Source organism: Fusarium subglutinans (genome assembly GCF_013396075.1).
Source record: "Fusarium subglutinans strain NRRL 66333 chromosome Unknown NRRL66333_c0000212, whole genome shotgun sequence".
Classification (NCBI taxonomy): Eukaryota; Fungi; Ascomycota; class Sordariomycetes; order Hypocreales; family Nectriaceae; genus Fusarium; species Fusarium subglutinans.
Window position 1 is genome coordinate 19,070 of NW_023502275.1, and position 64,583 is coordinate 83,652.

Sequence of the window (64,583 nt, forward strand, 5' to 3'; positions counted from 1 at the left end):
ATACTTTGCGCGGGAATCGAAGGGGTGAGGCCTTCTCTATAAGCGAAACCCTGGTTGTATGCGGGATCAACACCAGCGTCGGCGAAGTTGGGCTGGGCGAAGGCTGCAGGCTGAGGAATAGGCTGTGGAGACGGGACCGGAGAAGGAGCGTAACTGTTGTCGTAGGAGTTGTTGTATGAATGGCCTCCGTATCCGAAGCCGGTGTCAGCTCCAAGGAGCGATTTGCGAGATTCTAGCCGGGTAGCCACGGTGGACATGGAATGACTCCGACCGGGAGTCACGGGGAAATAGTCGAAGTGATGAAAATACTCGTCGATATCGCTCGACGGACGATGATGAAGCGTTGCTGTTGTTGATGGAAGAAAATTCGATTGCGACAGACAGTGAGACGCGGTGGTTCAGTCGGGGCGGTCGTGTCTATATTAAGGTACAGGGTGCTTTGCTCACGCGGATGGCCACGGGTACCGAGGTGAGAAAGTACAGTACAGGACAGTAGTAGTCAAATAAGGTTATACGAAAATTGGACAAAAAAAGGAGTCGCGCGATGAGGAAAAGCGGAAGAGAAGCGAGAGACGGAGCCGGGATCACGAGGGATTTGTTGTCGATTTAATTGGTGGCTGAAAATAATGGATATTGTTGTTGTTGTTGAGAAGAGAGAAATGAGATGTAAGGAAAAAGAAGAAGAGCCCAAGCGTTTGTAGTAAAAGGATGTCAGCTTAGTTTAGTCAAGGCCAAGAGAGAGGCAGAACAGATGGGAGTGAGTTCCTTGACCTCCATAAGATTGGGTCGCTGAAACAGCCCAAGCAGGGGGCGTGGGCTAGGTACCTTAGCTTAAAGGGCGACCCACGGGCAGAGAAAGCCTGGGGGCGGGCGAGGTCAGCCAAATGGAACTGGAAGCCAAGCCCAGGGTGGCAGAGCACAGGACTCCAGGGGTTCAGGCGTTCTTTTTTCGCCTAGGTACTTCTTTTCTGGGGTGCCCAGCCTGTAGCGATAAGTGATGGAACTCCACTGGCTGCCCTGGACTTTTCGTCGCTACCAGATCCTGAATTGGAGGTGGGTTCCTTGATTTCTGGAGACAGGAAATGGCCAGAGTGGACGGGTTTGCTGCAACTAGCATGTCTCAGACTATGTTGCTACTGTTTACGTCGGATGCGGCAGTCTTGTCTTGTCTTGCGACAATTCACTATCATGAATTCCGATTTCATATGCCATGACGCATACGGTAAACATCATGCAGTCCTTCGTGTTACGATCCATACCTACTGATCTTTACTGCACATTTGACGGGTGGAGTCTAAAACGAGTTGGATGGAACCGTAAAGACGGGACGCAGCATCCCGCCTCCAACGGCGGATTGCCTTAGCTTTCCACTAACGTTGGGAACTCTGTGTGTGGACTCTGTGGATGAACTCAATCAGCCTTGGGAGGGATCCCACATGCAGAACTGCCGGAGTCAATAAAGGCAGGCAGTGCTGGCCATTCACTGGACGGACGGTGTCTCTGAATTTGATCAATATGCCGGTAACAGAATAAAAGATCACATCATCGCACTCCTCCTTTGCCATGCATTGGTATGACATAACTAATAATAAGAGAGAGAGGGCTGGGCTATGTTGATGAGGGAACGAATGCAGATTGAAATGGAAGACTGCGGCAGTGCAGCCATGCATAGTCCCCACTGTTAGTGCACATCCCAGCCATCCACTGAAATGACACGCAAACTCACAAGCTAGTGTAACAATTAATACTCCGCACCTACCTACCTGTATGCAATGGAAATGTCCGTTGGACTCAGCCCATTCGTATAGCCACCTCACCTCACCTCACCTTCCGCTCTGATCAATCACAAGTAACTCTCTGCCATCCATCTTGATTTAAGGTTACGGGCCCTCTGAATTGGGATAACGTGACAAAATGAGGCCGCTTGCTACCTTGTGCGTGCATGCATCCATTGCAGGGACAAATGTATTAATCAGTTTCTGAATAAAACAAACAAATTACTCCGTAAAGAAATAGTAATTAATTAAATGGCGGGTGATCGTCTAGTTAGTGCATCTGATCATGAATCTGATTTACTACCACTAGCCGTATTTTCCTGCTTTCTAGCTGTCTATCAAATTCCCTGCCATTCCGCGATATGCAGCCCTACCAAGGCCATCATCAATCAATATTCAGCCACTGTCAAACCATCAATTCCTTCATTCCTTGATTACCTAGCCAGCACAGTTATGTTGACCACAGTTTCACTACATCGCTGTAATTATCACCTCACTCATGATCGCCCACCGTATGGGAAAAAGCCAAGGATAACTGTCTCGTGTTCCTGGCATAAGACCTTGCAGTGGTAATCTCTACCGATCCACAGAGGAGAGTTCCATAAATAAACCTGCAGTCCGTCGGTCCATTGAATAAATATAGTACATACGTACCTACCTAGGTAGGGGAGGAAAGAAAACACAGACCCTTGACCCTAAGCAATAAAAATATTTAAGTAAATCTAGCCTAAGCTTAGGGGCCTCTTTGTTAAGTTTATTTTGATACCCTATATTAAGGTCCGGTGTTTTCTTGCTCCCCTAGGCCTACATACATACATCCAATCCTTTTTTGGGGCAATCAGAGAGTTGCTACAGATGCATGTCAGCGGAGGAAAACCCACTTCCATGTTAATTGAAGCGTCGTCATCATCCAAGTATAGACGGATAGACAGATCACACATGCATTCCTCTTGTATTGGCTCTCTCATAACTTCTATAAGCCAAGCTTTCTCAATGGTGTAAACCCAAGTTCCAATTCAGCACAGAGGGTCTATCTAGTAGGGGTTTGTAGGGCTGGCAGAGCCTCCAGCTAAACTCTGTTCCCAGCCGTTGAGGCCCGCAAACGACCTAAAATCGAGGCTGTGTCGCCGTTGGAATGATATGCATTTTATTCAGTCAATTGAATTCGGACATCGTTAATCTTTAACGGTCGGGAACCTTGTCCCTTCGCCTGCGTAAATATTGATCATATATAATCCACCAGTTATGAAATCGTCAGAGCGAGAGGCTACTCCACGCCAATCTATAGCATGAATTGACATAGTATGCACTACAACACTACCCTTTAACTAAAATCTAAATATAAGTCAGTCGAATTACCTTGAATAGAATATTCTCCTCCGAAAACGGTCATTGTACCCAGTGTTTGTACTGGATACGTGCACAATAGAAACAGACCATCTATCCGTACATCGCCGATGGACATAGTATATATCCAACTCTCGCCTAAAGAAAGTCAAGATCCCATGAACCCCATCCATATCCTAGCACGGCCTCTTCATTAACTCCCCCAATACTCGAGTCTGCTCCATTCAGCCACAGTGAATTGGCCGACGACGACTGTTGCGTGGCTCCAATCTGCCCTATTCTTTCAACCTCTTGACTCTCTTGTGCATACTCGATCGACTGGAAGCATGTCGCTTTACCCAAGAACTGATGTAGCAACCCGGTAAAACTAACGATGCACTGCTTGACGAGCTCTTCTATAGTCTCGCCATAGTACGCAGTGCTCATACCCCCTTGTCCCGTCAACACGTCAGCAAACTGCTGCATGATGTGAGCTGCTTCTTGTGCCACTGTCCATCCCTCCGGAAACGCTTCGAGAAGCGTGATTAGTAGCACGACTTCTTCCCGGGCCGACGATGATGCTCCACCGGCCCTATACGATGCTACGAAATCATGCATCAACAACAGACATACTGGCAATAACCGACTCAGTGATACTCTGTTTAGGGGCAGTTGCCGCTGCTGAAGGAGCGCTGAGTTGGCTTGGAGTTGCTTCTGAGCAAACTCAAGCTGCTCCTGACGAGTAACAGCCGCCGCAGAGCTGTTGAAGTGGTTCGGAAAGTAGAGAAGAATTAACAAGTGGTAATACTGAGCACTCAACCATGTGATGCTGCTGTGGATAGGAAGATTGTCTGCTTCCATGGGCGACATGAGACACCCGTTGCTGTACCAGTCCTCGATTTCAGACCTCAAACTATTCAGTACCGTACGCCTATCTGCGGGAGCCAGGCGTGCGGTTTCAGAGTTTTGTTGTAGATGTACTGCGTGAAGAATCCGATATTCGAGCTGCCGGAGCTGAATTACATGCCGACTGGTTTGTAAATTCCGAGCATACACAGCTCGATCCGGACTGGCAAACTCTTCCACCGTCAGCCCCGGAAGCGGTACATTGGCATGCTCGTCTGTAAAAGCGGCTGGTAGCCCTTGGGACGCCGACATCATACGGTCAAGGACGAAGATACTCCAGTAAAGTCGATGTCTGAGCTCGGTCTCCACGGCCGTACGTGGCTGTTCGTCTGGTCTAGTCAGACCGATGATCATGGCTTGTCTTGCCGCAATACCGACGATGAAGTATGCTGAGGTTGCTGCTGGATCAAACAGAGAGTACAACCCTAACAAGATGAGAATCTGCACAGACTCGATGCTTTCGTTAGAGAGACACTCTTGTATGATGTCGGGGTATACCACATCGAACCGACGCGCAGTGTCACTAGGGATCTGCCCAGCCCGTACAAGCGATGTACATCCAATGGCCATGACGAGATACAAAAGTGTCATGGGGGGATCCTGATCAGCCGGAGACGCATCCCCCAAAAGTTCGAGATCTCGCCGTATTCGAGCTTGATCGACAAATGGATATGCCCTGTTGACGTGACGAAAGAAGGCATCGACAAAGCGACTGGGGGCAATATCATGAGGCAGGGCTTGTCTCGCAATCAACCGTCGTTTTGTGACTGATCCGTCCGTTGACTCTCCATAAGATAAACGACTGCTCGTGGTTCGCACACTACCAGGATCCCTTTCCTCCAGGCGCACATCAACACTCTGTCGCCCAGTTGAGGGGTGGTCTTGTCCCCGTATAGAGGGAAGAGAGCCTATAGTCTCTAAAGGAGAAGCCATCTGACCCGGCACTCGCGATAGAGGTGACGATACTGTCCCCGAAGTTGCGACATTCCCAATACCGCTCCGTGGCCCATGGCCGAGTGCAATACCCAGGTCAGATCCTGTCTCGATACCTTCTATCACATCTTGTCGACCTGGCGGAAGGATGGTTTGTTCAATGTATTGGCTCAGCCATTGTACTCGAGAGCGCAGCTGATGCACTTGAGCCTCGGCATTGGCAACAGGGTTAGTATAGGAACACCTCTGACCGGCGCTGGCACATAGAGAGCAGACGGGAAATGTGCGGCTGCATTTCTTTTTGAAGCTGCGACACCTATCACAGGCCGGGGCTATGGGTCTCCCAGTTGCGCTCCGGCCCGTGACGGCCGTTTGAGGTTGCTTTTGCTGATCCTGCCGCCGAGCCTGCGCCTCTCCCTGGGCCACATCCTGCTGCTGTATCCGCTGGTCAGGAGATACTGGTGGTGAAGCGGACCGGGCCCGACCGACGTCCCTCGGGGATGGAGACACCCTGCGGAGGCGGAAACGGTGGATCGAAGCCTTCATATCAGATGCAGATGCCATTTTCGGCAATGGGCGTTGTCAAGAGTAGCGAGTGGCATGGCAATAAATGGAATGGCCCCAGTAGCCCAGTCAGACGAGACCGTTATCAATATACGATTGATATCGCGACTGGATAAGAATGTATGTAGAGGTTTTGAGATTGCATGTCATTTACAAAGGGAGAGCATCGAGGAATAAAAAAAATCATTCAATCACCTCATTCGCTGTTAATATGAGTCTTTAGAACAGCAGATAAACATACGCCATCGTGCAATAGGTAGCTATTGCTGGAGGATGTTGATGGAGGTGGACCAAATTGCGTGCTTGCACGAGGTTGAGGTGCTATTCCTTCAAGGGGGCCCTCCCTCACTAACGTTAGTAAGAACTCGCGGAGCCGCAGGGACAAGAGTCTAATGAACCCTGATGAGGTACAGGCGTGAATACAGAGATTCCAGAAGCTGTGATATGAAGGTGAAGGTATAACAGTTTCATATATTGAACCAAGTCGAATTGTCTCATTAGATAGACATGCATGTCTCAACGGGTCAAACTGGCAGCGCCGGGTCCTCCGATGCCCGGAGTCGGGGTCGCGCGGAGGCCGACCGGGATTACCTAAAGAGGCAACCATACTCAAAGAGACAATCATTCGACAGCGCCGAGCGGATGAGGCTATTGTGCGGGATCCATCGGCAGCGTCTCTTATCATCGATTTTAATCGAATGAGACGAGGAGCCGTTCATGAGAAGAGCATTGAGCCGCTCAGAGTATTTATATACTCCCTTGCTCATCCCGCATCTTTATCGAATGCTTGCATCCCATTATTGCCACAGCTGGTTTATGTAATTACTCTCACATTGTTACTTACATCACTGTGACTTAGACGTACTGTGTCTCATCGTTCCAGTAAAGCCATATCTAGTCCAGCGTCCAAAGCCGTCGGCGACTTTGAGGTAGACAAGTAATGGCGTTGGCAGATAAACTAGACGTTCGTCGCATCGCCATCATTGGTGCTGGTCCAAGTGGCCTCGCAGCGGCCAGGTAATCACTGATACCACCTACACATATAGCCCAGTCACTGACTCTCACTCTAGATACCTTCTCGCAGAGAAAAAGTTCTCCAAAATCCGAGTCTTCGAGCAACGTGCCACACCAGGAGGTGTCTGGAACTATACACCTCTAGCCCGAGAACAAGGCTTTTCAGTCCCAAGAACCCAGCCTAGTTTCACCCCAGACCAAGCACTGTGGCCTAACGATAATGGCGATGTTGAGTTTATGTCACCCATCTACGACCTCCTTGAGACAAACATTCCTCATTCTCTCATGAGATACTCTGATAAGGAGTTTCCTCAAGGCTCATCGCTGTTCCCCCGACATAGCGTTGTGCTACAGTACCTGAAGGAATATGCTCAGGAAATCAACCCTCACATCTCATACCACGCACAGGTGTTGAATATTGAGAAACCTGGTCTAGGCCGTTCTCAGCCCTGGACGGTTGAGGTTCTTGATCTCAAAGCCAATAAAGTCATCAAAGATGAGTATGACGCTGTTGTAGTGGCGAGTGGCCACTACAATGATCCATTCATCCCCGATATTCCTGGCCTCGTCGAGTTTGATAAGGCATACCCAGGGGCTATATCACATTCCAAGTTCTATCGACGCCCCAATGATTTCAAGGATAAGGTAGGGATGTCTGTTGCCCCCTGCAGACCGTTGACTAACAATTACCCAGAAAGTCATTGTTGTCGGAAACTCTGCCTCTGGAGTCGACGTGAGTGCACAACTCTCTACCGTTGCAAAGCAGCCCATCTTTGTCTCTGAAAAGGAAAAGGCCACCGTGATACCACCGGCCAAAGAGCCATGGGCAGCTGGCGTTCCCGAGATTGTCGAGTTTCTCCCTTCTCAACGTGGTGTTCGCTTCGCCAACGGTCAGATCGAGAACGACATTGATGCTGTCATATTCTGCACTGGTTTCCACTACTCGTACCCCTTCTTGAAGTCTCTTGATCCAACTGTCGTTGTACCCAGTGGAGGCCATGCGGCTCATCTCTGGGAGCAGATTCTCTACACCGCGGATCCTACTTTGTCATTTCTCAGTGTTCCACAGAGAATCGTGCCCTTCCCTATTGCTGAAGCCCAGAGTGCACTGATTGCTCGCATCTGGTCTGGACGCTTGAACCCCCCTTCAGAAGCTGCTATGGAAGCCTGGGTACGGGAGCAACACGAAAGGAAAGGAGAAGGCAAAGCAATACATGTCATGGCGTTCCCAGAAGATGTCGACTACATCAACCGTTTGTATGAACTGAGCAACACCGCCACCAAGGCCCCTGAGCTTGGCCTCGAGAATGATGGCGAGGGTAAAAGGCCGCCTTACTGGGGACTAGATAAGCGATGGGTGAGGGAGAGAGTACCTAAAATCAAGTTGGCGAGCAGAGCAGCGGGTGATAAGAGACATGAACTGAGGACATTGGAAGATCTCGGGTTTGATTATGAGGAGTGGAAGAGGACAGTCGAAGAGGGGGAGAAGTTATTTTAGACTCGATCCCATGAATTCCCTTTGACTAATTAACAATCGCTTGAATGAGCCCGAGCCTGACCTAAGCCGTCGTGGAAATAGTCCTCGTTATAAGCTCCTTATATTATAGACCAATGCCTTCAATGATACAGTTTGGAGCCCTTGCAACATCGAGTGGTTCTACACAATCCAAACATTAGAGGTCGCGTCGATAAATCTCAAAATCAGTTCATTAGCAGCAGTCTAATTACAAACGCTCGTATGTTTTATATCCGATAATAAGTGCTCATATACCGAAAAAGCAGTTTCGTTTCATGACTGCGGGTATGTTGAAATATCCTTAATAACAAAGAACATGAAACGCCGCTTTTAGTTATCGGTCGTCTTTTCGTTACCTGTCGTGACACCCTCTGCGGTATCAACCTCCTCCTTCTCATCATCACGTTGCTTCAGTGATTTGAGACCCGTCTTGTGCTCCTTATGCTCTTTACTGAGGTTGACTTGCTTGATCATCAGGCTGATGATGAGCGACAGGCCCGCAAAGCATGCATAGACGATGTACATTGTTTGCAGACTCTTCCAGAAAGCTGTCTTGGCAACCCTGCCATCGTGGCCCGTCAGGGAGCCAACGAGCTCGACGCTGCCCGCTGCATTGGAACCGGAGAGTCTATCTGCGAGTTCGGAGCCGAGTTCTTCCTTTAGTCTAGGGTATTGGCTCTCCATCTTGTTATTGAAAATGACACCTCCTACCACAACGGAGATTGATGTGCCCAATTGACGGATGAAGGAGAAGCATGAGGTTGCAGAACCAATGTCTCGAGGTTCAACATTCGTCTGGAGCGCAATGAGAGGAGCCTGGAAGTTAGGACCAATACCGATACCGGCGATGATCTGGAAAATGATGATCTTGGCCCAGTTGGCGCGCGGCTCAAGGTTGATAAAAAGACCGAATCCAATGACGGTAACGATCAAGCCCAAAACGATTACGAGCTTGTAATTGCCTGTCTTCTTGATGTAGATTCCAGCCCCAGCCGACACAAACGACAGGGAGAGTACGTATGGAAGCAGGTAGACACCAGAGAGCAACGAAGAAGCACCGAGGACCCCCTGGTAGTAGAGTGGAAGCCAGTAACTGCCTGACATGAAGACAAATGCGTGAGTGAAACCAACTCCGTAAGACGCAACACTGTTTTGCGTGTGGAAGAGGCGAATAGGAAGCACGGGAAACTTGGCGACCTTCCATTCGTATACGAGGAAGAGACCAACGACCAAGATGCCAAAGACGATGAGACAAATTGTCGTAGCAGAGTCCCAGGGGAAAGAAACACCACCAAGCTCAAGTCCGAGCAACCACATAATGGTACCGCCAATGATGAGAATACTGCCAGGCCAGTCCAACGCCAATAGACCCTCTTTCACCGGTGTTCGTGGGTTGTGGAGCTTCAGGACGAAGACAAGGATAACGATGGCAACGGCTGAGATGGGAAGGTTGATGTAGAAACACCATCGCCAGGTGACCTGGCTTGTGAATACACCGCCGAGAATAGGGCCAACCGCAGATGCCAAAGCCCAGACCATGCCCAAAATACCAAAGTACATTCCACGGTTTCGCATAGAGAAAAGGTCGCTGATGGCGATGTTCGGTAGAACGATGAGACCTCCTCCGCCAATGCCTTGAATGGCACGCGACGCGATGAGCATCGGCATGCCATTGCTAACAGCACACAACAGAGATCCAATCCAGAAGATGACAGCTGCAGCAAGAAGAACGGGCTTGCGACCAAAGATATCCGAGATCTTGCCCCATGTTGGCACGAATGCGGCGTTGCCCAACAGATATGCACTTCCTATCCAGATGTAACCCTGACTTGAGTGAAACTCGTTGGCAATAGTAGGAACGGCTGTGGTAATAATGGTCGTATCCAGAGCGGCAAGGAAGAGCGCAAGACAAAGAGCGCCAACTACCAATATTGTCTCCGACTTGGTCCGTCCGGCCTCGGGGTCACCGGCCTCAGGTGCTCCGGGAGATGGGTTACTGCCGGCCGGTGTCGTCTCCGCTCCTTCGGGAGTTGCTTCGGCGGCTGGAGGGTCTTGGGAGTGTCCATTCGCTGCATAGGCCCCGTCTCGTTCAACATCTAGAGTACTATCTGAGCTCGTCCTTCGTTCTGGTGTTGGTGGTGAGGCGGCCATTGTTGCGTAAGAAAGCCCCAAAGGCTAGATGAAAAGAGAAAACCCCTACTTCTCTTCACCTATTTCAAAGGATTGAGTCAAAGTCGTCGACGTAGTAGCTGTAGAGATCCTTGTCCGGAAGCCGGCGCTGACCGCAGCGGTGATTGCTAATCAGGAACCTGTAGTTTTCTCAATACGGTTATATTTGGCTTGGTTACTCTGACTTCAGTTTACGCCGGTGAAGGATTTTCATATGAGGATCCTGGTCAAAAAGGGGAGAAAGAGATTGAGTTGAGCTGAGTTGTTGTTGTTGTTGTAGTCAAGTCCATTATGATCCTTTCTCCGAAAACGGGGACCACGCACGCAAAAACCATGACTGCCGTATTCATTTATTAAATCCGAGGCGCGAGGGCGAGGCCAGGAACTTTTTCGAGCAATTCGGCAAAAGGAGCCGTCTGGTCTCTCTTGGAGGGTGGAGAAATAATTCCATTGCAGTGAAATAAGAGCGTCAACGACATCAAGACCCCAAGAACAAGGGTGTGTGTGGAGTCCGAATATTATTGCCGGGGTATAATTCCGTAACTTTTTACGTACTCGCCTCTAAGATGAATGATCCTTCGGCTCAACTATTGTATGAATCTGGCGAATGTAATAAGCGGTGGCTTGAGGAGGCCGCTACAACCACAGTCAACTAACTAACTACACATGTAATTGCTCCCCGGAATGACTCTTCGGTTCCTGTGCGTGTTTGATGATCTTCTTGCTTTGACGAAGCATTGGAAACTAATTTGATTCCTCTCTAGCTACTTCACCTAGCTCAAGGCTTGTCCAGGATGGGCTAGAATGAGCTCCTCGGAATTGCATGACGAGCATTGTGAGTTCCTGATATGATGTATTCGTATCCCTTCTTCGTAATGAGCCGACGTCCTTGGTAGAGACGACAGCATCGAACCAGTTCTCATCATAGCATCGTGCATTTGGGGCGGATTTGCGTCAGAAGACATAATTTATCACCGCTGCACCCAACACTAAATGAGGCTGTGGATATCATTGAACGTTTGTTTACCCAGGTGTTACAGGAGCAACATCAGGATATCGCAGTGCACAAACAAGAAGCGGATATATGATGATATTTGTACACGCCACAAAACGCCAAGAACTGATTATATCTCAGCCTATTTTACATATTTGCCCGACATCAAATCTCAAATCGTCTTGTTTGAGTACTTGATACACCTGTTAGAAGATCTTGGTGATGCTCTCCCTCGAGATGACACTGTTTTGTCGTTCATCTCGCTTGACTCTGAAGAAACTGTCACAGAAATCGCTACACCTCATATGTCGCAAAAAGTCCTCGTCATGAGTAATCACAATAAGCTGGAAATTGCTCTGCGCCTGTCGGGCTTTGATGATCATATGGAGACTCTCCGCCAGACTCTTGATATTGTCGCGATCCAAGTTCGTGGTGGGCTCATCGAGTGCGATCAGGCCGCAGTTGACGCCAAAAGACTCAGCCAGAGCTAGGCGAATGATGATAGACGCGAGAACCTTTTGTCCAGCCGAACATCGGCCACGCATGTCCATCTCAGTGTCCTGCTTCACCATGCAGAGTCGGTAGTTGTAGTTGCGTTTGCCTGTGTTTGACTCATTGTCTGAGCGGATGAGAATAGTATCGATGTCTGTTCCTTGGTAGGTGCTCTGCCACAGTTCGCCGGCAATGCGATTCACTTCGGCCATCTTCATGGAGTGAAATTGCATCACAGCTTTGTCCACGGCCGAGCTACACTGCGCTAAATCTTCAATGGCAGCCTTGGTCGTTTCCACGCGAATGTGCGACTCGCGATACTTTCTCTTGGCGTCCTTATAGTCCATTTCCCACTCTTGAAGGAGCCTTCCAAGCTCTTCATCTTTTGTTTTCATAGATCCCATAACGGAGCCTCGCTCAGCAAGAAGGCGATTATAGTGGTTCTCTTGCATGCGAGCTTCAGCCTGGAGGCGTTCGTAATCCTCATCTGCATTGCGGTCTTCCAACTCAGCGATCTCTTGGCGGATAACGTCGATCGTCCGAAGGTTCTTGCGGTAGTTCAGGTTGTCTTTGATGTTTTTCTTCTTGCGGTCTCCATTGTCAATATCCTGCTTGAGCTTGTTCGTGCGAACGGTAAGGTCTGTGACCTCCTTTTCGGTACTCGCAATTGTCTTCTCAAGTGTGGCAATGGATCGTTCATTGGATGCAAGATTAGAGGGTCCGCCTCGGTCGATATAATCTTGAATATCAGCATCCATCATTTTCATCTCGTTGACGGAGTTGGCTACGGCATCACGGGCGTCAGCAATGACTTGCTCCTTGGCCCGGCCGCGTCTTAGGACTTCATCACGGGCAGACCTTGCTTCCGTAATGCTGGGCTCAACGGTCTCCAACTCCTCGTCAGCTCGCTGAATGACGTCTCGTTGATGCAAAGCCTCTTCTTTCAGTGCCTGGATCTGATTCTGGAGGTCTTGCTTTTTGTCTAATTGACCCGCTGCTCGGCTGATCTTGTTTCTTAACTCGCTCTTTTCAAGCTCAAGAGAGTTGAGCTGGTCTTTCGTACGCTGGCGATCCGTAGTTAACTTCGCGATGCGATTTTTAAGGTTCCTCATCTGGTCCGATAGGCCAGCTTGAAGCTCATGAATCTCGTCGGGACTTCGAGTGACCCCACCTGACATTTGCTGAGACATGATACGATCAACCTGGTTCTCGGACTCTGCAATATCCTTGACAGTTTGTGTAATGCTAAGGACCGTCTTTGACATATCTTCTAGGTCTTTCTGCTTCTCTTCCTCGGCCGACAAGATGGATCCATATTCTTCCACTTGTCTCTCAAGGGCATCAAACTCTGCTTCGGCAACCTTGCACTCTTCTCGAAGACTAGGCAGTTCGGCAGTCAATCGCTCATACGTATCATAAGATCCCCTGACCGATCGTAGCTTTTCCAAGTTTGCGACGGTGTCCTTGAGGTCTTTCTCTGTATCAATTTTGCCTCTTGGGTCAAGGTGCTTGTCAATCCTCTTGCTCAAGCGCTCCATGCTTGCAGCTTGGTTGTCATCAAAATGGCGATCACAGAGTTGGCACTTGCGTTTGGTATCGAGCAAGCGCTTGCATTTTGTGTAATAGTCCACGAGAGCGTCGAAGAGGCTCAACTCATTCCTGAGCTCTTCCACCTGGGACTCAGTGACCTCGATTTCTTCTTTGTAATCCTCAATGGTAGCATTGTCGCGAACGGCTAGAAGAGCATTGACGACCTGCTGTTGGCAAGTAGCCGCATCCTTAGATTTCTTCTCATGTGACTCCTTAGAAGTCCTTAACTTGAATTCCACTTTCTGCTGTTTTTGGCGGATTTGTTCACGACGCTTCTGGGCCTCACTGACAACCTTGTTCTGGTCCATAATCAATGTCTGAAATTTAGAATCAAGTGTTTCCGGCTGCCAATCACTGCCAAGAATTTTGTCGAGCTTCGGCTTCCAGGTGGTTGTCAAGGTATCAAGCTTGCGCTTGCGGTCAACAAGTTCCTTCTTCCTGTAGTCAAGTTGGGCTCGCTCAGATGCCAGACGAGTACATTCTACAAGTTCCCGGCCTAGCTTATCGTTCTCATTCTCGAGCTGATGCAGCTTATCGTTCTCGTCAGAGATTTGGCGGTCCCAATCGGCGTTCTCGAAGGTCTTCTGGGTTGTCTGAAATCTACTTTCAAGGTCTTGCATCTGCCCATCAAGGACAGCCTTGGCACCCTCGTCCACGTCTATCTGACTTGACTCGTTCTGGAGCACCGATGTGCGTTTTTCAATAGCGCCCATTCGTTGTTTCGCGGACACGCGGTCTTGTGTGCGAGCAGCTTTACGACCTTCAAGCTCAGTGATAACGCCAGTGGCCCGGTCAAGCTCAGCGGAGTTTTCCTTCTGCAAGCGCTCCAGGTCTCGTTTCTTCTCGTTCAGAAGTTTTTGAAGTCTGTCATTAAAGGATTTGACATGGTGATCCGAAAGATCGCCATCAAAGCCCGAGAAGCCGTAAGACTGGGCGGCTTCCTGAATGGTTTCCATACGGATCTTCAATTGCCGCTCGTACTTGTCTTTATCCGATTGGTGTTTGCCCTGCTCGGAAAGCTTGGCAGAAAGCTCCTTTCGTGATTTTCCTAACTCGGTCTGCAATTCATTATACTGTGCTTTGTTCTGGTCGGCCTCATCCTGAAGATGCTGCATACGGTCTTCGTAATGTGCTAGGTCACCCTCGAGCTTTCCGTCGTCATCGGGCAATTCATCGATAGTGGCCTTCAATTCTTTGACAGCCTCTTCTCTGTACTCAAGCTGTTCACGCTTGGTATTGAGGTTCTGCACAATTGCGAGGTGGCTATTCGCCGTTTCTCGGATGTTTCGGATCTTGTCTTGCGTCTCCTCCATTTCAGAAGTGATAGACTCACAGGTTTCTCGAGATCCCTCGATTTCGGTTTGCAGGGCTTTCATCCTCTTCTCGGCTCTGTCCCCACGATCCTTGTTCACCTTATTATGAGCTTCGTCATTCTGAAGCTTGCCGAGCTGCTCGACTTGTTTCTTTCGGAGGACCTTGAGGTTGTCGATGGCTTTCGTGTATTTCATAGCCTCGAATATCTCGTCAAAGCGCTTCTTCAAAGCAGCCGGCTCACTCAATGGCCAAAGGGATTCATCTTGATGGCAGAAAATGACAGCATCAAGAATTGCAGGAGAAACACCGAGGCGCTCTGGGATCATTTCATCTAGCTGAGCTTGCCGAGTAGAAGTTGTTGTTCGCTCTCCATTGTTGACTACAACCAGGGAGCAATCTAGGGTTTTCTGAGAGCGGGTGGTCTTCTTGACGGTAAGTTGTAAACTTCGAGTAGCGACATGTTGACGGTCATTGATCGATCGAAATTGGAGTTTGACCTGAGCCATAACCTCCTTCTCGCCACAAAGCTACATTATGTTAGCATTCAGGTCTGCTTGTTGAGAATGCGCATGTCGGCACCTTTGGATCATGAATGAAAGCGCCACCCTTGCTATTGGGCGGCAGCTCGCCGGTCGTGGCATATTTTAGACACTCAATGATGGTTGTCTTTCCCGATCCATTGTAGCCGACAATAAGAGTAAGAGGCGTATTGAACTGGATAGCTTCACGGACGGAGGGGCTGAAGGACCGTACACCCGAGATTGAAAGCTTGTCGATTCTGGACATGGTGACTACTACCTCATCAGGGGAACGTAGTAGCGGCAGTGTCGATTACGTAGACTAAATCATTGACTAATAAGGAAAGCTGCAGTTCACAAGTCACAAGAACGTCGAGTCCTTGATCAGGTAAGGTAGACAACAAGTGTTACTCGTTAGCGTGGATCAGGCAGTGGAAGTCAAATTGGCGGGTAACGCGACGTTAGATACAAAGACGCGTTGAGAGGTTCGAAAGCCAGGAACAGGCGATGCGTCAGCACGTGCTTGGTAGCTTAGCCGGAGTTCTCGCGACCTGAAAGTACCGTGAGCCAACCCATCCTGCCTGCCAACATGATCTGTTTGTTCACTAATCATTTCTCCAAAAATGGCCAGATTTAGAAAACTGTTTGAGCTCAACAATACCTCTACGCTTTAGCAAGAACTGTCGTAATGCTGGCGAAACTGTTTCATTTCCTCATTCTCTCATGGCAAGTACAAGTTTGTGACGTTTCATCAATTGGAGATCGACTAAGGAATTACGTCTTTTCGACGTCAGCAGATCATCAAGTGGCAAGTCTCCAGAGACCCTGAAAATCAAGACCTCCAACATTCCTGGGTCAAAACACAAGCAAACCCACACCAGTCACGGCGCCACTCCGCTTTAGGTTTGTACGATGTAGACCCAAGACCCCTTACAGCTGGAGCGACATTGCTTGATGATTTTCCCTGAGAGCCCAAGGGCCGAAGGGTCCAGAGAGCTGAAGAAGCAACGAATTTCGAAACACGGACGTTCTAGGGGAAGACAAGAAAATCTAGGCCCCTATCCTAAGTGACAGAAATACCTAGGTAAGTTTAGTATATCTCGGTAGGTCTTTAGACCAGTCAATTTTGCCACCCTAGCTTCATGTCAGAGCTTTTCTTGCTCCTTGGGATGTCCATGCAGTTCAATAGCGCACTTTTCTTTTGGGTGACAGCAGTGGTGCCATGACAGTGACATATCTGTTTTCCTTGCATGAAAAACTGAGAAAACAGCAGACTTTGGATGAGGCGACAAATTTGGAAAGGATTTGCTCACGAGGATCAGCTAACGAGACGTGCAGACGTGCAGCCTCCTATGCGGTTTTGAACAAGACATGGCATTTTTCTTCCCACCCCTTGGGCATTTCTTGTTCCCCGATGCCATTTTCTTTCCCGCTTTCTCGATCACGAATTTCTCCAACAAACCCCCGTAGCTGCTCCACGATGATCCCCCTGCCCCCTGAACGTCAAACTAATCAGACATCATGAATGCCCCCGAGAATCGATATTTCTCCTCCGAGCCTCGAATGAGATGCTACATACAAATATTGGTCAGCCACTGTGGATGGTGACCTACCTTGGCACTTGGCCTGCGCTACTGCCGCTGGACCCTTTACGATGGATCCCGCTAAGGCGATCCATGGGTGCGCTAAAACGGACTACGCCGATGCAGGTGAACCAATAGATCCGGCTGGAGAAACTCCTGTGAGCTACCAGTCCGCTTTTCCCGGGGCAGAATCTCCGGGAAGCTGGCTCAATGGTTGGACAAGTGCCCATGAGGCTAAAGACAAGAACAGGGGGTCTTGCCGAGCAGTGCAGATTGGGCCCCAGACACAAGTGGTGACGTTTCATGCCCAGTCCACCTGTCCAAGGCAGCCCAAATTCCCATGTGGGAAAGAATCCAATTCTCCAAAAGTGCCATGTTTTACAGTGGCTAAGTACCTGATAGTACCTGACTGAGCTCACTTGCTTTGCTGAGCTGCCCAGTCTGCCATGGCAGTCTAGGTATAAACTGGTTTGATTTGAGATGGACACACACACTGCCGCTGCCCTGTCATCAGACCTAAGCAAGGGGAAATAATTAAAAGTCGCTATCAACCTCTGCCTCTGCTGTGAACCTAAGGATCTGCACCTTTCAAAGCGACTCTAAGCCTCGCCCTGACTTAGAAAGCGGGCCATTCTTTGTTATCCCAAGACGCTACTAGAAACCGTGGTGTAGGTAGGTGACATGACAGATGGATGGATATGTGCTTGCTGGTATCTCATCTCATCTTGCCCCGTCACAGCAAGTTCATCCAAAACCTTTCACAAATCTTTCCTCTCAGTTGCTATATCGGGCGTCTCATCTATCTGAATACTGTGAGCCAGGTAACTCCAATCTGTGGCCGTGCCCACGCAACATCTCTCATGCCTTGCTCTCTTTCAAGCCCTTTCAGCGCAGTCTCTTACTTTGATTTCAGCACGCCAACGACATTTTCCAAGTTGTGTTGTTGTTTCTAACATTTTACAGACCCCTTCAGCCTCTCTGCCACTTTGTTCCTGGACGATTACTCGATGCTCTTTGCCGTTCATTGTCTCAGTGGACAGTAGAGAGGGGAAGCTCGACATCCAGTTCTACGTTTTGAGTTCGATGTTGAGCTCAAGAATTCGCCTTCGCCGTACCCAAAAGCAAAATTGAAGGATAAAAGGCACCGATACGATCCTAGAATACCTTGTTACCACCAGGGTATCTCTTTTTTTTTTTTTTTTTTTTTTTTTTTCCCAGAACTTCTCATGGTACTCAAGCCATTGAAACAATATCTCCAATTGGACAACTCATCCCCAGCTTTTTTCGCTACCGCTGTCGCATGCACTCAGTCAAGCGCTGAAGAGACCACCAAGGCCACTGGAATTGCCCTTTCCGGGTTCTCGCCAATGCAACTTCGAATACTCGATTGCCACATGAATGCGCCGCAACCATGTCCCACGGACCACCTCCACCTCCTCCGCCCCAGGGCGTCCCTCATCCGAACAACTTCAACAATTTCTACGGTTTCAACCTCGATATCGGTTCTCTCCCCGACATGACGAGTGGCCAGGTCAATTACCACTTCCCCCGCGACGCCGACGCCGACGCCGGGGCTGCGGCCCTATCTATAGCGCGCCCCCAATCGGCCAAGGCCAACGCAACCTTGATCTTCGATCATTTCGGCTAACCCGATTTTGTAGATGGGCGCTGATGGTCAGGACCACGATCTTATGGCCATGCTCGATAATAGTATGCTCGGTGGCATAACAGACATGTCGATGAACCTCGAATCTGCAGATGACTCCAACATGAGCGCCTCTTTCGCCAATGGGCAATCAACCACAGAAGAGCATGTCGCGAGAGCTGAAAATCAATTTAACACGGCAGCCAACAACGTTCCCGGCGCAGGGCCCCTCCCCGCTGGTGCATTTGCTCAGATGAATCTCGCTGGCGCCAGCACCCTCACTGAGTTCACAAAGCGAAGAAATTGGCCCGCCAAGGTTGTGGAAGAGCTCAGAGACTTTTTACAGATTCTCGATGCGAACGGTCGCATCAAGTACGCATCACCTAGCATTCTCCAGGTCACTGGGTACAGTGTAGAGGAGATCCAAGACGTGTTTCTCAAAGACCTGATCCACCCAGATGACCAAGGTGTTTTTGTCGCAGAACTCAACGAATCCATCGCATCAGGCAACCCGCTACGACTCTTTTATCGTTTCAAAAAGAAGGATGCCGAATATGCGATTTTTGAGACTGTCGGCCATGCTCACATTGCTGGCGCCAAGTTCGCCCCCAATCCAAACAATCAGTCGCCCTTCTGCCAAGCCGTGTTCATGATGGCGCGACCATATCCCACCAAAAACGCTGGACTTCTTGACTCTTTCCTCGAGCATAAGATCGAAAATGAAAGACTAAAGCGCCGTATCGCCGAGCTCCGTCGTGAAGAGGAGGCCGAAAATGACGAGGCGCAAAAGCAGTGGCTGCAGAGTCAAGAAGGTCGGTCAGACATGACACCATCTGAAGGAACCTGTGTCTCCTCGGGAACCTTTTACCGCCCGGCTAGCGAAAGAGGAATGACAGAGGCCGATCGAGCAGCTCTCAATAAAGCTCTTACACGCGAGAACCTCGAAGGCTCAGTCGCAGGTGGTCGGCAGGATTCGTTGAAGGATAAGATGGCCCGTTACGAAGGAGCATCGCATACCGACACGATTGAGATGTTGACGGGATTGCGATACATTGAGGGCGAACGAAGCCGGGGAATTACGACTGGTAATGCAAGCCCAACACTGATCAAGGGCGATGCAGGAATTGCAATTCCGATGGAGCGGGACCCTCGAACCGGCGATAAAAAGAAGAAGCTCAAGACGTCTGAGGAATATGTGTGTACGGACTGTGGTAGGTGGTTTTGTCGACTTAAGTCTGTTGCATCAATATTGACATAGCGCAGGCACCCTGGACTCACCGGAATGGAGAAAGGGACCCCAAGGACCGAAGACATTATGCAACGCCTGCGGTTTACGTTGGGCCAAGAGGGAGAAGAAGAGAACCAGCACCAGCCATCCTCCTACGGTAGATCAGTCTGTATGATCACGAGGCGACGAGATGGCTTCCAACGACAAGTTATCGATCCACCGGCCTGTAAGATGCTTGACACGACAGAAATGAGCGCAGCAAGTAGCGGTGTTTGCCTGCCATGATATAAGACGAGCTGGCTAGAGACACGGTGCCTGGGGCACGATGGAGTTTGGGCTGAAATTACTGATTTAGATGGCGAAAAGCGGGATACACGAGACGCTCACAGCCGGTTGTTTACTTGATTACTTTCTTTTTGCAAACTCACGACTGAACTGGATATTTGATTTGTCACGACTGGGACTACAACACAGATACCTGGAGTGTAGGGAGCATTTGGGCAGACATAGCTTAGCTGACGTGCGCGCCCTTGATGCACCATGTATATGAATTGACGCATTATTTGTAGAGTGACTGTCGTGACTAAAAGATGCAACGACATGAAACCCCGTTTCCCTCTGGCTACCTGATTCAATGTCAGGTAATACAGTCAATCAGGGTCTGTTTTCCATACGTGACGGCGCAGTCTAGGTACTAACTATAGCTGAAGCTATGATCCATGGCAGCTGAAACAAGCAATAGCTAATGCTACAGGTCCCACTCAGGCCGAATGGATTGCGTAGGTCGTGACAAGCTCCCCATAATTATGAGGGGAGCTGTGCTGTAACTTGTACAGCTGGATCCACGTCAGACACCTCGAGGGTAATCGCAGCAAAGTATTGGATGGATCATACGGCATAACAAACAGTGATACACTCTGGTAGGCAAGGTAGGCACTGCTAACGTTAGTTAGAGGGCCATGTAATAGAGCTTTATTAATTGAGTTGATTGGATGGAGCTCAATGTACCTACAGAACCTGAGACTTGGACCCCTCTCCATTTCAATGAAACTTAATCCTTTGCATCACCAACCTCTCCTCTCTCATAAACATTTCCCTTTCGATACCAAACAACTTCCAATTCAAATCCATTCTCCATCCTCTCAAACTACAATCGCAATCATGGATAAACTCATCAACGCCGCTAAGGACTATCTTGACGACGACAAGGACAAGCGTCAGGGTATGTTAATGTCTACGTTCTCATATTTTACCTCATGGCTCTTATTACCCCGCCAAGAATCCATGATGCCCCTCGTACGACCTCAGACCATCGTTGGGGGTTAGCAACAGCTAGCCGTTGTCTTCCAGATCTCGACTATTCAACCATAACTCAAACTCCAGGTGGCTTTAGCTAATTGACATTCTCTCTAGAACACCAGCAGCAAGGACACGGACAGCAACAGGGCTACGGAGGCCAAGACCAGGGCTATGGCCAGCAGCAAGGTTACGGACAACAAGAGGGCCAGTATGGCCAGCAACAGCAGTACCCTCCTGCTGGTGGTATCCGTCAGTTGCCAACACATGCTTCCACTCGAGCGAGCGAATCTAACAATATACAGAGTCTCAGGGTGGCGGTGGCTTTTCCAGCTTCCTTGGTGGAAACGTCGACTTTGACAACGCCAAGGAGGAAGCCCATCAGAAGGCCGGATCTTCTGGTGACAGGGATCTATTTGGAAGTATCCTAGGATCTCTCGGACAGAAGCAGAACAAGCTTGCTGATGAGGACCTTGATGAGGAAGGTAAGTAATATCTTTAAGAATTTCGTCTTATAAGCAAGACACTGCTGATGACATATGACCATTAGATGCTATCAAGCAGCACAAGAACACCTACAATGACGACGACTCCCAGCAAGACAGCAAGAGTTTAGGAACCGCTGCTGCTATGCAAGCTCTCAAGATGTTCACCCAGGGCCAGGGCCAAAGCAGCACTGGTGCCAACAGTCAGACTGCGTTCTTGGGACTTGCCTTGGCCGAGGCTAGTAAGGTTAGTTTCGAGGTACAGCACACGTATAAGTCGACATCTAATATGGATTTATAGCTCTTTGACAACAAGGCCGCATCAGGCAAGGTATCCGAGGGCACAAGCAAGGAGAGCGTCATCCAGCAGGCTGGTGAAGTTGCTTTCAAGATGTACCTCAAGAACCAAGCTGGGGCTGGTGGACAGCAGGGTGGCGCTTCCGGTCTTATGAGTCTTGCTTCTAAGTTCCTGGCTAAATAAGTCCAATCGTTGATACGACATGTAGTCATAAATGGGGGCTAAGCAACACCCTCGATCACCACATGCTAAACAACAGTTAAAAGACTCCATATTCCAGTTTCATTTTTGCGACCTAAGTAAAAAACAGCAAAGCATCATCTCAGTACAACGGGCTTATGCCTTCTGCTTAGCCAGATCCACAACATCCAGCCACTCATCAGGTCGGCGCCGGCCAGACTCTGTAGCGTTATGCAAATATTCTTCTGCCTCTGCTGCCCAAGCTAGGAGCTGCTCCTCGCTACCCCATTCTCCTGTAGCCATCAAGCCAATAGAGAGCTTGCCCTCACCCTGATCCGGGTCCACGTATCCCACAGGAGCTGACACCGCAGGTGTGCCGGTCAAGTTGGCCAAAAACACGTAGAGCATGTTTCGAATAGTCGTATTAGTATCACTCATGCCGTAGGTTTGATCACCAGGGACAATAGGCCATCCGATCAAGGGGCTTGTGGGTGTCATGATAAGAAGGCCAGGGTGCTTCTGGAATAAATAGGCTAGATGCTGCATGATGAGCTCTCGTAAAGCGCCGTATTTGAGCATATCGGCTGCAGGAGTCCTGGTACCGACAGACATCACGACTTTGTTAGCGGGTCCTACCAGAGAGAGCCAGTCGGCGGGATTAGGAGTTCGTCGACGGGCTGACTCGGCCATTTCAGTGATACAGACGACACTGTGTGCAAGTTGCGCCTCGGGGATGTAGGGGATAGTGATGTCGATGATCTCATAACCGCACTTGTTAGCGAGGTAATCAACCGCCCTGTCACAGGCCTCTTTGACACGAGGGTCAGCCTTGTTCCACCAGTCACGGTAAATTCCCATGACCTTGTTCTGACCCTTTGGCGGTGGGTCAGAACGAGCAAAACGGCTTTGGATATGGCAATCTGGGTTGGGCTGGGACATGACGCGGTAGGCGATAGTCAAGTCCGAGACAGTAGCGGCTATGGGACCGGTGATACACATGGTGTTATTCATAAACATGGTTCTGTTATGTGTGGTCTTGAGTCCGTAGACGCCATTGAAAGTGGGAGGGATGCGGATACTGCCTCCGGCGTCAGTGCCAACGGCGATGGGAACAACACCGGCTGAGACAGTGGATGAGCCTCCTGAGGAGGAACCGCCAGGATAGTAGGATTTGTTGAGCCAGTTAGTGGGTGTTCCTTGTGCAGCCTGGACTTGTTAGTGATGTCTTGTACGAAGCGGTTCGTGCTTACATTGCATCCGCTGGTGTCTGATAGAGGTCAGTAATTGCGTCAGAAAGACGTTGTATATGGACTCACCTGAGCCAAGCTCATGCATGGCATTCTTTCCAATGACTACAGCACCGGCTTCCTGGAGTTTCTTCACCGGCCACGACGATTCTTTCTGCTCCTTGAAAGTTTCAATGGAGGGATCATATTTCATACCAATGTGGTTATGAAATCCCCTAACATCAGTATCATCCTTGACACCGATAGGTACACCGTCCAATACACCCAGTGGCTTGCCAGCAGCGTAACGCTCGGTTGATGCTTTGGCAGCTTCGAGGACGAGGTGATCTTTTCCGTGGTTGTCAACCCAGCCATCAGAATACTTTCCATCTGGCCTGGAGATTTGGGGGAGGAGAGCTTCAGCGACTTGAAGAGGTGTCAGTTGACCCGACTTGTACATCTCATGATAGTCACTAGCAGTGTAGTAGCGTGCTCCGGAATCTGCATATTGGGACTTGAGAAGCTTAGGTTCAAAGTCAAGCATAGGCCCTGTAGGGCCCAGGGGAGTAACGGTAGGCTGAGGGTATTAGCTACGGAGTATTTCGTATGAATCGATGACCTCTCATACATGAAACCTGTAGGGAATATCATCAAGAGCAGGAATGTCTTTGATAGTGCCAAAGTGGGCATTATCCCAGAAATATTGTTGAAGGAACCCAACTTTGGCGATGCTACGAGACTTTAGCTTCGGTAAGGGCACAAGCCACAGGATATAAAACTCACAGATTAGCACCAATTACGAGAGGAATGCCTCGAAAAGTAGGGTTGTTTTCGACTGTGGGATTGTAAGTAGCTGCTGGAGCCTTGACAGGCTTGGGATAGTCGGCAAAGTCAGAGGGGGCCATGATGGAAGATCCGGGGGATTGTGTTAGTCTGAGAGAAGATTCTGGGGTAAGGAGGCCCGTAGAGTTTATATAAATAGCAGAAGCAGCAGCAAGAACAAGAGTTATATCCTAATAGAGCAGGTCTGGAGATAAATAAGAGGTTCGACTCTCTCCTAAGCTAAGCTGAGCTTAGGCTGCATCTGCCGTTTACGACCCCTAGAACGCCAACCTAGGCTGCCCCACACGAGGTTCATGAATGAGATGCCATTTGCCGAGGCTCGTATAAGTTCATGAGAGAAGAAGTTAGAGAGGTATGCATTCAGAAACAATCTACTTTTTGTCTGAAGCAGACGATTATTCGATACGGAAAGGCCAATCATACTAACCACAGCGGAATCCAATTCATTAGGACCGCGTTTCATCCATCACTTACGGAGAACATTAGACGCCATCACAAGCGATACGGCGTCCATTGTTTAGAGCAACCAATCCTTGCACATTGAATACACAAGCATTTACGCGTCTGACAGAGAAAGGGACGTATTAGTCAAATAAGACAAACAACAAGCCAATAGAATAAACGATTAGTTAAAACAAAAAGAGTCAACAGGCAAGATGAGCAGCATATAAAGACCATGTGGTTGCCTTACGTCATCCCAAAGTAGGTACCTACCTACCTACCTACCTAAGTAGGTACTGTAGCACACTAAGTCTCACCTCCCTTTAGTGCGTTTAGTGCCCCGCGTCACAGCATCGCATCACATGGCATCTTTGTCACTCCTCACTCGATAAGGCAACCCAAGACTCCAACAGCAACAGACAGACAGACGCCGTGACCGTGACCGTTTTCTTTTGATTCATCTCCATTCCTCTCCATGGCCTGCCTTGCTCTCTAAATCTTTCTCTTAGCAAAATACTCATCCATGGTCAGCAACTTATAGTCTACAAAGCTCTCCTAGGAGCTCAGCTCTTACATAGCTCAACCCCTCCAGGGATAGCTCTGCGATAAGCTATCCAAAGGTATCTACCATATCATCGCCATCAACATGTCACTCTTTACCGCGCAGCTTTATCCTGGCCGAGCACTAGGCTTCCTAGGTACGGCAAACTATCGTAAGACTTGATTACAACTACTGATACATTTACAGTCCTCGGTGCAACTCTTCACGATGTCCTTACCCGCCTCAAAGCTGAACCCCAACGCTTCCCCAAGATCGAGCTACTTTACTCCCCTGACCGTCCTGTCACCGAACCCGTTGGCGTTGAACTCCCTGCGAATGGCATACGACTAAGATTTGACGGCCCCGAACAGCGTCTGCGTCTTATCGAGGTTACCGACTTCACCAAGAATCACATTACCTTCAAAGAGCGGGATCTTGTAAAACCATCTGCTGGCACCCCTGGATCTCCTTCACCAGGCGACTCAACTTCAGGACCGACTTTCCGACACATATACCATAAACTACTCGGTCCTACGTACGCCGGTGAATTTATTCCGCCATCTGGTGGTCACGATAATGGCATCTATGTCTTGTCCTATCCTGGTGTTGCCTTTAACTTCACGCTTAATCCTTCCGAGTACTCACCCGAGAAAGACGTAGTGTCGACTTTTGCATCGGCATCTAGTCAAGTCGCAACCTCGATGGCTGTCTTTAGTGGTGATTCCTGGGCTGATGCTAGACCGACTCTTTGGACTGAGATTTTGCCCAGTATCAAGTCTACTACCGTGATTCCTCGAGGTAAAGATGTCTATCCTGATGAAATTTCGCTTGTTCGATTACATGGAGCTGGAAAGATTCAGCTTTTCAGAAAATGGACCAGCAACTCTTTCTGGATCACCCTTGGTGAGACAACGCCTCAGGATCTCCTCATGGAGTTGGGGCCTCCGAATGCCATCTATCGCAAGAATGACCAGAAAATGGTCATTCACAAGATGCGTACCGCAAGCAACGCCAAAGGTCGTCCAGATGCTGTTGACATTGGCCGACCTGAAGATCTCACTGATACAGACCAGTCTTCGATGCACGAGGGGTCTGATGCATCAGACAGTGAAGAAGCCGTTGATGATCAGATCGGTCTTAACACAAATGGCGAATGCTTCTATAATTATTTCTATCTCGGGTTTGACATATTAATATCGACTCGCGTACCACCGTCACAAGCTCCTCCTGGCAGCTTAGTCGGTGAGACAGAGGGTCAGAACGGTATCATATCCCATTCTCCCGATCGATTGGTAGCCACAAAGCTGGCTCTCCATGGCAACATACCTGGCTCATACGAATTCAATCGTCATCGCCGCTGTCGCTGGGAAATTGCTTACCTGGACTCTCTAAATGACGGTAACGGACCGACAGATTCGGAAACGCCTTTCCCACAAATCGAGGACCGTATGAATGCTGCATGGGCATCTGCATTCCCACGGAAAGACTCTCAGCAAAGACAACGCGGCATGGTTCTTAATCGTGGCTGGGGCGATAGTCCAGGCAGTAGTTGTGAGTTTCTAGGAGGGTGGGAGGAGAGTGGCGCAAGAAGAGCAGAAACAAACGGTGATTCCACGACCACGCTGTATGGATTCCCAGGCCTGGTATTTGAGGTTTTGAAGAATGGGCATGTCAACACTGTCACAGTGTTTTGATCTAGGGCGTCACATCTGGATGTTGTTTGGGGGAGTTAGGTGTTTGGGAAGAGTCGATATAATGGCTCAGTTTCGTTTGCTTCGATACCTTTGTCCATATGATCTTAGATTTCTTGTAAATTCATATTGACAGATCGTTATACTTGTATTGGTCTTTGCTATATTGCCATTGTTTATGCAATTTGATAATGAAGCACGAGATGCGGGAAAGTTCAGTGCATTGCACTTATTCACTGCTAACCTCGACTCTCTACACTCTCACTCTCATTCCCCTCACCAGTTTGTATGCCTCTCATCAGAAAACACTTCCTTTCTACATTCGCAACCAAGAAATCACCATGTCGCCCACAGAAAAGAAAAGCACCACAGAGCCAGTCGACAAGGAAGCCGTCCGCAAGCTGATCAACGAGCTCGAAGGTAAACTCGAAGCTCTGTACACCCTAAGCTACGAGGTCAACAGAGGTATTCTTGAGAGTCAAGATGCGCTCGAAAGCGTCCGCGAGAAACGCGTCAAGCTCATCAGAGCGCGACTAGACCGGATCTTCCAGCAGTGGAATATCGGGCCTCTGACTAGCAACCATCAACCGTATGTTACCTCTGAGTTGTGCGCATTCGATGCTGAGTGCGGGTTTAGGTCAATTCAGAATCAGACCCAGAATTCGGGTCTGGGTCTGGTCCCAGGATCGAGCCTGGCTCAGACTCAAGCTGGGAATAACCAGCAAGGGCAATTTGGTCTGCCATGGTAGATACCAGGTTGACCGGTATGTGAAATATCTATCTACTGTGACACAATGGCGAGGCTCTTGCTAACCTTTAATTGGAGGAAACACAATCAATGAACTATTCTAGCAAGAAGATGGTGCATAAGGCAGTGAGCCAGTATATTGCGTTATAGCTCAGAGGGAATAAGCCATTATCAGCCTTATATAAATCATACACCAAGATTGCGAGATACCTACCGATCATTCGTAGTATAAAGCCCTGAAGTTTATGCTGTACTCCTATTTTTTATCTATTACAAGTTGGCCTTAGTATCTGTAAAGGCACAACTGTTGTAGAGATATCCCTGTTAGCAAGGTCATAGCCTCGATAGTCAACTTTCGCTGTTCCGCTGCTGTAAACACGATCATTTACTGCGTCGGATGAACTGATGTGTGTATGATTCCGGGCATATTAGATAGACTCTGATGGGATCTAGGCTGCTTGGGTGAATGAGAAAGAATTCCTCGATGCTCTTGCAAGCCTGATTTCAGTCTCAAATAACGATTGACTCTCAATATATTTACGCAAGCAGCCACAGTCCTCCAAGAGCTGAGTGCAATAAACCCAAAAGTTCATATGAACTTGAGGTAACACTGCAGGTAATCAGACTGACTTAGAAGATATGTTTGGTCGCCGCAGATGATACAGCCTTGACGACTTCAGAAGAAAAAGAAGAATATAAGTAGATTTACTAGTGTATTACATGGCCAATGACTTAATTGACTGTTAGGAATTAACAATGCATCATCGTTATAGATCGTAAGGGAAGTTTATCAAGGGGTCTGCTAAAGTGATCTTATACACAAGCTTTTGTAAAGGCGAGTCTCTGTGACTGCCATCCAAGCCATCTATTCCTACATCGTACACGCTACACCAGGTATCATCATGCTCTTTTCCCTCCAGTCCGTTACTAATATCATGCGTATTTCATAACTCTCTACCACTCGTCGACCTCTCCCTTCTTGGGTTTTTGTACCCGCACAACCTTGTCACAGTTAAGCAAACATAGAGGATCGAATGCCTTCTTGATCTGCAATGACTGTCAGCGAACTACTCACTTCAATAAATGGGCAATATTTCTTACCTGTCGCATAGCATCAACTGTAGACTCGCCAAGCTCATGAGGGAGATAATCCCGCTTGACAAGTCCAACACCGTGCTCACCCGTTACGGTACCCTCCATCTCAACAGCCTTCTTGACCATGCGATGCACAACAGCTTCAGCCCTTGCACGCTGAGCATCGTTGTACAGCAGAATGGTGTGGAAGTTGCCGTCACCAACATGTCCCACGATAGAAGCAAACAGGCCACTCTTTGCCATATCCTCCTTGGTCGCCTCAATCAGATCTGGTAGCTTGCTCATGGGCACGGCAACATCGCCTGTCCACACGTGGTCACCAGGCTTCTTGACAGCTGTGGTACTCCAGAGAGCCTCCTTTCGTGCACTCCACAGCTCGTCCTGCTCTTCTTGGTTCTTGGCAAACTCAAAGGTCTTGCTGCCAGCCTGCTTAGCGAGCCCCTGCACTTGGGCAACCTGCTCCTTGACGCCAGCGGGAGTTCCGGCGAACTTGAAGAAGAGTGTCGCTGCCTCTGTCCAAGCTCGCGATGTCATGCCCGCGTCGTTGATGCACTTCATCTGGTTGTCGTCGAGAATCTCGACAGCAGCGACGGGGATGCCCTGGGCCACGACCTTGCTCACACAAGTAGCGGCATGACGGATCGAGGGGAAACTGCATACAGCGACACTGGTAGACTCAGGCTTAACGGTAACCTTTAGAGTAGCCTCAGTCACGAGGCCAAGGGTACCCTCGGAACCAATAAACAGCTTAGTGAGATCGTAGCCAGCAGAGCTCTTGCGAGGTCGCTGGCGGGTCTTGATAACAGTACCATCAGCAAGAACGACAGTCAAGCTAAGAACCCACTCGCGCATAGTACCATAGCGATAAGCATTGGTGCCACTGCACCCAGTACCAATCATACCTCCAATCATAGCACCAGGGCCAGGGTCAGGAGGGAAGAAGAGACCCTCATGGCCCAGGTGGTCATTCAGAGCTTCCCAGCCCATCGCAGGTTGGACAACAACATCGAGATCCTCCTTATGAAGATTGATAATCTTGTTCATACGGCCAAAGTCGATGGAGATGCCCTTGCGGGTAGGTGTAAAGTGTCCTTCAAGACTGGTACCGCCGCTATAGCCTGTAACGGGAATCTTGCGCTTATGGCAAACCTTCATAATCTCAGACACCTCTTCAGTGCTTGAGGGATATACAACGCAAAAGGGGCGGTCTTCAGGGCCAGCCTGGTGAGAGGACCAACTGGATGTAGCATGGTGCTCGAGGTCGTTCTCGGTGGTGCTGACATTGTCTTGGCCGACAATCTTGACAAAGTCGGCCCAGGCAGCCTGCATGTTCTCGAGCTTCGTGTTGTGTTTGGGAGCTTTGGCCTTGTTGAGGGGCAGTGTCGACGTAGGCTCGGGGTCTCTTGGCCAATATGTACCAAGCCAGTATGAGATACCAACGCCCGAGAGGAAGACTATCATTTGTTAAATCTCGGCTCTACAAGCGAGTGATCGAACGTACCAAATGTCACCATCCAGTTCCTTGTAGGATCTGTAATGTTGCGCCACTCCTCATACTTCTCCCTCTGCTCCCGCTCACGCCTTAATCGAGATCCAATACTGCCCATGACCTGTCCTTGGAATGTCCTTCCCACCTTTGTCTCGTTACTCTGTCGGGCGGGGGTATTCTTGTTCGGCCTTTCAGGCTCGATCCCGGTAGCGTAAGAGCGGGAGAAAGACGCAGGTAACCTCGCAGTTCGACAACTAGCTGTGGTGGGTGTCCGCAAGCTCCGGAGAGCAGCACGCTGCGCGCGCAATTGAAGAGAAGCCATGACGATGTAGCTTGTGCGCGGGCAGAGGTTGAAAATCAGTAGCAGAAGTAATGAAGATATTTAGGTCGCAAAAGGGGTGTAGAGGAGCTGACCGAAGCTGTAGGAGTGTGTCGGGATAGGAATTGGCCGACGAGGAGCGGTCGATGTCGAGCTTAAGTGTTGAAGTCGACGGCAATGGAAAATTGTTAGGACGGAGTTGGAATACCGCACTATAATTCCCGAACCCCACATCACGGGGCCTTGTTCGGGCCTCTTCAGGGCCCTGAGATCGGCTTCGATTAGATCTACTACGGCGTGGAGGCCTTTGCCTGATTCTCATTGGTTGTATTGTTATATTTCCTCTTATACTTGCCTTTTTTGTTATTGTTTCCTCGGTATAATTCAGCAGTCGCGCTGTGCAATGTCCGTCTTCTGATATCTTTGATACCCATCCGTACCGGCAGGGCCCGGAGCTTCTCCCTCAATCTTGTAAGATAGGATCTATCAATGGCAGGAAACTTATCAAAGTGGGTGCTCAATATCCTTTCAAGGACCAATATTGAGTATAGAGGGGGCGCGTTGAAGAGCAATTATCACATCAAAGCACGTCACCGCCGGCCTCGGCCAGTTTCACTATCATGTATTACCAATCCTGTTACGATGAACCTCGAATCAAGTATTTATGCTGTTTTATATGTTCTAAGGCAATGAATGCTTTCATGTATCCATACGATGCTAATCGCAATAGCCGAGACGTCAGATCTTCGGATATTGGCCACCGCCTTAGATCAACGTCTCAGCCGCATTCCCCAAAAATATCGCGGAGACCAAGTCCGCTCTCTCAGTGCTTCCATCCTGACGCCCAGAAACTGTCAAAACTACCCAATCATATGCTTTATACTGTCCCGAAACTCCGTCCGCCCGTTTTCTTGTTGTCATTGTCATCATACGTACCATGGTAGCACTTCAAAGGTACACCAAGTGATCATATGCTGCCGTGTTGGACAAGTTGGACAGTAAAAGTCGGCGTTCCACTCTGCATGTGGTCAAAGTATGCTGCTAACTCATCATCTCCTTGTATCTGAAGGGGCAATTCGTTGCCCTTAGGGTCCTTAATGATACCCTCAATACGAACACACATCGCCCCGGGAAATTTAGTAACCGCGACCTGTCGTAACTCTTGGATTGATTGTGAAGACATTGTAGATATCCACATGCTGGTGTTGGCCGGATATGTCGATGCAGGGTTCAATCGCATGAACACTGCAAAAGAAGATGGTACAGCAGGCACTGAAGGCACAGGCGAAAACATTGTGTTGGGCGCCGGCGCCGAGAACTGGTGCGGCACGTATTGCTGCTCCATATAGTTTGCCTGTGGTTGATTCCCCAAGTACATCGACGAGCCGTACTGAGCATCCATGGGCACGTTGTTGGCAGCGGACGAGCCCAGCATTCTATGGGGCTGAGGTAGGACACCCTGAGAAGCCGGCATGCCCAGAGCCGGCAATTGTACCTGTCCTGGCCGTTGTGGTGCTGGTGGCTGTCCGGTTGTTGTGTAGGCCATACGTGAGTCGACAGGCTCAAGCCCATTGTTGTCCATAGGCTGGTCCATCATCGGATCCGCAGGTGAACTGGACCCTGGAGCTCCGCTGTCTGACATGCCAAAGGCAGGGGGCGTCTCTATCGCTCTTTGGGCTTGTTGTTGATATATGCTTGGTTGGGCCTCGGTGAGTTGCGCGTCCTGAACAGTATGTTGCGGTTTGTCATTCTGAGACTTGCGCTTTGCTGACTCCTTCTGCTTAGGAGTTTCGCCACTCTTGGTGGTCTTGGATCTCTTCTCGTCTCGTCTTCTCTTGATCACATCTCGAGCGACGATCTCGACTGCCTTGACTTTTCGGCGAGATGATTCATCATTTCCATGAAGAGGGATCGCCCTCATGCGTTCTGACTTCTCGAGCCATCGCTTCTTCAGTTCTTCCCATTGCTCTGGTGTACCATCAGATTTACATGTAAACTTTGCATCGCACAACACTTCATGCAAAGCAGCGCGGATTTCATGAGACTCTTCTGGGTTGAGACCTAGCTCGTTCTTTGCATCGACGAGAGTCATTCTGGTGTCCTGGTTGCGTAGACGCTTGGTCACGTCAGTGCAAATAACGTCCAAGGCAAGCTGCTTTCTCTCAAGGTCCTCTTTGGACAACCAGAGAGCCTGTTGTAGGTGTGGGCGCTCATGAATCAGGCGATTCTTGACATAGTCCCATCTTCCTGGTCCAGCTTGGGTTTTCTTGACGATGGACTCTTGTTGACAGATTCGAGAAAAACACTCGCGAGCTTCTGCGTAAGTGGTCGCATCGAGACCGAGGGCTTCTTTGGAATCGTTCAAGGTCATTTCAGATGGGAAACGGACAATGTGTTCTGATTCAGTGAGATGTTGACGATTTCTTCGGCTTTGTCTTTTGCTAATCTTGCGTGGTTTGGGCGTCGTTGGGACAGAGGCGGGATCTTCTGGCGTTGAGTTTTCAGGAGCATATGGTGTTGGCTGGTCAAGATGTCTGGGCTCTTGCTCAAGCAGTGGAATGGTCACGTCTCCGTCATCAGGCGAAGTATCATTCTCAATATTCTCATCATCAGGCTCAGCATCACCACCAGATCTTGCTCGGTCACCATTTCGAACTCTAAGGAGCCATCGATTGCGGGCACGCACTCTCATGAGTTCACGGGAATTGATGTCAAAGCCATCCTCATCAGTAAGGATTCGCAACATTTCACTCTGAGGGACATTTCTCCTCCATAGCTCATGGATGCGCTTCACAAGTCGATCATCCTTATGTTTTAGCCTTTGCTTTGTAGGAAACTTCCATCGACTAAACTGAACTTGAAAAGCGCGTTTGCTGAAACAGGACGTGTAAGTCAAGTCGAGAAGAGCGGTCACTTACACTGACTGAGCACTTACCTCGGCGTGAACTGGTAAACATTCTTCATGTGCACCATGATATCCTCGAGGGACCGACGCTCATTGATATAAAGTTGGTAGCACACATCTTTGTGTGGTTCCCATTGATAGACCATGGTTCAATACTCGAGACAGCATAACTAGTCTCTTGAGTCTGCGTCTTTGGTCAGAACGGCTCAACTAAAACTTGGAGCCTGTGGAGAGACTTTTGCATTGCTGGTTAATCTGGGCTTCCGGAGTTTTTTTTTGGCTGGCTGGCCAACCAAGGATTAGTCATACACGTACAGTCCGAAGAGTGCGAATTATAGCTGTATAGACTGTACAATCTAGGAATTGCTTGATGATGAACTTGGAACAAGTGATAGTGATAATATTAATACATAATGATGGAATATGCAGAAGCTCTCAAACTGCATTAGTGGACCCGGTGTACAATTCATGCATTTTATATATAAGAATAAGTAAATACAACAGTAAGTACCTTGACCAACTACCTACTAACCTACTCTTGGACTATAGAATAAACACATTTAGACTAAAGATGTAAGAATAGCCGAGGGCAAAGGATAAATAATATCTTAAAATGATCCTGCTCTCATTTTATAAGTGTAAACGGTCCGAGCAAATGCTGCTTTTGGTTCTCATTAAGACAACAGTGTGCGGAATTCAAGCCGCTTGACAATGACACTGATGATCTCTAGCTTCAACTTGGACCAATACCTTTACATGTGATACTAGCATTCACATGCTCTCATCGTCAGACCTCTTTCATTCATCTACACATTCTACTTTACTCACTTGAAAAGCAAGGAATAATACAACTGCAGATACTAGGGATCATCAAGCAACACTCACTCAACGCTTCTATCCTTACCTAAGGTACCTATTTAGCTTACACCTCGGCTCAATCTTGTCCAGTAAGTCAAGAGACGTTGTCACCATTCCGCGGCTCAACTGAAGAAGCCCAATCAATCCATCGCACTCTAAATCAACATCGTCCTGACCTCAGCTTCACTCATTCATACTTCATTTGCCTATTACTCACAATACCAATAATCGCAATGGCATCGCCTTCGCTTCCCGACAGCTATGCAGCCCTCAACCTCCCAACCCTCCAGCTCTTCCATCATCCCCCCTCCTCCAAACAAGTCACACATGTCATAGTCATAAAGCTTCACCGTCCTGAAGCCCGTAATGCATTCACCGACATAATGGCGGCTTCGCTCTCCCATGCACTCAACACCCTCTCTGTTGATCCCCGCGTTCGCGCTATAGTTCTCACTTCGTCAGACCCAAAGAATCGCATGTACTGCGCTGGTATGGACTTTAACGAGGAGCATGCGCTGGGCAAAGACGCTGCTGATCATCGCGACTCGGGTGGCATCGTCACTTTGCCTATGTATCGCTGCAACAAGCCTGTTATCGTCGCCATCAATGGCTCTGCTGTTGGCGTGGGTATCACAATGACTCTCGGTGCCAACATCCGCGTTGTGAGCCGCGACGCCCAGATTGGCTTTGTGTTTGGTCGCCGTGGTTTCAGCATGGAGGCATGCAGCAGTTTCTTCCTCCCACGCCTCATAGGAACCAGTCGTGCACTTCACCTCACCACCACTGGCGCTGTCTACCCTGCCACTCACAAGCTCTTTGACGGCCTCTTCAGCGAGATTGTCGCACCCGAAGAGGTTCTTCCCACGGCACTCAAGATCGCGGATGAGATAGCGGCCAATGTAAGTGGTGTTTCTGCGAGGGTAATGAAGGACATGATCTATAGGGGAGCCTCTTCGCCTGAAGAGGCGCACTTACTTGAGAGTAAGATATTTTGGGACCTGTTCACTGGTAAGGATGCGAAAGAGGGAATGAATAGCTTCTTGGAGAAGAGGAAGCCGGATTTCACGGGGACTATGGACAAGAATGCGCCCAAAATTTACCCTTGGTGGACGCCCGTTGATATTGCCAGGCCAAAGCTGTAGTGGTTCATTACTGGAAATGTGTCTATTGCTGTATTTTATGATCACTTTGCTATCTATGCCTTACAAATTGTACTCCGTTTGTTTTGGTGTAAACTCATCACCAAACTTTCCAAAGAATACGGAATACTGTATCGTGATACCCGCAAATACATCTCTCCTCATTCCTTAGTAAGACAAATATTCTGCATTCATCTTGAGCGATAGAGCTATGTCTCATAACCCCAGATTAGCGTCTCCATAGATAGGACTCGAGCAATGATTTAGCGCTGAACCATCAAAGAGAGGTCATGAGATCCATGCCTTCAAGACCCCTGTCTAACTAAATCCTCCCCACACTTAGGATCTCCGTTAAGCCGGCCCACTCTCTGTCAGAGGCCGCAAACGAACGTCATGTGCAATTGATCAATGTCATGTGAAAGGGAAGCAGAGGAGGCAAAGCTGAGCCACTCTGATACACACGTACGACGGATTCGTCTTCTTCTTGACACGACACTCGAGTCGCTAGAATTTGGGGGCTGTGCTACTTCACAGGATGGATGTTTGCCAAGAGAGGGAGGAGACGTAACGTTAACGTGAGTGAGGCAAATTGCCGGTCATGTCTGCTCATGTTTTGATCCGGTTCTATGGTAGAAGCGCCTAAGCCGTTCTATCCGATATGCCACAGCCGTGCAAGCCGAGCTGGAAATGATACTCGAAAAAACAAGAAACAATGCAACAAATCGTCCCAAATCAAAGAACAAAGTTCTTGAGTTCATCCCGCGTAGCTTGAGTCCGTTGATGCAACCATGCATGCCAATCGTAGAAGTAGAAGATGAAGAAGAAAAAACAAAGTGGTAAACCCCAACTCCTTGCCTATAAAATGTCAAAAGATAACTTTCCTCCTGGTCGTGAAAACTCGCTAGTTTCCATGCCACATTGCTCCAAAGGCCGTGAGTGTGCGTGCGTTATACGTGGGCGAATGGGAAGTGAGGGATATACTGCTTCCCGTAGGTGAAATTCAAGGTATCGTAGTGAAGGACATGGCTAGCTGTAAATTTGTGCTCGCCGAGTATCCGCCGAGGAAAGCATTCGTAGATTCATCGGCGAGGGGTATATGGTGATGAGCAGTATGTGTCAAAGGCACTAGTCTGCTGTCGCGGCTGGTATTGCTGATAGGGAGTTCTGACAACGAATCCCTTCTTTGGGCCAGAGAATTTGGTCTTGGTCTCGCTGGTAAAATTCTCCTATCTTCGACCAAGCTTGAGCAGTCGCGTTCTCAACCACAGAACAAAAGCGGTCCAAGCACTCGTGGTTTTTCGCTTGGTGGTTTTGGTTCGGTGAGTTGATTGAAAGTGCACATCGTCGGCTCTAGCGCCAGGTGTCTGGCCTGTAGGCACAGTGTCGTAGCTGCGAGTACCAAAATCGACCTTTTCGTTCTCGGTGGTCAACCCCAGACCCACGCCAGTGCCGGTAGTCTTGCGGGAGATCGAAGGTCGGATGTCAGTACTACTCGACACACGATCACACGAGATTCGAGAGGTTCCAAAGCTACCCTTGCGACCATTCTTGTTGAAGCGGTGGGCTTCGCGACTCTCTGCGCGTTCCTGCTTGCGGATCTGCTCACGGGCGTACTTTTCCTCCTTGGCTCGTTCTTTTTCCTCAAACTTACGACGCGCTTCGCGTACGTTCTCCTGGCGGGTGACAGTGTCAACCTCGCTGCGTGAGCGAAGACGAAAACCGCTCATGTCGAGAGAACTTCGGAGTGGTGACATGGCGCTGGAGGATGTAGACGCAGCGATCATCTGGGGTGAAACAAAGGAACCAGAAGGTGGGCTGGTGCTTGACGCAGAGTCGAGAGCGGTTGTTGAGCCTGTGTTCAGGTGAAGGTCAGATCGGCTGCGAGTCACGATGCTATGGGGCTTTCGCGCAGATATCACTGGGGCGGCGCGGCCGTTGGTAGTGATGCGCAGCGGTTGATTCACATCTGATAACGAGCTGGTGCGCTGACTAGCAAGAGAGGGACGGCGGGGCCGGGAACCAGAATGATAGGCACGAGTCGAAGTCTGAAGGCTCTGGGAGTCGATGTTGTCTTCGTTCTCAGTTATCGTGGGAGAATAATCGCGAGGTCCGGTGGTATTGTCCAGGGAAGCGAGAGAGTTGGCGTAGGAGAGAGGTGGTGTTGAGGTGCGCGGCGTTTGTTGAAAAGGATGCACAAAGGAGCCGTTTCTGCCACCGCTAGCAGAAGTTGCAACAGAAGCATGAGAAGTGCCACTGGTAGAGCGAGCATGCCCGTGCGAATATTTGTTTGGGCGAGCACCTCCGTTGCTCAGATCCGTGGCCGATATAGAGAAGCTGACATCGCGGGCGCGGGCGGCAGGTGTTGGCAGTGCTGATGCACCTGCCGTATAAGACGAGTCGTCGCCGTCCACATTATACGAGGAATAACCAAATTGACCCTGCTCGTCCCAACCGCGATCCAAATCGAGGGAGTTCTTTTCCGAATGGGAGTGGTGCGATTGCAGTTTCTTGAGGATTGGCTTCACAGCTGGTCGACTGCGAGGTTTGGTTATTTTAGCATGCCCATGCCCGTGTTGATTACCATGTCCGAAGCCGTGACCCTGTAGGTGGCCCGGTAACGAACTGCTGGTCTGCGCCATTGCCATTAGAAAATAGGCAATAGTGTAGAGGAGAGGTTGAAGAAGAACCCGAAAGGGTTTCAGAGGGTGTCAAAGAGGTATACGAGGGGTTTTGTGTTGTGTTGTTGGTGTTGGTGTTGGTGTTGTTGGGCGTCTTGTCGCCGTTGCACGGATACGGGCGCAGCGAAGCGCAGGAGGTGGGTGAGGAGTCTGTCGCACGCCCAGCGTATCTCAGAGCATCATGAAAGAAGCTGACTTTTCTCGTCTTTCAAGTTGTACAATGAACAGACAAATCACCCCGACACAAACCTAAGGGTTCTTCACAGAAGATACACTCTCTTCGCTCTCTCAACGACCAGCGTATGCAAGTAGTAAGTAAACAAGTAAGAAGAACTGATTGAGCGACAACAACAAGGAAATGTCGCAAAGAAAGAGAAAAGACTCGGACAGGTCGGGTCGGGGAGGCCTGGCCTTAGAACTAACTATCAGGGGTGTTCCCAGGTCCTAGAGAACCGAGAGTAGGTACTCCGTAGTGGGTGGGGTTACTGCTGTAAAGGAGGAGTCCGGGCCCGGCGGTAGCGGTAGCGGTAGCAGTAGGTTAGTACCTAGCTCAACTCAACTCAACTCAACTGACTCTGTCTTCTGGAGTCGAGTCCTAAGCCAAGGAATACCAGAGTTTTGATGCGGCGATAAAGCCAAGACACGAGAGTTGAGTTTTTGATTTGGAATGACACAAATGAAAGAAAGTCAAAAAAGATGAGGGGAAAGAGAAAACAGGGAGGGTGAGACGGCAAAACCTCTGTCTGTCTGTCTGTGTCTGTGTCTTTTCTTATTCTTCTGCCTGTGGCCGTGTAAGAGGCGGCAGATTACGACGGTGAAAGCGGCGGAGGCAGTGGAGGTCGATTTTGAGAATGGCGGTGCGGCCGGAGGAGGCAAATACCGGTCAAACACCGCTGTACTCTACCTGGCAATCACTATCACTCAGCACTAGATCAGCTCAGCTCAGCATATGGGAAAACATATGTACCTACAGCCTGGTACTGTACCTACAGTAGGCTCTGCTCTTCAATCAGACACTCTAAACCTTTGGTAGGTAGGCAGAAAAACTGGGTTTCGGTGGCAGCGAAGCCAAGTGATTGAACCAATGTCAAGACGTTCTAGACCAGATTCAGCCTCATCAAGCGCATTGGCACGTGGGGTTTAGTGGAGAGAGAGAGTTCTTTCTTGTCGAGTCCTTTTCGCTCCTCTCTTCTCTAGACTCTTCCTCTTCGTCCACAGGCTGTGACGCTGACCAGGGATTGGCCAGGGTATCTTGTTCCGTGGGTATCGCCAAGCCAACGTCGGTCTGCGGTCTGCGGTCTGCGGTCTGCGAACCTGTGATGATGTGATCGAGTGCCGATGTCCCGTTACAGTGGTAGTCGGAGTAGTGTTCAACTATCAGTTGTTGAGAGGCGGTAAGACAATACAAGAGATGTGATATGCGGGGGGTCCAGAGGCCAAGGAGAGGTCGAGGCGGTCGGGTCGCAGATATTCACATCAATCAATCAACCAAGCAATGTCTTGCTAGCCTACAGTAGAGTAGCGGCAGATAACGACACGGATAGATAGACGTGAGTGAGATTTGGGGGCGTTTGCGGGGGTGATATCCTTGGAAACTTAAGATGCAGCAGACCGTATCTGTCTCGATAGAGGGGAATATTGGTCCAATAGGAAGAGTAGGGACAGATGATGATGCGATCAAGTCTGAAGCACAGAATGTTGTGTACATACAGAAGAAAAGAAGACAAGATATGGAAGAACTCGAAAGAAATGCGGTTCCCAAGGGACATGTCACTCACATGCAATTGTCCCCTCATGGACTCGAGAATTGCCAATTACCTACAATGTACTAACAGAGTAATATCAAACTCATGACGCTTCTGATCAGACGAAATTGGGCGATTAATTACTCTGTCAGGAAACGAGCAGCCAAGACAGAGCGAAATGAAGTTCCCAAGGTTCAGCCAACCTACTGATTGGTTCGCCAATAGTCTCGCCAGCTCTGCAAGGATAAATCATAAAACTGTTAGGTATGTAATCTGGGCACACGCAACTCTGATAATGTGATTCTTGGTGTGTGTCGTGATTTCGCTGTCTCGAGTCATCCACTAACAATTACACTCACGTTTTATCGGCCCTTCTCTAGTGTATACATTGAGCCAAAGAAACAAGATGCTCTACAGTTGTTTTCAGCCTTGTTTCTCCTAGACTTTCGACCTCGTCAGTTTATGCTGGCTGGTCTCGCATCTAAATTCCCCTCGAAAGGGTCCTCATCATCAACTGGCGTCTTTTAACTTGCGCCACAAGTCGATAGCGCTGTGCTTCTCCTCATTGCCCCTCTCTTCACAATGGACCCCTCCCCCGCCTCCGCTTCTCCTCTCACCTTCGCCTCAATAGATTCGCAACTCGTCTCTCGTGATGGAGTCAGGTTAAGTTACCAACATGCCTCAGTGACGTTTGACCTTCCTAACTGACTATTACGTGGCCTTCTGCTTGTGCATTACGTTACTCTCTTGACAAGTTCCAGTCCCAAGTAGGCACTCGAGTCTGCCTCCGTAGCTTGTTGTTGGTTGAGACATGCAGAAGCATCTGCAACTCTCCCCAAACGTCTCGCATGGAGTCTCAATATCAATATCAATATCATTCCCCCATAGTATCCGTTCACCTTGTCCTGTTATAGCATTCGGAGTGGGGAGTTCCTTGGCCATCTCCATACTGTCATACTAATCCACTAAGAACAAACCATAACTCGTAAATGACTTTTGTATCCACCAACTAAACAATATCCTTAGCTATGACCTCACTGCTATATACATACAACTACTAGGTGGACTTACAAGTAAATTTATGTCATTGGCTATTATTTGCTATGGAGACTGCGAGTCAACTTATAGTTCGAATTAGAAACTCAGTGAGTTACGCCGGAAACATCTGAGACATGCAAAACAAGTTTCATTATGATCAGATAGTTACCAGCAGTTCTGAAAGTCAAGTCATCCCAGAGCCCTAGCCTTTATAACGATAGTACGCATGTTATTACTTCGGTTTCAATACAGGCTCGATTGAGAAGGCACAGCGATATACAAAGAAGTCTCACTCATTGAGCCATTGAGGCTCAGGCCAGCCTAGACAGTAATACTTTCGACGGCTTATCGATCCAATAACGATGTATATCAGCAAGCTCTAGGCAGGAGAGCTAATTGTGCTATATCGTAATACATCGTGAACCATCTTGAATTGTCTTATCTACTTATGCAGTCATATGCACACACATCAACCTTCATCATGACCCCATCTTCAAACACAACGCCCCCAATGAGAAGGCCCGGACACTGTGTTTTGAAACACGGAAAGGCCCGCCTTGGCTCCTTCGTCTGCCGACGATGCCTGTCTGGTCTCAACCATTTTCAGTGTTGGTGTTTCATGACGTGTATTGGGGGGTATCTGACAAAGTGTGTAAGCCTGAACCATTAACGATGGCATTTCAGGCGTACAAATGCGTTACAATAGACTATTATATCTAAATCTTTTGATCCGAAAATAGCACTATCACAATATTGATTGTTTCCTGAGCTGTACTTGTCTTGAATTTCAAGGTCGAGCACCACTTCACACGATAAAGTTACGAAGTTACTTTCTAGTCAGTTTATTTAGACACAGATGCCTACCAGAATATGAATGTATTGTTCAGTAAACGGCTGTAATCTTATTGCATAGGTTCTATTCCGTACAGTGGTTATCAAAGCAGAGTGATCTAGGAATGTCCCCCTTCAGGATGGAGCCATGTCATTGACGAACACCAGCCTACAGGCCACTTTATAGATATTCGTCCTAGAAAGAAATATTCACGAGATTTCCTTAGACTCTTGATCCATCTTACCTTGACTCGCCTGAAAGGTCCGTAACTGTGTTCTAGGGGGAGCGGTACAGCTTCGCCGTCACCATCACCACTGGTTCCTGTGTTCAACAAAGCCCTGGATCTTGAATGATTGTTGTATGTTGTATAGCTCATAAAATCTCTCCTTCACGATATTGTACTGGGGGGTTCCTGGCCTGTCTTGTCTCTATTTGACTTGCAGTTAAATGACGCTTCAGTACGATACCTACGCATTGAAAGCTTGAGACCGGGACACACAAGTATAAGAGCACTATAATTATTAAATACTTGTATGATTAGTGCTCGTTCATTATTGTTTCCGCTTTGTTTGTGTGAGTCATGTTATGTTATTACATGGCTTTGCATATCTAACACTTCTTATTTTCTCGGCGATTCAACGTGGTAGACCTTCCAATAACTTAACAATATCGTACTCACCATCACCTTGGAGACTTAAAGGAGTGTCAATAACAATACAATGTATGCGGCATCGACATCTTGTGGAAACCCTGGATATGTTGAGTTGTGAATCTGAGTTTCTGCATATAGGGTAGTTAGGCCAAGTATTGCAAGTCATGATTCCAGGTAATCTGGGCGATAACATAGGTAGGATTACTCTATAGTGCCTATGATATACTGTTTGGAATGTTGTTAGTCTCATGTGTACAGTGTTCTTTGGACAAGGAAATGGCGTACTCGGTGGACTATGGTTCTAGATGCGCAAGTGTTTTCACCTATCTTTGCCTCGAGTCATAATGTTACCGAATTATTGATCATTGGAAAGTAAACTGTATTGGATATTAGTTATGGCAGTGATAATTTATCATGAATATGGTATCACAGCTTTATCTGATATTTCACTACACCATCTCTCACCTCGCGATGTAAAACACCATATCTAAGTTTCGCGATGTGTGACTTGGCGCCATACTAGACTGCAGGAAAAAGGCATTAGTGCAGGTACGGTGAGCTTTGACCTATGAAATCGATCAGTTATGACCAAGTCCACGATGGCAGCTCCCATGCTGCATGCTTATTCCGACAGCACATCCGGCAGCACCTCGTGCTTCCCCGAAGCATGCCAATGCCCCGCCATGGCCCGGTACGATCTGGGAACAAAAGAGCTTCGTTAATAACCGTCCAAACGAAATATATATATATATATATATAAATATGTGCCTGTGACACAAGAGAGACGTTCTAACGAAGAGATGGTATGAGCGGTTATGAACGCCTTGAGGCAGATGATTCGAATGGCTCCTTTGCACTCACAAATTACCGTCTCAAACAGGAGTCTTCCTGCAACCTCAACTGTGGCTCATATTTGCGTTGTATCTGACTGTGTTGGAAGCTTGAGTTGACAAGAACCGCTTCCAAGTCGGTGCATAAGTCTTGGAGCATGTGAGAAAACAAGAATCAAGGAGTGTTTGGTTACCAGGAGAGACAGACAAATTTGCATGTGAGTATAAAGGCATCGAATATAGCTTCGCGTCGGAGAGTACGAGCTCACGGTCTGGCAGACGTCCTTCCATTAGAACCCTGTTTGAGAAACTCTGGATGGAGACCTCATACTTGATGCGTCGACCCATGGTTTGAGCGAGCTGCCCTTTTCTGCCGACTGACATGTGCAAACGTCCTCATGCATAATGATGCCGGGTGAATGGCACCAAGGCCGTGAAGCCGTTGGTCTTCTTATCTGTGTATTCCTTTCATCGAGGCCTGCCACTTGAATCGAATTCAGGTCAAGGTGCATATAAATGAATGCAACAGTGTAAATACTTGACTGGAAACTCTTCGAATAGGTTGGCTGCGCCAACGTAGATGCCATTTGATGTGTATAAGAACATACTGAAATACGAACCATATTGACCAAGAGGCTGAGGATTCAGTACAAAGGCGAGATTTTTTGACCAAGTTGACGTTACAGAGCAACAAGGAAAAAGTAGTCTATCTGGTTTGGAGATGTGACCGTCAAGATTCAACCCTGTCGACGTTGGTTTAGCAAATGCTCCGTGCTTCAATCGTTTCTCCCCTGTCTAGCTAGCGACCCTGGCCTCCGAGCAAAGCTAGGGTTATCCCGGCTCCTCCACAAGTTTCGTAGCACTAAAAGAATAACGGCAGGAAGATCGGCTTCGATTTCAACATTCAGAATGTGATATCGCAACGCATTGTGAATATGGCCTCTCTTGAGGCACAGCTTTTGATATACCGGACCAACAACGCCCGGAGCCGTTTCTTGTCACTGCATGGTGGCGAGGTTACTTAAGATCTGCGAATGAGGGAAAAAACCTCCAGCATGCGCCCGTGAAAATGTCAATGGCTCCATAGCGGCAAATCAAGGTGTAAATGTGAGAGGGTTCAACAATAAACGAGTGGCATCAGGATCAGGGTGCAGTGGGGATCCCTGCAGTCTTGTCTTGATGGACAGACTCCCTCCGAGAGAGTCTGTCTTGAAAAATGCTGTAAACAAAAGGTCTGACCCACCATGCATTATCGATTGGCTTTGATTGAATAATAGCACTTTTGCTACCTGTTGCGTTGCAGGTAATGGTAAGTTGTCTTTGAGCTCTTGATGCCATTCGAGATTGAATTTGCAGGCAAGCAACCTCAAGCGCAGTAGTAGGAGCACAGCAGCACCTTTTTGTGAACAGCTGCAGACTGAGTGACAGTTATGTCTCAACATAGTGGTCAAAGCAACGCTACTCGGATTGGATGTTCTGAGTTGCTACATTAGATAGCCAAGCAAAACTTGAGACCTACAGGAGCCAACCAGCAAGAAATATGGCCGATGGTCTGCAGTAGTCTGCAGGACGATAACTATTGCCGAAACTGTCGAGCTGCGTTGCGCCGCGTAGAACTTGACTCGACCTTAGACCAACAGATGCTGGCTGATAACTAGGAGCTGTTTGAAGGCTCCTAACAGGACAGACGTGCGTATGATATCCACATGCTGGAGTGCACGCGCCAGCTTCTGTGAGCCTAGATCACATATGGTAAGGGCTCGGGATCTGGCGAGCTTGATTTGTTTGTCCAGTGTCGACTGAGCAACAATTACAGTGGCTCTTCGCTGACAGTGGAGTCGATTCGATGAGGAACGAACGACTGACCCGTTCTAGCCATTCTGCGACAGGCGTAGAAGAATGAATGGACAGATCATTTTGCGGCTCATCATCGATCAGGAAGGGCTGGGACAATGTGTAGTCGACAAAGATGAGCCAATTGGAGTATATGATGACCGACATGCCACTAGGCCTTGTTGCTATCGATTTCCGTATGTGCACAAGCAGGTGGTAGTGCTGAGCTATTTTTGCATGCAAGTTGAGGAGACCTTCTTTTGTGTCTGTAGTTCCCTCTTTTGGCTCAAACCAGTGATGTTCATTTGGCCCCAGGCGTTGTGGTACCGTCTTGGCTGTCGTACATGATACTCACGGAAGACCCTTGTGGTGCCTGTCTCAAGCAAAAACCAACAACAGGCCATGTGGGTTCGAGCATCGCGAAGAAGTAGCAGATCCGGGTATGGTGTGATTTTACGGGTTTAGTTACCATCTGCAATTGCGTACGACTCCTCCAGACTCTATGCCCGTATCGTCAGCAAGGTAACTCCAGCGAGGACCAACCGCATAAAAGTGCAGCTCTCATAAGAGGGGTCCAATCTGAGAAACATAATCCAGTAATTTGCTGGGGTAATAGTAAAAAAGAAACAGCCACAAATGGCCAGGAAATCCGCTTCCCCAAGCAGAACAGTCCAAACCGCAGCGAAGCAAAACAAGGCTGTATTCTGATAGACAGCGCAGTGGCATATTGTACCAAGCCATCCATACAGTGACATCTGCCATATTACACCCGAGACTTGATATCTCAACCGATAGCAGCTAGCCACAGATCATCGGCTTTGGTGTGTTGCACCGTGCACTGACTCAAAGCTGCCGATGCAGGTAACACAACCATCATGACTGGAAGAGAGAGACAAGCGGCCAGCGGAGATGATGCAGAAGCAGACTCTTGGCTCTTCTCGGAGTCTTTCAAAATGTAAATCTCATTAGCTAGCCGAAGCCGAAGAGGATCCGCAGCATTGTAACCCTGTCGCCTCTGTTTAGCTGCCGGGTTGGTCGATCTGCGGTTTTGTAGTGTCCGCTGGTCGGTTGTTTTCTCCAGGCCGGTTTCCTCCCACCGAGCATAATCGGCCGCGGGTCCTGACGAGTTCCATTGGAGGTAGGCAACGCAACGCGGCAGCCGTCTATGGGCGGAGCGGATCCAATCTTGACGACTCGAGACGGCGAGACAATGCGAAGTGATGTGATGATGCGTTTCCTCTGGCCACTTCATACATGCACTGTCCTCTCATTGTCTCTTCCTGCGTGGATAGGGCACGGGAATCCTCTCTGCACCTCAAGCGACTTTATTACTTGACTCGGAGAAAGATATCCATGCTGATCCATGGTGGTTGATGTGGAGGTGCATGTTGGCGATAAAGAAAAGCGAATAGAATTCGTAACATCACAACGGATGTTGGACTGTACCAGATTGTTATCTAGACGATGGGAGTGACATATCTGAATCAGTATAGAGGTACCTCACTGATGATCAGCACGAATTCGATGAAGCCACCAAGATGTTAAGTATCAGCTAGGAAAATTAGAAGACGTAAGTTATGCAACCAGGAAAGGAACATAGGTAGGCACATTACCTGGGCTACTAGGTGCGAAGGTGGGTTCCCCACCATTTCTTTCCTCGACAACTAAGCTAACGTTGACCAGACAGGGACCTCGGATTTGAGGTTATCTGCACCTTCTGTACGGAGTACCACTTTCCTCCGGACTATCCATGATTCAACCTACTAACCTAGGTATAGGAATCTGCCCAAAGAAAATAGAAACTCACTAGTGCTGCTCCTCCCCCATCTTGTCGATTGCACTTACTTTGAGATCAAGATTGATCTTAGCATGGTCCTTCCCTAGGTAGCTACCTCAAATGAGTTTATCTCATTGCCACGGAAGGCATCAGCCGTCTTCCGCTCAGCTCCCTTGTACATTGTGTGATATCGCTTCTTCGACCTACATACTGCATCTTCTCCATACATACGCTAACATCTCCATACTTCGTCCAGTAGCTGGCGCGCATCAGGGCCCAGTTCCTGCATTCAAGGATTCTTAGCCTGCACGTCCATGATATCCGATATCGAAGGCAGTCCTCCGTAGTTACCTCGTACAGTAGCTCGCTCGCCAATTGTCTCTCCGCTCAGTGGCTTTTGGTTGGCCAATGGATCAATGATCTTCTCCTCATCTGTCGATATGCAATCTCGAAATACATATACATAGCTGTATCCGGCCTCTCACAACTGCAGCAGCAGAAGCAGCGCTGCAATTTGCTCATTTGTCCAATGCATTCCACTGGATTCATTCTGAACCTCAGATGCAAGATGCAAGACAACCTCCTCTTGCCTCTGATACGATGAGCCGGCCTGTCGCACCACAGGCGAGCGGCTAATGGACTGGCATATCTCCAAGTCAGGTTGTGCTTTATGCTTTATGTTGCAGATTGATGAGTCCCTAGATACATGCATACAGTATCCTGGTTCATGTCCGAGCCGCCTCCAGCTATTAACCCACTCCCCACTAGATCCTCACCAAGGCAATGCGATGCTGAATGGCTGTCTTGTTTTGTCTTGGCTTCGTTGGACTTTACTCGCTCGCGCCAGCAGCAACGAGATCCACACGCTAAACACGAACAAGGTCCCATGTCTCCTCTCCCGTCCGTAGCCATCGACGCCATCGAGGTTTGTGTGAACCCTGCACTTTGGACCCCAGAGGCAAAACAACGAAACGACAAGGCTCATGATGTGCGCCGCGGGCCGAGCAGCACTGGCCAAGTGCTATTCAATACCTTGACATGGGCTGCTACGGGCACGAGACATGACTCTCATGCGCCAGCCCAGAATCGGCGCCACGATGATAGGGTCTAAAGTCAAGCGAACGGACATGCTGGAGTTTTCAAGCCAAGGCACTGAGGTGCCTAGCAAAAGATGCTAATGCCGACTCCACGCTTGCGAGCCTGCGCCCCCATGCCCTGTCCTGAATACAGTCGCAGTGCTCCATGTCTACAATGTACAGTCACCCCGCTTGCTCAGTCGCTCCAGTGTTTCTCGACAGCTTGCAGGAGTAGCATGGAAATGGACAACAAGAAAAGACAGAAAATAAAACCGTACCGTTCTCGGTAGTAACGCGGCCGGGGTCGGCGTCGAATGAGACTCAAATGGCTCTCAGTAACGCATCTCAAATAACGCGCGCCAGTCTCTTTTCTCTTCACTGTGATCTCAATACACCCCCTCCTCCAATCCCATGTGCGCTACTAATTAGCTACATAGTCGTGCCCTCTTTAATCCCCCAATTCGAGCCGCCGCCGCCGCCATACATGGCCCCTCCAACCCTCTCAAATCATCCAACCCCTCGCTCCCCACTGGTCCTGGTCCTAATGCAGTGAGCGCAAGACCAATACACCCCTGCTGTCTTGTCCGTTGTCCAGAACAAGATCAAATCTCGACAGACTTGCGCGCTTGTCTCTACGTACATAGTTGCCGCCCTACCAGTGCCACCACAACTAGGTACACACTACGATGGCCCACGACCTCATCAAGGACCCTCACTACTCCATGTTCATGCATGGTCCGTTTTAGAGACGGGGTTTGGTTTAGGTATATATCATAGACCCGTTCCCAGTCTTCACCCCAGGCTGTTATCATCGCCACTACCTCCCTTCCTCCTCCTCGCCCTTCTTCCACAGGCCAATTCCTCTTGTCATGGCCATCTTTGAATAATTCCTTTTCCCGTCATTGTATATTATTCCGGTGCCTCGAGTCTTGCAACGGTGCGACTGTGTCTCTTGTGCATAGTGTGTTTGCTTTGGTACTTCCAGCGTCTCTGATTCACTTTCACCACAACACAATCATCTTGGACGGTCAACCACTATCAATTCCGGATTACGAGACACAGAGTCTTGTTTTTAAATCACTTATAAACCCTTCCTCGCCCTTACTCTTTCGAATCTCTATCCTCGTTGTGCAATACCCCTCAACAGCCGTGTATCACAAGAACATCTCTTCCCATCGTGGGATCATCAGCACCTCCTCCCACCTTTCAACCTCACTGGAATTCGACACTTGACAGCTTCAGCATGTCTGAATATGAGACTCAAAGTATTGGGCGCAGCCATCTTCCTGGCCTTGCTGGGTTATTAGCACTGCCAATACCTTCTTTCAGCTTTTGGTATTCAACTACCTTTTGGCTGTACCTTTTTGTAGGCCTTTGGTAAGTCATTTTCAATATCTTGAGATGGAAACTGCGTTTCTCAACAAGAAGGCTTTTAGGAAGCCCTAAATCCCATCATGACCAACCAGTTCTGACATGATCTTAGGGTTCATCGCTATCTCCGTCTTCTAGTTCATTGCGTCAGCCATTGGACATATAAGTCGAAGCCCATCCCCAGCAAACCGACATTCACGAGTAAGGATGTGACTGTGGTTATCCCAACCATTCACAATGCTTTCGAGGAGTTACGCCCTTCTATTGAGAGCATTCTCGCTTGTGAGCCTGCTGAGCTGATTCTGGTCACTACGCATGATAAGCGAAAAGACCTCCAGCGCCTGGCAGACTCCCTGGTTTTCCCCAAAGTCCGTGTTCTGGATACTCCTATTGCCAACAAGCGCCTGCAGGTGTGTGAGGCGCTCCCCAAGGTCGAGACTCCCATCACTATCATGGCGGACGATGATGTGACCTGGCCCTCGACTCTTATGCCCTGGATCCTCGCTCCATTTGAAGACCCTCAAATCGGCGGTGTAGGAACTTGTCAACGAGTTCGACGGGAGCATGATGGCTCTTGGTCAACCAAGGCCTGGAACTGGCTGGGTGCAGCTTACATTGAACGTCGAAATTTCGAGATATCAGCCACCCACAACATCGATGGTGGCACATCATGCATGTCTGGTCGTACTGGCGCCTACCGCTCTGAAATCCTCTCTAGTCATGACTTTCTCCACGGCTTCAAGAACGAGAAGTGGAGAAAGTGGATTTTGAATGCTGACGACGACAACTTTGTGACTCGTTGGCTGGTAAGCCACCAATGGAAGACATGGATCCAGTACGACAAGGAGTGTGAGATCGAGACAACTTTGGAGAACAGCACCAAGTTTTTGTACCAATGTTCTCGTTGGGCCCGAAGCAACTGGCGAAGCAACTGGACCAGCATGGTCACTGAACGCTACATTTGGAAGTGAGTAAAAAGAATTATCCGTGTAAATCTTGGTCGATCTAATAAGAAACAGGCAACAGTTGTGGTGCACATATGCTCTTCACTTCGCGACTTTTACTTCGCTGGCCTTTGTCGTTGATCCGCTTCTCCTAGCTTCATGCTGGTGGGGAACTGCGGACTGGGATATCCAGAATCGCCGATACGTGTTCTGGACTCAGTTTATCTTCATGTTTGCGTTCACGAAGGTAGTCAAGCTGATGGGTCTGTTTATTCGAAACCCAAGCGATATCATGTTCTTGCCAGTTTCCGTTATATTTGGATATTTCCACGGATTGGTCAAGCTGTACGCCCTGATCACTCTGAATATGGTACGTATCGAAGAAAAAAAAAAAAAAAAAAAAAAAAAAGTAATCAACTAACCATCAATTGTTTAGACTTCATGGGGTAGCCGAGCTGATGGAGATGCAAACGATGAGCAGCGACTTGCTCCCGCCCCTCAGCCTTCAATCGTTTTGAAGACACCTCCTGGCAAGGGATCGCTTATTCGATATAACGCTCGTCAAAAGGGACGGCAACCTCAGGCACAGCAAGTCGCATGGGAAAAGAGCGACTATGCAGCCTATGATTCAAGCACCTCGTACGTGCCCATACGAGTGCATACACCAATGGTAATGACGCCAAACACCACCAAGCTGCACACGAACGAAACTTCGATCAATTCACAGTGTTGGGTAATCTGACCTGGCGATGAAACGATTTGATGAGGCCATGAATAACGTTTTCATTTTCACGTGGGAAGTTAATTGTCCATGACCAATGGTTAAATGGAACGACGAAAATCTTCCTACATCTTCTCTTTTATTACTTCTTGCACACCACACCACAGCCACCACCAAAAAAAAAGGACGGATTGGGGACACAGATGGGAGGCCTTTCAAGAGGCCGGTTGGGCAAAAGTTCTTGCTTCTTAGGGGGATGATGATTATGCTTTTCCAGTCGACGGCCGCTGACGAGGTTGAGAGTGTCACCTCCTTGGAATGAGATATTTCCAAAGCAGACGAAAGACACGTGGTAACCTGAACAGCGAGCTTTGCTGGGCCAAACCTGTTTTGGTGGGACAGCAGTCAAGGCTATCATGACCACTAGCTTCTTGACTTGCTAACAAAACCCGAGCAAGAGTCATCTTCACTCGTTTTGTAACAATTTGGGATCATTTGGGACTACGGGTGGAGGCTATTCTAAGTGGTGTGTGAGATTCACAACGGGTACACAAAGCATAGCTAGCTTTAAGGCATGTGAGAGTGATACTCAAAACATTGGGAGATATCTCCTACCTGACAATTACTTGTTTACTAATATGGCCTCTGTGATCTGACTTTACATACTTGGTTCTGACTTCTGAGGCGGGTATAACGGGCGCTGACATTTCATACCCAGTTAAACCCACATCAAAGTCAACAACCTGTTAGTTACTCCGTAGTTCACAAGGATAGATACAGACTCAGTAGAGACATTGAGTAACCTAAAATGGCATCGTTGACACTAGCTTCGAGTTTAGTGATGACAGCCCTAGCCTAAAGAAGAGAGTGAAAGGATGGCTCAATGGACTGGCAATTAGAGATCCACAGCACCACCCACAAAGTGATTAGTTTCGTGGTACGACAGCAGACAGCTCAGATGGTTTGCACTCGTTCAGATGTGACCTTGGTCTTGAGTACATATGGCACACCAAAATCTTGCATCTGCTCAACTGCAGCAAGCTATATTTGGTTTAGGGCTTGACGTGTTGCACTCGCATTGAGCGCAAGTGCCGGACATTGATGAGACAGGTAGCCACAAAGTCAAAAGGGAATTAATTATCGCATCATCTCTGAAGGCTTCGATGCGCACATATCCGTAAAGCTCGGGATATCCAGGGTCCTGCCCTGTTAGGCAATGTGTCCCAGTCGAAACAACGCGAGTCGTAATATGTGGCATCGAGGGCAAACAAGAACCACTTTCGTGTCATTGTCAGGTCGGGTTCCCTGATCACCGTTGCATCTTCAGCGGGACTCGACTCGAGATGAGGTGCAGGCTCAGACAAGACAGGGGAGTCTGGTTGGACAAGACTCGGAGTCAAGAAACAAAGCCTGTAAGCCCCCACCAGGTATACGCTCCGCTTCCCCTCCTTGTCGGCCGAACCAAGACATGGATCCCATTTTCAATCTCCGTGGCCGTGACAGCTATCAGGCTAGATCATGTGTCTCACAGCACAGCACAGCGAGTGCGAACCACGAGCACAGCCAGAACTCGAGGGAACAAGGCAGAATGGAAACGTAATGAGCCTGCTTGTGTGGGGAGGGGTTTGATCGAGTGGACTGGAGGACGGGTGCAAGATAGACGCCAAGCACAGAGGCTAGAGTTTTCAAGCCAAGCTAAGCATTTGTGGACAGCGATCGTCTGCACTTGGTCCTCTTTGATATGATATGGATTCTGACGCGGGGTTTTTTCTTGATATCCACTTACGGAGTACAATATGTACAGGAGATATCATGATGTGAGATGGACAACGCAGGGTACCTGATGTAATTCTGGTTAGCTGAGTCTCAGTCTGGGGGTAGCGAGTGTAAGCCAGGCTAGGCCAGGATCACCATGATGCGACTGGCTTGTCAGCTTGGCATCTACATCGTGATTATCCTTATGCTGTTCGTTGCATTATCTCTTCTTGAATCTAATAGTACGTAATGCATGTAGTGTACAGCTATATATGCATAGACTACCAGCTGCAACAAAAGCCAACATGTCTGATGGTGTGGGTGTCGAATATTATTGCAACCCTTGGTGCATGATGAATTACGACAGTTGTCCACCATGTATGTCGCTCATCATCATTGTCGTAATGCCATGTTGGTTCTTGTCTAGCTTTCTGCGGGCCTTGGGGCTCTGCTATTTTTGTGTGAGGCCGGCATATGACCGTCATTGGACCGGCTCCGTCTGAGAAAACAATATTCTTTTGCCAATAACAAGATAAGTATTGTATCGGAACTTGATTTCAGTTGCTATTGTTGGCGTAATGTCTTGCGTGAGCTCACGGGGCCCATTAGGAGTTGCAAAGCTGCACACCATATTGGTTGACCCTGGAGAAACATATCCAAACGATATCCACAACGACTGATGTCTGTGACGATGTTTTTTACTCCTAAACCCACCTCACCAAAGGACTGATCCTGCTTGTGTCACCAACCCATCCTTTGCCAAAGGTTGCAAAAAACCCCACAACCTTGAATCTTTTGTTTTGCATAACATCATCTTACATCGAATTGGATGCAGGTCCCTGGTCGTAAATCCTCCGGGAATAGTCCATCCTTTTGCAGATCCTTCGTCAGTCAGCGAGTGACCAATGCCGTTGATATAGAAGGTTTACTGGAGATTCCTCTTCTCTCATCGTATCGCAACGCGCATAGCACGACCAGCCCCACGGGATCAGACGGATAGCCACATATCAGAAAAGTCACTGGGTAATCGACATTGCACAGGCTGAGCCTCGATCTGGCTGTCGAGTCACTGTCCCTGCTGTGTTTCGTCAAGTTGCTGCGCCATGAACCCTTGCGAGTAGCCCCGTTTCCCCTCTTTGATAGCGAAGATATCGTCGTGGGTCTAGAGCTCGGACTTCAATCGGGCAACAGCAAGGATGGCACGGGTCAATCGCGTTCGTGACGCCAAGGAAAACCCTCTGCAACTGGTGGCAGGGTTTGTTGTTGATAGAGAACTGCAACGGCTATCAAAAGTCGCATCAAGTGTTCCTGGTGTTTCGGAATCGCATTAGTATGTGATTTATCCTGCACAAATGATACCCCTCTATCATACACTGAGACCTGCCGACGTTGAGCGCATATAACTAAGTACATGAGTATGCATAGGTACATATGCATGTCTTGGACTTTTGAGGTGCTCGGTTTCTGTAGCACATGGATGAATCACATATTTCTGTTCAGACGGCCCGGAACCCGATGAGGTGATCGAGATGCTGGAGTATCGACTTAGCTATCTGCGTCTTGCGGGAAGTGCTGGTCGCTATAACTAGTAGGTGAATCATAAGAAACTACCATACCTGTCGAGGTCCAACGAATTATCTCTCATATTCAGTGCTGGTTGGTGATAGGGTTCGGTGCAAGATCGAGATGCCTAAATTGAGTGATGGCAACAAGCAATGGTCAAAGCTTCTTTTGGCTGATTGCCTGATGAGGTAACTCGAGATCTCGTACCAAGCGGGATCTAGATAACTAGGAAGGTACATGGTACATCCTTCCCTTCCATGATGCCTACCTATCTTTGGGTGTAAGGCATAGTAGATTGGAGGGCACTCACTCTGGACAGGTGAGGTAGGCAGGCAGGCAGGCAGGCAGGTACATACCTTCGTAGGTAGGTAAGGGTTGGAAGGAACCAGTTCGATCGACTTGGGAAAGTAGTTCGCAGTACGTATCTTCTCTTGGCTATTCATTGGGCAAGAACTTCACTGATTCATCAATCTCCGTTCTCTCTTCCCGTCTCCATCCTTCATCCCTACAAGCTCAACCGTAGTCTCCTCTTCTGCTACTGTAGAGATGGCGCAAGAAAAGACCCCGGCCGCGATGGCGTCTGACGATTATCGACCCTCTAATGCAATTCTAAGATCGACAAGTCTGTTCGCTCATCGCCCGTCAAGTGTACACCCACCATCCATCCCCATATGCTTAGCTGCAGCTCGCTATCGGCCGGAGGCGTCACATCGTCGAATGCTTACCCATGACTAGCAAAGGGCATCTTGGTGTGAACCCTGTTGTTTTCTCAGGCACATCAACGCAATCAGAGCCAAGGGTTAATGCTACTGATTCCGTCCCTTCCCGGAAGAAATGTCGCATAGAAGAGACTGTGGATATTACCTATGGCTGCAGCCAAGTTCAATGTACAGAGTATCAACTGCCGTGCATTGTTGAAACGAAGCAGAACGAGGAAGAATAAATATCGCTTTGTTGAGAAGCCTAAAGTCTTTCGGCGGCCACTACTCGCATCAAGTCGTGCAGATGTATGGTCTTATGCGTCAATTACTTGGCCACAACTGTCACTGGCTCACATATACCTCTGTAGATGCACTGAATTACTCGCGGTCTTGATGCGCCGTTTTTACAAAGCCCACTCGAAAACGGTGGGCGGAGGTGCGGCGGCTTACCATCGGTCGGTCGTCGCCCACTCTTCGGAGGTCCGCTTCAACTCGCAAAGCCGCAATAGCCGCCGGGCCGGTCCATTTCAACATGGACCCTTGACGAAACTTTATGTGTCGCTGGTTGTGATAGACCTTATCCACGTTTGCGTATTATCAAGACTCGATAAATAAGTATGTGGACTGGGGTTGAGCAAGCCTACGGCGCAGAAACTGCTAACCTAGTAGCGAAATGTTTTCTCCTTCATCTACTGTTTATGCAGGTTGTTGTCTCAAAATCGACTGTTAAACATCCCAACTGCGCTACCTGAAGAACCTAGCCCAAAATACACGCGATAGATTTTAGTGCCTCAAAGAACCCTGGCAGCGTCAGGCCAGACTAACGTGGGACACCACAGGTGTGCTTGTATCATCGGCGTCCGAGCGTGCATCCTGCAGGCCATGCTTGCGTCGCGCCGTCCATCTCCACTTGCTAAACCAAGCGAAGTTGGCATTTTGGAGGGTTCGTGTCGACAACACATCTAACATTTGTGGGGGAGGGGACTACGATAGGCTGTGAGCGAGCAGGTGGCAGATAGCGCACGGGCTTGTTCTTTGACTACCATCGTGATGCTAGCTCTAGATGTCGTAGCTTTGATCTCTCGTCGATGATCTTGTGGGCACATCGCGTGATGTCCGATGCAGAGACAGTCTGAGACATGTGAAGGCTGAAATCGTCCCCTCGGCGAGTTTCTACATTAATAACGCCTTTCTAAATAAGGTACCTGACTCTTCGGCGCCAAGAAAACTACTCATATATCGATCAACCGAGGTAGTAGCGCTTCAACACCATGGTGTGCATTGTCAAAACCTGGGGTAGCTGAATTATGCCTTGGGCATGGTGAAGGCAAGTCGTTATCAAAAACAGATCAAGCAATGACGCGAAAGATATAACAAATAATGTCGTGATGTTACCAAGGCTTCCTTTATATATCGTTTGAGGACTAATGATTCACCAGCTAATAAAGCGATCGCCTCAGTCTGTGGCTCAATACCAGGCGCACAAAGACGTTTCTTGTTCACGATCGGTGATTAAAAAAGAGTCTATTTTCATGACCACACAACACGCTACAATGTCTCAAACATTCCCTTTACATGGCATTTCTTGAAGATTCTTCATCAATAGATTCAGTGCTCTTATGGTGTTTGATTCATAGTCTCGGTTACATGACCAACATGATGCTCGAATACACATATATCAATCTAAGTATCCGGCCGAAAAAGGCTACGGGGTAAAAAGAACTAGGAGCAATGGCTTAGAAAGATAATATATGGCCCAGGGCCTATGCCAGAAGGTCAGCACTGCCCAATGGAAGACGCACACAACTCGAAAACAAAGGGCTGTAACTATATAATACAGTCCGAGAATATCACCTCATAGTCTCTGTATCGAAGTGATCGACGCCCCTTAACTGCAGTGGCTGTTGCAAAAAGGAATCGAGGATAAAGAATGGGAATGTTGCATTGACTCGCTGGTTACACCCAAAATTACAAGAAATATTGAAAAGTTTCCTCCCATAGTCCAGCTGCCTATCAAGATCTGAAGTCCAAGAAGCTCGAAGGTTCTCACGTACCAAATGTCTTTGATTTGTTCTCTGCTTGCTTTAGACTGAGCCTCCAAGATACAGGATGTTCTGCTTGATGGACTCAGTAAGTGTAACTCGTCCGGTATAAACATGTGCGACAGTGTCCTCCCAAGCATGAGGATGTGGGAGGGGGAGCTCAACCGTGTCGCCAGGATGAACGTGTTCTGAAAGAATGACAGCAGCCAGAACGGGAAGGTATGTTCGAGCATAGCTGAGGCCTGAGAAAGGTTAGACTTGGTTCGCGGAGTTGTAATGCTGAGGTTAAAGGTTCAAGTACTTACGTATAGCGACGGGGCCACAACCTTGGCGGGAGCCTCTGCGCTCAAAGGCCGGCGAGTCCTTTGCGTCTACTCTAGGAAGAACACCGTGAGAATGACGTCTCTCGTGAGAGACTCCCGGGGAGGATGCTCGAGAGCTGACAGAAGCAGGTTGAAGAGTGACGACTGATGCACGCCTATTCTCTTCATGTCGTTCAATGGGGCTCATAACTGGAAGTGTAGCTCGTAACTCGTCCAAGTCGAAGGTTCTAGAGAGTATAATTGACTTGCGTCCACGAGAATGAACAGCCACACGAGTAGTCAAACGTCTCTCCGAATGATAGGGCGAAGACGCTTCTGCATCACTCGAGGATAACTGAGATAAGCGGCGAAGTTCAACGGGCCGCACAAATATCTCAGGCTCACGAGATCTGTGTGAAGCTGCGATCCATCGCCGACGATGATGCTCTCTTTGTCGAGCAAGGTGCATGGCTCTGGCGTGAAAGGGGCCACCAGGGGCAGATTGCCGGCGCTCATAGTCGACATGAGGGGATTCACCACCGCGCTCTGCATCTAACTCCTGAAGCAACATGCTTCTTGTCTCTTCTGCTAGGGTAAGTCTTTGAAAAACGGGAGGAGCCAAGAGTGGCGCAGAAAGGGGAGAGGGCCGAGATGGCAATGTGCTAGGGCCTGGGCTTTGGAGAGAAAGAGGTGCAATCGGTCTCAAGGAGACGTTGCGTAAACCAGACTCAAGCTTGGGAAGATCACGTTTTCGGGGTTCAAACTGATCAGCTTTTGTACCATCATCCTGCTTCATATCATCATCTTTGGGCTCTCGAAGTTGTGGAAGAGGTCGACTGTGTGGTGATAGGGGTGAAGGGGTCCATGACGGGCTCTTCTGGATGATACGGGATCTCAAAGACCGTACATTGAGACCAGGGCCTGAAGTTTGGATAGGTTCTATGGGTGGACGAGGTCTGGCTTCAGAGGCGACAGTGGTCATAGTTGATGTAACGAAGAAGGAATTTCACGAAGATATTGGACAGGCTCTGAGTAGGCAGATAAGAATGGGACACAAACAAGGAGTTTGACACTGCTGGTTCTGGAAGATGGGAGAGCGAAGTGTTTTGAGGAACAAGGAGTAGCCCTCACTTCCATGGCAGGATGATAAATATTTTATTATTAGAATAAAATGGCGCCCGATCTTAAAGAAAGGATGACATATGCGCTGCTGATTTGCCCCAACATGCTCTGACTTCAGAGATTTCAACACAAAGGAGTTAGCCATATGGCGTTGGCGTAAATCTTTGACGAAGTGAGAGTGTGTGCTTGCTAAGGCAGAGAACAAAGAAATGCGGCTTGCTCTAGGCAATGGATGCCGACATGATGAGTCTGCGTCCGCGGCACAGAGCCCGGTTTTGGTTGGCCACCCCGGCCCAGCGGCCTGAAAGAGGCGCTGAGGAAAGCCTGACCTGTCGAATATCGCAAGGTTACGGATACATGTGAGGTTGAAGACGGAGACTAATACTGTGTAGAAGGCGTCTGCGGTTGGTGGTGAGGACACACGTGACAGGGTGTCCTGTCTCAGGCGCAACGTCTCATTGGCTGATAGGTTAAAGCTCCCTGTCCCGTAGCCTCGGGCCCCTCCATCTCAATATCCAACGACAACTTTACTTACACGTTACAACGTAGTAACTTCAAGGCTGACTTTAACATTACTTGCCAACTTTTACAGGTCTACTGCCTCCACCATTTCTTTGTGCTCGAACCTCTACACTCTCCTAAATTATGCGCTGAGGCTTGCTGTCATTTGCCGCTGGCCATGTCTGAACCCGGGAGCTACAAGCAACGAAAGGAGGACTTTGTGTCCAATCTCTCTGGCGGCTCTGTCGCAGAAATCAATTATGTTACATCCGTTGCGGCTGTTAGTACCCCCATTCTACCTGAATAACTAGTTGCTAATCTTGAATTGTTACAGGTAGCAATTGTTCTGTGGTCCGTCCTCCAGGCCCGCCAGTCTTTCTTCGAACCGTATACCGTCCTTGCATTCGCTGTTGATTTCCTCCTCAACGCTGGAGCCATTCTCTTGTCAATAACTCTCTACTCAAAATCACCGCTTCTCCTGAACCTGCTTCTCATTACGCCTGCGATCCTCATCTTCATCCTTCCACCTCAATCTGCAAGTCGAAAGAAGAAGCTCAAGGTTCCTCCAAATGCGCGGTCCAAGGAAAACTCCGGGCAGCTTGATGTCTTATCAACAAAGCCCTTCCTCACAAACTTTCGCGGTTGCATGATGATTGTCACCTGTGTGGCCATTCTTGCTGTCGATTTCCGCTTGTTTCCTAGACGGTTTGCCAAGGTTGAGACATGGGGTACTTCTCTGATGGACTTAGGTGTTGGATCCTTTGTCTTCTCAGCCGGCCTTGTTGCAGCTCGTCCTGTACTGCGCGAGAAAGCGATAGGTCGCACAACCGGCCGGGCAACACCCCTTTCCCACCGGCTCGTGCATTCGCTGCGTCACTCTATCCCACTACTAGTGCTGGGGTTAATACGTTTCCTGAGTGTCAAGGGTTTGGACTACGCCGAACATGTGACAGAATATGGCGTTCACTGGAACTTCTTCTTCACCCTTGGTTTTCTGCCCCCATTTGTTGCCATCTTCCAGTCAGCTCTGAAATGGATTCCTTCATTTGCAGCCCTGTCGTTGTTGGTGGGCGTCACATATCAAATTCTGCTTGAAACCACTAGTCTAAAGGCGTATGTCTTGACGGCGCCCAGGACCGACCTAATCAGCATGAACCGGGAAGGTATTTTCAGCTTTATTGGATACCTAGCAATTTTCCTTGCTGGGCAAGATACGGGCATGTTTGTCATTCCCCGAAACATCCCTCCCAAGAGTACCGCCAGCCCTGGAGCCCAGAGGAACACTCTTCTGATGACCATGGCTGTTTGGGGTGGTGTCTGGACTGGACTCTACTTGCTCTCCACGAATTATCACTATGGTTTCGGCTTGGCAGTATCCCGTCGCATGGCAAACCTGCCCTATGTTTTATGGGTTGTTGCTTTCAACACCTTGCAATTGCTGGGCTTTGCGGTCATAGATTCGATATTCTTCCCTGCCTTTTATAATGCACAAGACGCAAAGACGGAGAAGGAGGCTTATATGCAAGCCACCAGTCGTGTAATTCGAGCATACAATCGTAACGGATTGGCCATCTTCTTATTGGCAAACTTGTTGACTGGCTTGGTCAATATGACGGTCAACACTCTGGATGCTACTCCCATACTCACAATGGAAATATTAGTTGCATATACCGCAACGATCACAGGGGTCGCGGTAGCACTAGATGCTTATAATATCAGCATTAAGCTTTAAGCATCGCATCGCGTCTGGCATTTTGATCTCACATATCTAGCGCAGCATTTCATCGGCCTTGCGGTCATTATAGAGGCTATTTAATAGAACATGGTCAAAATACTCAGATAATAAGTTGAGCTTATGTTGACTCCATTGGTGCAATTTAATGCATAGAATTCCACTTGGCCACTAGATGGCCGCTTCAATATCTAAACTTCCAGTGGTTCATGGTTAGTAAATATCCTAAGCATTGCGCATGACTTTTCATGCATTCAGAGGTGAGTTGCCACGGGTTCCCATACGGTTCGCTTCTCGTATCAGTATGTCAAAATAAGGCAAGGATAGAGAAGTTGTATCTCTGCTAGACGACATGAGGTAAGTTCATGCTTCTTAGACGGATCTCAGAAAGGGCACTCCTCTTTCCAGGATACCTCAAGACAGAACGAAGGGCTGTTCAATCATGAAGGGAAGACGTCTCACTTCATGATGATTCCAACCCGGCTTGCTTGAAGCTCAGAGGTAAGTTGGACACTAGTTTGAACAGATGCGAATATCACCATAGCTCGTGACGTGATAGATCTAGTTCCTGCGGATGTTGATATGTAGTCCGATATGCAGAGTAGATCGCCTGAGCAAACCTAGTCATGGCTGCTATTGGAGCATGAATTTATCACATCGCATCAAAGATCAAGAGTGACATCGAGAGCGTAGATCAAGAGGGAATTCAGGGCCATGACTAGGATCAAGTCATGCGTTAGAGATGAACTGTCGAGTGGATGTAACGCGATCTTCACTTGTGGCTTATGCAATTGCGATTGCGGTACAAGACGCAAGCATATTTGAGAACTGAGTTAAAAATCAAGGCCTCATCGATGGCAAGGATGACTGGCCCGGCATGTTACTTGGCAGCTCACGATTACCAGGATGGACGCGTCGCGACAGGAAGTGAGGGGTGATTCCAATTTCAGCTGAAATGTGTATAACGTACCATTTATACATGACATAGTGACTCAGCTGAGAAGGGGTCGATAGCCCATCATGACGATGGTAGCCATCTATCTGTATGAGACCCGTACCCAAGATTGACGTTCATGACCCAAACACTTTGACGTGAAAATTGATCTCCAGTTCCCGCGTCGATTCTTCCAAAAGAAAGAATCTGTTTCTAGAGACGGCGACGCCGGAAGATGACGTCTGAAACGAAGAAAAGAAGTCAACGCAACCTTGTCAAGCTCAAATTCACGTCAGATAGATCCCTGTCTGCTTTACGCGTAGCTCATCTCCGGTATTAATGCTGCTCGTAGTCTCTTAGACTTCAACACCACAAGCACAGGCTTGTTGTGCAAGTTTCCCATCGAAAAACAGTCGTGCACGTTTAGATGACTTCCCAAATGTGTGCTGTTTACTCATCTGCCTTGGTCCAGGACGTCAGTGTTGGATAAAAATATATATCGTGGCGTCTAAGTCGCGGGAAAATAGGAGATGATATTAGGGTGTTTCAGGAGCCCGTGGACAATAAAGGACTGTCTCGGGATAAATGGTTAATACCAACATGGCCTGAGAAGCACATATACAATATAATCGAACCGTTACTAGTAAGCCGCAACTGAGTTTCTGCTGTTGTTGAAGTCATCAGAAGAATTCGGTTGCTTGATCTGGGGAAATGAATGACAAGCGAGATTCGACGCTGATCAAGTGTGCCCAAGTTCCTAACCCCCAGAGTCATGAGAATCTACTCTATGCATGACATTCGGTTCAAGCAAGGTCAAGGAAGAATCCATGGGCTGACCCTCAGGGAAGATGCTGCGAACAAGATGATGGTTTATATATCCTAAATTTGCAATACATCATCTCGTGTTAAGGAGTAATAAGTCCCAAGGCTGCCTATATAAAAAATTGCTATTAATTCATGCCAAAGTTCAGAGCCCTACCTATGCTCTTCTTTATTAACAATTACAAAGTTCAAACTCATAACCCATTATTTGCTGGAAGTGAGGTCACCTTGCTATTGCTGCAAAATAATCTTCTCAAAGGTATGATTGGTATATGTTAGGTAACTTAAAAAGAGCTCCGTGCCATGAAAAGAAACCACTGCTACGATAAATCTTAGTTATGGCGTAGCAGTATAATAACTCCAAGAAGTAAAGTGCGCTCGTGACGAGCTAATGATTGTGATGTGTATGCCGAGGTACATAGGGACGATGATGTCGAAGTTGAACCTGGAACCTGGACATCACATCTCGACAGCTAAATCAAGGTTACATTCTGTGAAGTGAGAGAATTGCAGAGTCAAGATATGGGGAAAACTGAGTTGCTATTGTTTGATATGCTTCTGTCATCCAGCTGAGTTGGATGAGCGGAGCAAAAGCTCAACCATGAAATCGACTTCATGTATATGCTCGAACCATGGATAGCACGGTTTGGCTAGGTACTTCCATCTTAACTTCTCGAAATAAGTGGAAACGTGACCTCGAGCTTCCTTTGTTCTACGTGGTCGTGGTGCGGGCTGAATACGAGGAACAAGACCATGGACGGGCCCAGGCGAGACGGACCGTGGGATGAGCTGTTGGAGCTGGAGAAGACGGACGGTGTTGACTCTTGAGCAAGCTGATCAATGGCCCTTGTTTGATGCATGCAGGGAACTAGAGGGAGGGTTGAGTTGATGCGCCCAAAATTATAATGTAGATACGTACACAAGTGCATGGAAACGGCTCAACGTTATCCGTCGGGTGCACCCATGTAATGAAGTTATTAGTTAGTTGGCTTGGAATCTTGGACGGTCATCCATCCATGGCCCATCACTACCATCGACGGCCTGGCCGACAACTTGCTCAATGCTCACAGCATCGTGACGCGGGTTGCCGTAAATGTCATCAAGAAGAAGAAAAGCCAAAGCTGAGACCACCCACCTTCAGAGAACAACCCCCTCGCAAAGCCCACTTGTAAGATTACTGGTCAATGCCTCGCATCACATACCGGGCAATTTGTCCTTGCCTTGGATGTCCGTGAAGACCTCCCTGATTGAGCTGATGTTCCTGTCAGCATGCGATACACAATATTGAGTAGATGTCCATAATGACCGAGGTCGAGATTATTGGCTTCAGGCACCAAATTCAATTCCCAGGTACGCGACGTCAGACGAACAGGGGACCTCAGAGAAGGTCTCGGCTGGGCAAAACTTAGGTTGGACTAGCTTCAGACGCCGCGAAACAAGGGCCAAGGGTCAAGGGCACGAGAAAGGTCAAGAGACTTGATGGTGCGAGCACTAGCCGAAGGCTTTCGGTTGAAGCATGATATCCAATCTCGAGAAAACAAGAGACACGAAGATGAGAGAAGGGAGAGTTAGTTGGTAGAGAAACAAGAGGCTTGTTTTGTTTTGTTTTGCTTGTTTTGTTGGGTTAGGTAATGAATGGCTCGTCATCGTCATTCAATATCTCGATGTAATAATAAATGAGCTACAATCTATTGAACCGAACCATTTTTAAGTTGATGGCCATTGTAACTCTGTAAGTTCTCAGTTGCGGGATATTATTCTCTTGACCACCAGCTGATAGCGCCAATGTCGGGAACTACCTTAACTAGGTACCTAGGTGCTCGGTGCTGTAATGAGATCAACAAGAGCATCCGTCGGATGAGACACGAAATGGAAATCGATAGATGCAGCTGGAGTTGAAAGATGCAACACAAAACTGTATTCCGTACCGTACCTGCAGGAACGACAGCGCTATATTCAGGGGTACTGCAGTGGTACTCTGTACTGCGCTCGATTCAGGCGCTACGCACCCTCATAATGGATCTTGATGCGTCCAAACCCATGCAAAGTCCCCCTTCCAGCCAAGGTTCTTTTTTTCCCCCTCGACTCCTTGCATTGGATCATATACAAGGTCAGGCAGGGCATGCATGGGCGGGCGGGCATCTTGAGACTTGACAGATTTCGACTGAAAAGTCTCATAAAATTCAATGCTCTAACGCTTTTTCAGTTGAGAGGGCGCCCTAGGTAGCTACCTAGTCTAATTAATGGGTCGGGTCAATGTTGTTATTGTTAGTGTTTACCTACTGGAGTTGATGAATTGACTGACTGTTTTCCCCCTCTCCATTGGAAGATCCATGATTCGAGGGTCCCACACCTGCAGCCCAACCTACCCTGGTCTCATAGCCTCTTAGAACGTCTCATCTCGTCCTGGCGCCCGAGTCTTTGAGTCTTGAGAGTCCCATCTGGGAACAGGGTTGGAAAATAGTATAGTAATAGTAATAGTAATAAAAAA

General features: G+C 48.6%; 17 protein-coding genes across 17 annotated transcripts in view; 8 read left to right on the forward strand and 9 right to left on the reverse strand.

Annotated features, from left to right (window-relative positions):
- The window catches only part of FSUBG_11301 (uncharacterized protein), a gene marked incomplete at both ends in the record, with an annotated part of 1,427 nt that extends 1,170 nt beyond the window's left edge, over positions 1 to 257 (reverse strand). The window contains one exon of the mRNA XM_036675970.1: positions 1 to 257. This exon is cut by the window's left edge and continues 96 nt beyond it. Coding sequence (XP_036533208.1) covers positions 1 to 257 — 257 coding nt within the window.
- A 3,003-nt stretch (positions 258 to 3,260) lies between these two features.
- Positions 3,261 to 5,504, reverse strand: FSUBG_11302 (STB5-SIN3 binding protein; the record flags this gene model as incomplete). Its single annotated transcript, XM_036675971.1, has 1 exon — positions 3,261 to 5,504. One exon carries the CDS (start codon positions 5,502 to 5,504, stop codon positions 3,261 to 3,263), a length of 2,244 nt encoding a protein of 747 aa, XP_036533209.1.
- A 940-nt stretch (positions 5,505 to 6,444) lies between these two features.
- Positions 6,445 to 8,016, forward strand: FSUBG_11303 (thiol-specific monooxygenase; the record flags this gene model as incomplete). The annotated part of the gene is made up of 3 exons (XM_036675972.1): positions 6,445 to 6,521; positions 6,575 to 7,163; positions 7,213 to 8,016. 3 exons carry the CDS (start codon positions 6,445 to 6,447, stop codon positions 8,014 to 8,016), a joined length of 1,470 nt encoding a protein of 489 aa, XP_036533210.1.
- Positions 8,017 to 8,364: 348 nt separating this feature from the next.
- On the reverse strand, positions 8,365 to 10,185 carry FSUBG_11304 (DNA repair RAD50; the record flags this gene model as incomplete). The annotated part of the gene is made up of 1 exon (XM_036675973.1): positions 8,365 to 10,185. The coding sequence occupies one exon, from the start codon at positions 10,183 to 10,185 to the stop codon at positions 8,365 to 8,367; it is 1,821 nt and encodes a 606-aa protein (XP_036533211.1).
- A 1,218-nt stretch (positions 10,186 to 11,403) lies between these two features.
- FSUBG_11305 (DNA repair rad50) lies at positions 11,404 to 15,379 on the reverse strand (the record flags this gene model as incomplete). Its single annotated transcript, XM_036675974.1, has 2 exons — positions 11,404 to 15,120; positions 15,173 to 15,379. The coding sequence occupies 2 exons, from the start codon at positions 15,377 to 15,379 to the stop codon at positions 11,404 to 11,406; spliced, it is 3,924 nt and encodes a 1,307-aa protein (XP_036533212.1).
- Positions 15,380 to 18,105: 2,726 nt separating this feature from the next.
- Positions 18,106 to 19,742, forward strand: FSUBG_11306 (cutinase palindrome-binding protein; the record flags this gene model as incomplete). The annotated part of the gene is made up of 3 exons (XM_036675975.1): positions 18,106 to 18,225; positions 18,356 to 19,550; positions 19,603 to 19,742. The coding sequence occupies 3 exons, from the start codon at positions 18,106 to 18,108 to the stop codon at positions 19,740 to 19,742; spliced, it is 1,455 nt and encodes a 484-aa protein (XP_036533213.1).
- A 986-nt stretch (positions 19,743 to 20,728) lies between these two features.
- On the forward strand, positions 20,729 to 21,829 carry FSUBG_11307 (uncharacterized protein; the record flags this gene model as incomplete). Its single annotated transcript, XM_036675976.1, has 5 exons — positions 20,729 to 20,789; positions 20,981 to 21,115; positions 21,169 to 21,348; positions 21,414 to 21,595; positions 21,650 to 21,829. The coding sequence occupies 5 exons, from the start codon at positions 20,729 to 20,731 to the stop codon at positions 21,827 to 21,829; spliced, it is 738 nt and encodes a 245-aa protein (XP_036533214.1).
- Positions 21,830 to 21,982: 153 nt separating this feature from the next.
- Positions 21,983 to 23,957, reverse strand: FSUBG_11308 (amidase; the record flags this gene model as incomplete). Its single annotated transcript, XM_036675977.1, has 5 exons — positions 21,983 to 23,032; positions 23,077 to 23,093; positions 23,143 to 23,629; positions 23,681 to 23,783; positions 23,836 to 23,957. 5 exons carry the CDS (start codon positions 23,955 to 23,957, stop codon positions 21,983 to 21,985), a joined length of 1,779 nt encoding a protein of 592 aa, XP_036533215.1.
- Positions 23,958 to 24,982: 1,025 nt separating this feature from the next.
- On the forward strand, positions 24,983 to 26,571 carry FSUBG_11309 (UPF0183 domain protein; the record flags this gene model as incomplete). The annotated part of the gene is made up of 2 exons (XM_036675978.1): positions 24,983 to 25,034; positions 25,085 to 26,571. The coding sequence occupies 2 exons, from the start codon at positions 24,983 to 24,985 to the stop codon at positions 26,569 to 26,571; spliced, it is 1,539 nt and encodes a 512-aa protein (XP_036533216.1).
- Positions 26,572 to 26,909: 338 nt separating this feature from the next.
- On the forward strand, positions 26,910 to 27,317 carry FSUBG_11310 (uncharacterized protein; the record flags this gene model as incomplete). The annotated part of the gene is made up of 2 exons (XM_036675980.1): positions 26,910 to 27,157; positions 27,206 to 27,317. The coding sequence occupies 2 exons, from the start codon at positions 26,910 to 26,912 to the stop codon at positions 27,315 to 27,317; spliced, it is 360 nt and encodes a 119-aa protein (XP_036533217.1).
- Positions 27,318 to 28,270: 953 nt separating this feature from the next.
- FSUBG_11311 (d-lactate dehydrogenase (cytochrome)) lies at positions 28,271 to 30,222 on the reverse strand (the record flags this gene model as incomplete). The annotated part of the gene is made up of 3 exons (XM_036675981.1): positions 28,271 to 28,363; positions 28,418 to 29,865; positions 29,913 to 30,222. The coding sequence occupies 3 exons, from the start codon at positions 30,220 to 30,222 to the stop codon at positions 28,271 to 28,273; spliced, it is 1,851 nt and encodes a 616-aa protein (XP_036533218.1).
- Positions 30,223 to 31,186: 964 nt separating this feature from the next.
- On the reverse strand, positions 31,187 to 33,270 carry FSUBG_11312 (uncharacterized protein; the record flags this gene model as incomplete). Its single annotated transcript, XM_036675982.1, has 2 exons — positions 31,187 to 33,092; positions 33,155 to 33,270. 2 exons carry the CDS (start codon positions 33,268 to 33,270, stop codon positions 31,187 to 31,189), a joined length of 2,022 nt encoding a protein of 673 aa, XP_036533219.1.
- Positions 33,271 to 34,215: 945 nt separating this feature from the next.
- On the forward strand, positions 34,216 to 35,124 carry FSUBG_11313 (enoyl hydratase; the record flags this gene model as incomplete). The annotated part of the gene is made up of 1 exon (XM_036675983.1): positions 34,216 to 35,124. One exon carries the CDS (start codon positions 34,216 to 34,218, stop codon positions 35,122 to 35,124), a length of 909 nt encoding a protein of 302 aa, XP_036533220.1.
- A 1,223-nt stretch (positions 35,125 to 36,347) lies between these two features.
- Positions 36,348 to 37,766, reverse strand: FSUBG_11314 (uncharacterized protein; the record flags this gene model as incomplete). Its single annotated transcript, XM_036675984.1, has 1 exon — positions 36,348 to 37,766. The coding sequence occupies one exon, from the start codon at positions 37,764 to 37,766 to the stop codon at positions 36,348 to 36,350; it is 1,419 nt and encodes a 472-aa protein (XP_036533221.1).
- Positions 37,767 to 48,825: 11,059 nt separating this feature from the next.
- FSUBG_11315 (polysaccharide synthase Cps1) lies at positions 48,826 to 50,634 on the forward strand (the record flags this gene model as incomplete). The annotated part of the gene is made up of 5 exons (XM_036675985.1): positions 48,826 to 48,959; positions 49,066 to 49,920; positions 49,973 to 50,267; positions 50,334 to 50,536; positions 50,625 to 50,634. The coding sequence occupies 5 exons, from the start codon at positions 48,826 to 48,828 to the stop codon at positions 50,632 to 50,634; spliced, it is 1,497 nt and encodes a 498-aa protein (XP_036533222.1).
- Positions 50,635 to 56,721: 6,087 nt separating this feature from the next.
- Positions 56,722 to 57,963, reverse strand: FSUBG_11316 (uncharacterized protein; the record flags this gene model as incomplete). Its single annotated transcript, XM_036675986.1, has 2 exons — positions 56,722 to 56,921; positions 56,985 to 57,963. The coding sequence occupies 2 exons, from the start codon at positions 57,961 to 57,963 to the stop codon at positions 56,722 to 56,724; spliced, it is 1,179 nt and encodes a 392-aa protein (XP_036533223.1).
- An 819-nt stretch (positions 57,964 to 58,782) lies between these two features.
- On the forward strand, positions 58,783 to 60,336 carry FSUBG_11317 (GPI-anchored wall transfer 1; the record flags this gene model as incomplete). Its single annotated transcript, XM_036675987.1, has 2 exons — positions 58,783 to 58,884; positions 58,939 to 60,336. 2 exons carry the CDS (start codon positions 58,783 to 58,785, stop codon positions 60,334 to 60,336), a joined length of 1,500 nt encoding a protein of 499 aa, XP_036533224.1.
- Between the last annotated feature and the right edge of the window lie 4,247 nt (positions 60,337 to 64,583).